The sequence below is a fragment of the Podarcis muralis genome, chromosome 6 (genome assembly GCF_964188315.1).
Source record: "Podarcis muralis chromosome 6, rPodMur119.hap1.1, whole genome shotgun sequence".
NCBI classification, from domain to species: domain Eukaryota; kingdom Metazoa; phylum Chordata; class Lepidosauria; order Squamata; family Lacertidae; genus Podarcis; species Podarcis muralis.
Genome location: NC_135660.1, coordinates 87,645,358 through 87,717,279, shown reverse-complemented (window position 1 = coordinate 87,717,279; position 71,922 = coordinate 87,645,358). Strand labels below are relative to the sequence as shown.

The following is a 71,922-nucleotide window of genomic DNA, read 5'->3' as shown; positions in this document are numbered from 1 at the left end:
AAACTGCTAGGTTGGCAGGAGCAGGGACCGAGCAACGGGAGCTCACCCCGTCACAGGGATTCGAACTGCCGACCTTCTGATCAGCAAGTCTTAGGCTCTGTGGTTTAACCCACAGTGCCACCCGTGTACCTTTGCCCAATAACATAAACTTAATATCTGTGTCCTGGTGTGAGTTATTTCCCAACGAGGGGGTGGTTGAGGGGTCTCGACACGCAAAGGATCAGACCTGCACATCTGGTTAAAATCAGTAATACTTCATTAGGTTGCATATGGACAGTTGTATTAGGGTGCTTCTAGACTGTTGCTATTTTGTGGGTGAGATTCAGTCACATTCTGGCAGTGAATGCGGATTTGGTGCTCTTACACAACAAACCACTTCGGACTTTTTGCGGGAAGGAAAGTGGTGAGGAAATGCGGGGTGACAAGTGCTTCACCAATAGCTTAAGAATGCTTAATAATATCAAACATTAAAAAGGAACTTCCCTATAGAGGGCTGCCTTCAGATGTCTTGGTTGTAGAGTTACTTATCTCCTTGACTCAGAGGTCACATAACTCCATACCCTCCAACATTTCTCTGATGAAAATTGGGACGTCCTAAGGAAGAGTGGTTCGTTCCAGGATCAAATCAGAAACCAGGACGGCTTCTGCAAATCCAGGACTGTCCCTGGAAAATAGGGACACTTGGAGTGTCTATGAGGGCTCGAAGCTACTGCAAACATTGCTAACTTGTCCCATTGATTTCAACAAGATTTCAGCGTGACTAATTGTCTTTAAATGAGGGGTTTCCCCCTCATGATTTATACAGAAAATGAGCAATGGTATAAGATGCAATAATCATGAGTGCTCCCTTTCAGGGCTGGCGTCCTGGTAAATTTTCACTAAAAAGCTTTCTTTGAAGAGGAATCAACCTGATGGCTCTTATTTATCTGGGAATTGAATTTCATAACAAAGACTTGCCTCCTTTTTCTGTGTTTAAATATGTTATCTTTTTCACTGAGCCTCTCCCAGAAAGATGGGAGTTGGCACAACATGCGAGATTATATAGTGGCAGCTGCCATAATCTTCGGGAGCAAAGTTCGGCCTGCTCTGCACTCGCCCTGAATCCATGCGCAGGTCACCATAACCTGGTCTTTCATAACTATATTTGATTTCTCATTTTTACATAACATGCTGCCAGAGGCTTTGGAGGCCAAAGTTCCTGTGGGAGCTGCTCATAATCTGAACTCTTCCTGCTCGAAAAGGAATGCCTCATATTGAGTCAACACCAGACCTGTTCATTTTCTCCCTTGTCTTAATTTTGAAAGATCTGGAGTAGGGGAAAATATTGAGGGTTCAAACCTTCCAGTGGCTCGCTCAAGAGCACACATGTTTTTTGTGTGTAGGGAGGCTAAGCAGAGTGAAATATACTTGGAGTCGAGTGTGGATTTCATGCTCTCTATTCAGTTCATAGTAGTGAGGAATGGAAGTTCCCCCGAAATGTCTGCTTTATATACATTATTTACACAATGGGACACACGTGATTGGCTAATTTTGGGATTCTCCTGTCGGCCAATCAGGTTGCGGATTCACTTCCACCTGGAGTTGGATTGGGTGGCTCCTGCGGACCAATCAGGCTGCTGCAATCTGGATCCTATTGTTCTAGGACCAATCAGACTGCTGCATTTTGGATCCTATTCAACTCAGTACATAACACAGAGCCTCCAAGTGTCCCTGTTTTCTAAGGACAGTCCAGGGAATTACAGAAGCCGTCCTGGTTTGCGTGTTCAGACCCAGAAACCTCCCCCCTAAATAAATTCACACAACTGAATTTTTTGGTTTGGTGTTTGGCAGAATTTAGGCCACAACTTTATTGATTACAGAAAGTGAGTGGTTGCATAGGCTCTGGTTCGACTAGCTCCCTGCCTTGCAGGTAGCGCTGACCCAGGGTTCCAGCACAGGTCAGCCAAGGGTGAACACCCGGATAACCGGAAAGCCAGGAACAGGCTATCTCCGCCACCCAAATGTCCCCCTGGACTCAGGCACGGGCACAACCCCCTCACAGGGGTTGACCAAACCATCAAGTCCCTGGATTCCTTTAACGGAATACCTTTCACATAGGGATGGCAAGAGCGCTGTCCCATCCCTGTCACCTGAACCAGAGCCTAGCCGCAACCTTACAAGTTGTGACGATTTGCTATGCGGCAGGCGAAACCCAAATGGCAACAGCCAATCAGCCAAGTGGGGGAAATTCCTGCCGTGCCCCTGTCCCAATGACAGACGACACACGAGGGCATAGCAAGGTCAAGCGCAAATCCCTAAAATTAGGGAGAGGTGGGCGAGTGTTCCGAATGCACACACCGAAAGAGGAAGCTCTGGGTCATGTGCATGGGCATAAATAGGTCCCTCAAACCGTTTGGACTGCGTCCCATTGGCCAGATTGCACCCAGCTACGAGGGACCTACCAATCGGGTGTTGTGGCTGACCAAATGTATCCACCCACAACACAGGGTGTTAAGTTGTGGGTGAACATATCAGACGACACAGCGATTCTTCAGACAGCTCTTGTTTATTCACAGGCCAGAACAGAACTGAACTGAAGGGTTCTGCCAACCTGCTTATACAGAGCTCAACTACAAAGCAACAGTAACAACTTTCTGTAACTATCCAATCACTGAACATCACTTTCATTTGCATATGTGGACCTGAGTGAAAACTATCTACAGCAACCCCCTGCTGGCCCAGGGTGAGAACTTCAGTACATAACACCAGGTGTTGGTTGTCCAGGTCTCACCGCAATACATGCCCTCTTTAAGGGAGGACCCAATTTCTGATTTGATCTCAGAATGTCCTGGTTTTCTTTTCTCATCCCCTCCACATCTCAGAGAACAATTAAAAGTGGTTTGTGTGTGTAGGTGCAAAAACTGAGTCCTGTTTATGCTGAAAATAAAATTCCTGCACCAAATGAAGGAAATGGTGAAGCTGGCCTATGAAGCTCTTGCTAAGATTTTGAAGGAAAATGTCACCCATCCACTTTAACATTTAAATTATTTAATTGCAGGCAGCCATTTTTAAAAAAGGAAATGCATTTACTGCTTATTCCTTTATTGTAAATGGAAGCTTACTCTGTCTACTGAGAAGTTAAGTCCCACTGAATTCAATGGAGCTTACTCATAGGTACTGTAACTGGATAAAGACAGGGCAGCCTTTCACTGCAATCTTAAGCATTTTTACTCAGAACTAAATCTCACTGAGTTCAATAGGATTTACTCTCTGGTATGTTTCTGATCAGGGACGCGGGTGGCGCTGTGGGTTAAACCACAGAGCCTAGGACTTGCCGATCAGAAGGTCGGCGGTTCGAATCCCCGTGACGGGGTGAGCTCCCGTTGCTCAGTCCCTGCTCCTGCCAACCTAGCAGTTCGAAAGCACGTCAAAGTGCAAGTAGATAAATAGGTACCGCTCCGGCGGGAAGGTAAACGGTGTTTCCGTGCGCTGCTCTGGTTCACCAGAAGCGGCTTAGTCATGCTGGCCACATGACCCAGAAGCTGTACGCCAGCTCCCTTGGACAGTAAAGCAAGATGAGCGCACAACCCCAGAGTCGGCCACAACTGGACCTAATGGTCAGGGGTCCCTTTATCTTTATGTTCCTGATCATGCTCACAGTTTCCGTTACTATTATTATTATTATTATTATTATTATTATTATTACCCGCATTTTCCGTGACAGAGACTTAAGGCAGCTCACATTTTATTTCTTTCCATTTATCTGTTGAAGGTGTTGTACCTGATCTCTTCCTCCGCACATTTTTCTCCTTTACAACAATCCTGCGAAGTAGGCTAGGCTGAGAGGTTGCACTTGGTTCAAGGTGGCAGTTGTGCATATGATGTCTCTGTGTGTGGCGAGACCAAATGCGGGAGAAGCTTCCTGATGCAGAAAAGGCTGTCCCAATTTTCATCAGAAAAATGTTGGGGTGGGGTGGGGTACGTAACCCCACACGCCACGCTAGACTTCATCGCGCACATGTGCAGAGGTGTACGACAATGTACAATGCGTTGCAACACCCAATTGAAGTATCTATGAGAAATATCCCAGTGAGCAACCTTCTGGGCATGAAGTTCGTATTGAGGAAAGAAGTTTTTGAGGGCAGTTCCTTTGCTTCAATAATGTCTCGACACATGGTTTCACTGGCATGGAAATGCTTCATGTCGTATATGTCAACAATCTAAAGCAAATTATGTGGTCCAGCCCTATGAACTTTATTTAGAAATAAGTCCCACTGAGTCCAATAGGCTTGCTCTAAAGCATGTTTGCATAAGGCTGACACCAACATTTCCGAACCCTGCCCTTGTCTGCTCCACAAAACATGTAGAGCTACAGGTGACCTGAGAAGATCAGGTTGGATTGAACAGCTCAGCTCTTAAGAAACACTTGCTCCTGTTCCTTCTCTTGTTTTTCTTCATAGCCAATAGCATTGTTTAGAAAACTTTGAAAGGAGAAACGCTTTAGAAAGTGTGATAGGAATTTTGAGGTCTTAAAAAGGTAAAGGTACCCCTGCCCGTACGGGCCAGTCTTGACAGACTCTAGGGTTGTGCACCCATCTCACTCAAGAGGCCGGGGGCCAGCGCTGTCCGGAGACACGCCGTTTACCTTCCTGCTAGTAAGCGGTCCCTATTTATCTACTTGCACCCGGGAGTGCTTTCGAACTGCTAGGTTGGCAGGCGCTGGGACCGAACAACGGGAGCGCACCCCGCCGTGGGGATTCGAACCGCCGACCTTTCGATCGGCAAGCCCTAGGCGCTGAGGCTTTTACCCACAGCGCCACCCGCGTCCCTTTGAGGTCTTAGATATATGTTAAATGTTCATAAGTGTACCAACCAAGCACATACATAGATCAGCACAGGAAGACCGACCTGGAACCATTTTGATTCCCAAACTGACCAAATGTTTTCTCTGCAAGGTCAAAAGAAAATGGAAAAGTCTCCCCATTGTCTTTTCCTTCACAAATCCTGTCTTAAGGGTATGTCTGTGTTTGAATAGGGTGTGACCTGGCCCAGGAACTAAGTATTTATCACTACAGAAGACTGGCAATCCAATCAAGTAACCTGCCAGCCAGGAGATAAACAAGGACAGGAGAAAAACAACATTCAAATTTCTGTTTTAAGACCGCCTTTTCTGAGATGTAGGTATGATGTATCTGAGGGGTGGTCTTAGGTTACACCCCTTCTGTGATGTATGCACGATGTTTCTGGGAGTGGTCTTGATCTACAGGGTGGCAATTTCAAAAGTCTTTATAAGGCCTTGCACACCATTTTTTTTTTATTCCTCCTCCTCGCCTGCGAGTGAGGGGAGCACCCTGTTGCAACAGATCAATAAAGATCAAGCTTACTAACAGCTTTGCTTCTCAATATTCTCTGGTTGACCAAACTGCGGGAGGCAGTGGAACAGGAGTGCCTGGCGTGCTCTGGTCCATGGGGTCACGAAGAGTCGGACACGACTAAACAACAACAACAACATATAAGGGCAGGCACACCTTTGTCCGGGGTTCCTCCTCCCTCCTGCATGTGGTGAGTGAGGACCCTGTTGCAACCGATCAATAAAGATCAAGCTTACTAGAAGCTTTGCTTCTCAATATTCTATGGTTGGCCTCTGTTATTTTCTCCTACCAATAGGGAACCTATGTAAGGACTCCATATGGGCTCTTGGATACCCCATAAGGGGAAAAAAGGGCAATTTTTGTTTACAACAAAAGCAAAAACCATTCTGGAAAGAAAGCAAATGAGAAGGTGGTGGTGGGGGCCCGGCCTAGCATTGGCCCCCAAATCCAAAATGTATGAAAGCTGTCCCAGTGTTGTGAAAACTTTAGATCTCATCTGCCCCATTACTTGTAGGTCACTTACTCCTTTCTTTCTTTTTTATTTCTCCCCCTTTTTTGGGGGGGGGAGAGAACAGTTCCTGCTGAAAGGGTGACATACTGATTTTTCTTAAGTGAAATTCCGCCTTTCCACTAACGGGGAGAAGAAACATAAGAAGCTAATCAAAATCTATTACTTGGCGCTTTTGTGGGTCAACATGCAGCCATGTATTCCATTTTTTTTTGGGGGGGGGGGTTATGTCTTAATTCCTCCTCTGTGCCACTCACCACGCAGCCAAAATAGTAAAGGGTCAATGACCCACAGCATGCCCTTTTGACTACATCCCTTTTACTGTTTTCCATCAATGGAGTGCTGGGATAAGGTTCAGGGAAGGACTGAATGGAAAACAGAGGCTGCAGTGCCTTGTCCTTCCTTCCTTCCACTAATACACACATCCAAGGCCGGATTTAGGTTTGATGAGGCCCTAAGCTACTGAAGGTAATGGGGCCCTTTATAAGTCCAGCTGTCCTTTGTCAACAACAAATTGGCACTGTTTTTTGTGTTGAATATATGCTGTATGGTAATTTATGGACCGAATAGGTATCTAAAGCTATTTGCACGTGCAGAATGTAGGCACCCTATATATGTTGTTGTTGTTTAGTCGTTTAGGCATGTCCGACTCTTCGTGACCCCATGGACCAGAGCGCGCCAGGCACTCCTGTCTTCCACTGCCTCCTGCAGTTTGGTCAAACTCATGCTGGTAGCTTCGAGAACACTGTCCAACCATCTCGTCCTCTGTCGTCCCCTTCTCCTTGTGCCCTCCATCTTTCCCAACATCAGGGTCTTTTCCAGGGAGTCTTCTCTTCTCATGAGGTGGCCAAAGTATTGGAGCCTCAGCTTCAGGATCTGTCCTTCCAGTGAGCACTCAGGGCTGATTTCCTTCAGAATGGATAGGTTTGATCTTCTTGTTGTCCATGGGACTCTCAAGAGTTTCCTCCAGCACCATAATCCAAAAGCATCAATTATTCGGCGATCGGCCTTCTTTATGGTCCCACCTCCATCCACCACTACTGGGAAAACCATAGCTTTTACTATGGTTTTCCCAGTAGTGATCGAAATGAGCAAACCAGTGACATTTTAGGGAGCAGGCTAGCAGGCGGGGCCCATGACTTACATCATAGGAACCTGCACAACACAAAATACTGTTGCTGTATGTAGGTTTTATTTGTTTTTTATCTTATAATTTGTAAATGTACATCCAGTTGTTTTTTTACTTTAAATTTGTTGGGGGGCCCCAAGAGAGTGGGGCCCTAAGCTATAGCTTGTTTAGCTTATACTTAAATCCGGCACTGAATACAAGTGTGTCAGAAAGTGTGCAAGGGCGGGTAGTTTCAGGGGTGGTCCACAGGCAGCCCACAGGGACGCTGGTGGCGCCGTGGGTTAAACCACAGAGCCTAGGGCTTGCTGATCAGAAGGTCGGTGGTTCGAATCCCCGCGACGGGGTGAGCTCCCGTTGCTCGGTCCCTGCTCCTGCCAACCTAGCAGTTCGAAAACACATCAAAGTGCAAGTAGATAAATAGGTACTGCTCTGGCAGGAAGGTAAATGGCATTTCCGTGTGCTGCTCTGGTTTGCCAGAAGCAGGTTAGTCATGCTGGCCACATGATCCGGACGCTGTACACCGGCTCCCTCGGCCAATAAAGCGAGATGAGCGCCGCAACCCCCGAGTCGGTCACGACTGGACCTAATGGTCAGGGGTCCCTTTACCTTTACCTTTACAGGCAGCCCACATATGGGCTAAGCAAAATGTGCTATATGAAACAAAATGCGTCATATAAATAAGGTGTGGTCCTTGCATCTATCCACGCAGAGCCGTGTGGGTTTTCAGGTGCAGTGCAGATGGGCCCACATATTGTAACTGTCTTGTACACTTGGCTTACGAAGGGTGCTGTTTCACTGATTTGGTGAAGTGTGAGATATAAAGAAATAAGCAATGCAGTTGCCTGCTAAATTGTGCGCTAGAGACATCTAGTGTTCTGCTGGAGAAGTGCCTGATAAACTTAACAGAAGGGTGCAAAAGGAGTGGAACAATTTTTGTGTTTTGGCGGAAGCTGAGGAAAACACTTCCCCAGAGTGGGGCTCTGTGTAGGATAGATCTGTTTTTAAATCTCTTCATTTGGAGATGAACAGCAGCATTTCCACATCTGTGGCAATCCCTAGGGTTGGCATGGAGGTGCCAAATATGCCCAACTCATGGAGCACAAAGATTGCACCTTCCATGTGCAATGCCGCTACAGGAAAGTATGTTTGGCTGCCTCCACATTGAGACTATAACATTAAAACCCAGGGCTTTTTTTCAGCTGGAAATCGCTCCCATTGCTCTGTCCCAGCTCCTGCCAACCTAGCAGTTCAAAAGCACACCAGTGCAAGTAGATAAATAGGTACCACTGTGGTGGGAAGGTAAATGGCGTTTCTGTGCGCTCTGGCTTCCGTCACAGTGTCCTGTTGCACCAGAAGTGGTTTAGTCATGTTGGCCACATGAACCGAGAAGCTGTCTGTGGACGAACACGGCTCCCTCCATGGGGTCACGAAGAGTCGGACACAACTAAATGACTAAACAACAACAACAACATCGGGTATTTATTCAGCCAGGACTATGGTAAGAAACTTGTTCCTTTCAAACATGGGTGGGTGTGTGGAGGAGGGGAGGAAAAGAAAGCCACCCACATTGTGTACATATTGTTCACTGAAAAATCCTTTACTCCTTTTGAGTTACATTAGAACTTTTAACCAGAAGCGCCATATTATTATTTTTTTACAAGAATACAAGAAGTCACAAATGACAATACGGCAGGTGACGGCACTGCATAGAATCGTAGATTTGCAGAGATGGGAAGGTACCACAAAGGACATCTAGTCCAACCCTAGCCCGGAGTGACAATCATTGCGTATCACACAAGAGGATGGGAAGACATGACAGGTTATCGTGCCTAATCTAGTCATCAAGCATCAGTAGCAGTGCTGAGATGTGTGTGTCGGTTCACAGGCATGATGGAAGGTGGGTCTAACACAAGGCTGAGCACTTGCAGGGTCTGAGCAGAGAACAAATCTACACAATGCAAGGAAGTATTTTAAGGCTGATGCTGGCCTTCACAAGCGAAACACTGCCAACAGGAGATCCAGGCAGGTGGACTCTGGATTAGGGGCCACACAGAGGCGGAGGAGGAGTTGGGCGGACTTGGCAAGTGATAGCAATAAGTCCAGCCCTGGGTGCAATGGTCCAGGCTCTGCATATGGCTTTGGGCTCTACCAAGAGAGAGGTACAAAATGATACGTGGAATTTTAGGTTATAATATCTGCAACCTCTATTTAAAGCAGGGGTCAGCAAACTTTTTCAGCAGGGGGCCGGTCCACTGTCCCTCAGATCTTGTGGGGGGCCCGAACTATATATACCGTATTTTTCGCTGTATAAGACGCACCAGACCACAAGACGCACCTGGTTTTTGGAGGAGGAAAACAAGAAAAAAATATTCTGAATCTCAGAAGCCAGAACATCAAGAGGGATCGCTGCGCAGTGAAAGCAGCAATCCCTCTTGCTGTTCTGGCTTCTGGGATAGCTGCGCAGCCTGCATTCGCTCCATAAGATGCACACACATTTTCCCTTACTTTTTAGGAGGGAAAAAGTGAGTCTTATAGAGCAAAAAATACAGTATATATATATTTGGGGGGGGGGGGCGGGAATGAACGAATTCCTATGCCCCACAATTAACCCAGAGATGCATTTTAAATAAAAGGACACATTCTACTCATGTAAAAACACGCTGATTCCTGGACTGTCCGCAGGCCGGATTTAGAAGGCGATTGGGCCAGATCCAGCCCCCGGGCCTTAGTTTGCCTACCCATGATTTAAACGAACAGTCAGGGAGAACATGTGTACAATAGACAAAGAAGCCATTTGAAGCTTCCATCTGAGGCAGTGGATTTGCACCAGACCAGCTACGGGCCCTTCCAGATTGCTGCCATTTCTGGATAGCAATCAGTCACACGCTGGCAAATTTAGGGGGCACAGTTAAATGCACTGGGAAGTGTGGGATAGTAATGGCCTGACGCACGGTTTTGTAACTTCCTCGCAAACAAATCAGAATAAACGCTCCATAAATGGCTAACCTTGCCTAAGCTCCCCACAAACTTTGTGCAAACGGAATAGGAGGAAGGCTCAACACGCTGGCAGTCTGGAACCAGTCCATATGCAATAAATACACAGGTATCTATTTAGCCATGTATGCAGGTGCATAGCTGTCAACTTTCCCCCTTTTTAAAGGTAAATTACCTTATTCCGAATAGGATTCCTCACAAGAAAAGGGAAAAGTTGACAGCTATGTGCAGGTGGTGGGAATTTGCTTCCTCAGATGGAAACGTTATGTTCGTCCTTGTCTATCATAATTGTCCTATTAGTTTTATTTTAAGCACATGTTGCACATATTATTATTAGTTTTTACAGCACTCGGAATACATACCATTCAATTATATTTATTATAATATATAGTGTGGGCATGATTTTCCTGCACTGATTTGAAATCCATGTCGAAAAATATTTTTGTGCAAAGCGACAACAACTTTCAGACTTCCTCAGGGCTTTCAATCTATCTGAGCAGGACTAGGGTCCATTTGAAACATACAGAAGCCAGTGGCAAAATTTGAATCCAGATCTGAAATCTGCCCCCCCACTCCAATGCCCAGAGGAAATAGTGATCCTTCTCCAGTTCATCGCATGTAGCCAAACATGGTTGTGTTGTGAAGACTGTGTTCTTTCTCTTCCAGGGGCAAAATGAGAAGAGACTTTAATTGCCATAGCTGTCAACTTACAGATTTGAAAATAAGGGACCAGCAGCCTCAAAAATAAGGGATCAGCAGCCAAAATAAGGGATTTTCAGAGCACAGCTATGTTCAGCTTCTGAGCCCCTCCCAGCCAAAGGCAGAAAGCCCAGCCAGCAGCCAAACGAAGCCTCAAGCGGCGGTTCCCACAGTGCAGCAACCCGGCAAAGGGGATGCAGCAAGGAAAACCACCGTCACCTCTCCGCTGGGAAGTGCTGAGCAAAGGCGAGTCCCCAGGCAATGCGGCCTATTTGATCGGCACAAGGCATGCAAGTTCCACCCCCCAGTCATTCTTAGACTCCTTATTGGGTGAGCAACGCAGCCAAGCAACACAGTTGGAGCCTCCCTCCTCCCTGGCCAGCAGGGAGGGAGGGAGGGAGAGGAGCTGCTTCCTTTGAAACCCGGGAAATTTAAGGCACATCATCAATAAGGGACAGCAGCGGGACACAGCGCTGGGATAAGGGACTTTCCCACTAAATAAGGGACAGTTGACAGCTATGTTAATTGCACTTTTGAATCCCATGCCACAAAAAAGTAGCTACGGATTTCCCCAACAAAGGAAGGGTTATTCTGTGCCCCTGTGCCATCTATCCACTCTAAATCACCCTCCTTGCCAGCTCCGATTTGCTGCAATTTTTAACGACTGAACATTGTATAATTTTTTAAGAAATCCAGCGGGGCAGGGGCAGTTTTCAGCAGGAAAAGGAGACGAGGTTAAACTGTCTCTCACCCCACTGCTCTGATCTGGACTGAGGCCCTTGAGGTTCCATTTTGGAAAGAGCGAGACATGGAGAGTCTTATGTATTACAGTATTTTAGGGGGGTTTTTTGGAAGCCGCCCAAAGTGGCTGGGGAAGCCCAGCCAGATGGGTGGGGTATAAATAATAAATTATTATTATAAATTATTATATTATAACCACGGGATTAAAAGCACAATTAAAATCACGCATAGGTGTTTGTTTTTTAGCCCTGACTAGTCTAAAAGTAGTAAAGTAGCGGAAATTGTGGTGGTGTTTTATTAGCGAAGTGGAGTTGTTCAGAAACGAGTTAGAAGCTTTTATTGGATTGTCGTGGGGTGCTCTTGGGTGTCTGAGAGCCGGGGAGCTCTGTCTTGGGGTAGAAAGCGCTGCTGCCACTCAGGGGGGTTAAGCGGACATCGTTCTCCTGCCTCTCCGATCCACCTTCTTCCTTGATGACCCACTCGGCGTTCTGAGGAACCAGACTTCCTTGGCTGAACTGTTCTTCCTGCAAGCAAGAAAAAGGGTGAAATAGACTCAGAGTCGAGAGTGGACTTCATGCTCTTTATTCAGCTCATAGTGGTGAGGAGGAATGAAAGTTTCTCCAAAGTATCTGCTTTATATACATTATTCACACAATGGGCTGCACGTGATTGGCTAATTCCGGAATTCTCCTGTAGGCCAATCAGGTTGTGGATTCACTTCCATCTGGAGCTGGATTGGGTGGCTCCTGAAGGCCAATCATACTGCTGCATTGTTCTAGGACCAATCAGACTGCTGCATTTTGGATCCTATTGTTCTGGGACCAATCAGACTGCTGCATTCTGAATCCTATTGTTCTAGGACCAATCAGGCTGCTGCATTCTGAATCCTATTGTTCTAGGACCAATCAGACTGCTGCATTTTGGATCCTATTCAACTCAGTACATAACAAAGGGAAAGGCAGCTGCTCATTCAGAGGCTTACGGACGGAAGCGGGGAAGGACTTGCTGCAACACTAGGATTACAAGTAGCACTCTCCGCCCTCCATGGGTTCCTGAAGCTGGTATTCAGAAGCATCACTGCCTCTTGTGGCAGGGAGTTCCAAAGTTTGACTATGCAGATTATCAAGTGTTACTGAGGTGGAGAGGAGACGCCAATAGGAATCTTTTCACTTTAAACCACCAGTCCACAGGGAAATGTAAAGGTGGGTTCAGATGACGCAAGAAACCACAAACCAGCAGGGGAGGGGTGCTCTGAAAAAACACACACACACCGCACACACACACACTCCCTTTCAGTTTTACAATTTAAAATACTAATTTAAACATCCTTGAGATATCAGTGACTTCCCTTCTTCTCTTTCCATGGTTCATTCTGCATATCACAAATCCCTGCATATTTTACAAAAACTAAACCTTTCAGTGTTCCATCCATCAAAACTTATTTACACTGTTGAATTCATCTTAATTAATTTTATAATGAATGATTTTAGAATGTTGTTTATGCTGTACCTTTGTACTGTTTTATTGTTGTTAGCCGCCCTAAGCCCAGCTTCGGCTGGGGAGGGCGGGATATAAATAAAATGTAGTATTATTATTATTATTATTATTATTATTATTATTATTATTATTATTAATGCTGCCAATGTTTTCAAATGTACACAATTCCCCCCAGGTACTCAAAAACCGTTTTCCACTCTTCTCTAAAGGTATGTTCTTCTTGTTCTCTGTTAAGTCTGCGAGCTGCGCATATCCTTTCAGCTTATGTTGCCATTCTTCTTTAGTTGGGCTCTTGCTCGTTTTCCATTTTGGGGCTAACAAAACACGGGCCGCAGTAGTGGCATAGATAAATAACCTTTTTTGGCACCTGGGAATTTCAGTCTTAATTATCCCCAACAAAAAGAACCCTGGGTTTTTTTGAAAGGTGCTTTTAAACATTCCAACCCCCCCAATTCATTATGGATGGATTATTTCCCAATACTCTTTTACCCTTTTACAAGTCCACCACATGTGAAAGAACATTCCCTTAATCTCACTGAATTTCCAGCACTCATCTGATTCAGTCTTATACATCTTAGCAAGCCTAGGTAAAGGTAAAGAGACCCCTGACCATTAGGTCCAGTTGTGGCCGACTCTGGGGTTGCGGAGCTCATCTCGCTTTATTGGCCGAGGGAGTCGGCATGCAGCTTCTGGGTCATGTGGCCAGCATGACTAAGCTGCTTCTGGCGAACCAGAGCAGCGCACGGAAACGCCATTTACCTTCCCGCCGGAGTGGTACCTATTTATCTACTTGCACTTTGATGTGTTTTCGAACTGCTAGGTTGGCAAGAGCAGGGACTGAGCAATGGGAGCTCACCCCATCATGGGGATTTGAACCGCCAACCTTCTGATCGGCAAGTCCTAGGCTCTGTGGTTTAACCCACAGTGCCACCCGCATTCCTTAGCAAGCCTACTCGGAGTTAAATGCCATCTGTAAATCAATTTCAAGACACTTCTGAGCAGTGTGGGCCAGCACAATTGTTGATTCGCATTGAACTACAGCAGGCTTCCTCAACCTCGACCCTCCAGATGTTTTGGGCCTACAAATCCCATGATCCCTAGCTAGCAGGACCAGTGGTCAGGGATGATGGGAATTGTAGTCTCAAAACATCTGGAGGGCCAAGGTTGAGGAAGCCTGACCTACATTTTGTTTTAAACTTGGGTTTCATGCGACTGGCGAACCAGGTCAAAGCCTTGGCCCCATTCTATTGCGTAGAGTGGATACCGTACTTTTCTGTGTATAACACGACCCCGTGTATAAGACACCCCCTTTTTGGGGGGACTAAAAATTCAGAAAAGGGGGGGATTGCCCAGAGTTGTTGAGATTTTTTTGGGGGGGGAGGATTGCCCAGTGTGGATTCTGCACCCTGAGAAGATAGGATGTTGCAATTGGAACCTACAGATACCTACTTTGCTAATGTTGTTGAGAAGTTTGCTTGCTGAGTCCTTGTTCTTGAATTTGCTTCTCTCCAGTCCCTCCAGCTTAACCACCAAGGCTTCCGTCTTGGATATGACACCACCGATGGAATGCTCCAGCTGCAGAACCCGTCTCAGGAGTCTGCGGAAGAAAGTGAGGTTTGTTCCTGTGCTGACCTTTTTGTGCATCAATCAGCAAAGGAGAGATTATTCCCATTCTCCACTTCTAGTTTTGAGCCCAACTCTTCCAAATTCATTTGATATCAGAAGGGGAATATTAGACCCTCTGAGTGTCCCTAATTTCCAGGGACAGTCCTGGATTTACAGAAGCCACCCCGGTTTCTGATTTCATCCCCAAATGCCATGCTTTTCTCCTATTTTCATTGGAGAAATGTTGGATGGTATGGAGTTAGGCGACCCCTGAGCCAAATAGTAAGTAGCCATACAACTAGTGTTTTTTTTTCTGGGGGGGACACAGGGGTATGCATACCCCTAAACATTTTGTGAATCTAACGGGAGAAGAAGCTAAAAATGTTAAATTTTAAAGGTTTTTTTCTAGCATGGTGAATTGTCAGTTCCGTTGCTACCCCCAACGGCGGTCTCATTTCCTGTCACAGTGTTTTTTCCTGAGTCTCAGACAGAAGCGAGTGTTTAACATGTTAAGTAAGGTAAAGTAAAGGGACCCCTGACCACTAGGTCCAGTCATGGCCGACTCAGGGGTTGCGGCGCTCATCTCGCTTTATTGGCTGAGGCAGCCGGCATTTGTCTGCAGACAGCTTCCGGGTCATGTGGCCAGCATGACTAAGCCGCTTCTGGCGAACCAGAGCAGTGCACGGAAACACCGTTTACCTTCCTGCCGGAGCAGTACCTATTTATCTACTTGCACTTTGACGTGCTTTCGAACTGATAGGTTGGCAGGAGCAGGGACTGAGTAACGGGAGCTCACCCCGTCATGGGGATTTGAACCGCGACCTTCTGATCGGCAAGTCCTAGGCTCTGTGGTTTAACCCACAGCGCCACCCGCGCCCCAACGTGTGAAGTAGGCGTTAATAATAATAATAATAATAATAATAATAATAATAATAATTTATTATTTATACCCCGCCCATTTGGCTGGGTTTCTCCAGCCACTCTGGGCGGCTTCCAACCGAATATTAAAACAATACAATACAATTGAAATCTAGCACCGTGATTGGTTAGTTTCATTGTTACCACCGCCAATGGCTGCCTCATTTCCTTTCCTGGTGTTTCCTGAATCTCAGACAGAAGCGAGCGTTTAATGTGTAAAGCAGTGTGGAATGTGGATGTGTGGTGCCAAAGCTGAGACTCCAATACTTTGGCCACCTCATGAGAAGAGAAGACTCCCTGGAAAAGACCCTGATGTTGGGAAAGATGGAGGGCACAAGGAGAAGGGGATGACAGAGGACGAGATGGTTGGACAGTGTTCTCGAAGCTACCAGCATGAGTTTGACTAAACTGCGGGAGGCAGTGGAAGACAGGAGTGCCTGGCGTGCTCTGGTCCAGGGGGTCACGAAGAGTCGGACACGACTAAATGACTAAACAACAACAACAACAACATTTTCATCAGAGAAATGTTGGAAGGTATGGAGTATAGGCGCCATACCTATGTTTTGCATAACATATAATTTAGTGATCTCTTTCTGGGTGTGTATATTCTGATGGGTGTATTTGACAGGTACTAATAAAATTAAATAATAATACAGACGTTTGGAACTCCTCCTCAGACACCAGGCTAGATTTGTTTCCTTGATTGTTCTTTGCATCCGCAATGGCAAATGGGCTGTCCAAATTGTTGTCCCTGAAGGATTTCCCCAAATTCTCAATTTCTGCATTCAAAGCAACCTAGGAAAGAAGAAGCAGCCAGTCATTTTTATCGTGTTCAGGTTTGACCATCATGCTTTTAAAACTCAGGACCACAAAGGCACTCCTGTGACACAGAGTGAGACTGCATCCTTACTCTCTTCTCCTCCAAGTCGTTTCGCATTCTCTTCTGCTCCTCCTCATCCAGAATCTGGTTCCCATCTTTATCGAACTTTGCAAAGGCTGCTGTGATCTCGTGCTCAGCATGGCCAAGCCTAAGGAAGGAAGGACAGCAGGAGAGAGATTGGAGCTGAAACACAGGGCCTGGACACATAACGTTCTTTTTTATAGACGAAAATTTGGCAAAACACTTTGGCTGCCCCTTCAGCATATGCTGTGAGTGTGGGAGGAGCAGTCAAGTACAACATTCCTTCTTTCCCTAGAGAAGCACCTGAAGCACCACTTTAGCTAATGGGGCCTCCCGCTGCCGCCACACCGTCAGAGCACGATTTCTGTTCTCATCCTGAAGCAAAGTTCTTAACCTGAGGTACTATTTCTGGGTTAGCAGCGTCTGTAACCTGAAGCGTCTGTAACCCGAGGTACCACTGTATATCCTCTCCTGCCTCCCTGAACATTCCCACAGTGAGACTAAGATATGTGAGGAAGTCTAGCATCAAACATTGTTTGTTGGCCGATGCCACTCTGCAATATGAGGGACTTCCGAGAAGGTTCTCTGCAAGCTCTGAAGCCACTTACTCTCTCAAGCTGTTCTTAAAGTCTTCAAATTCCAGCTCCTTGGTTCCTTTCTGCAAAGCTTTTTGCACGTCAGAGATCCGGTCTTTTTTCAGCTTCAGCTTCATTAGGGTCCTATTATAGCCCTGGAGTTAAAAGGTGCATAGAAAAATTCAGCCTTGCCGCCTCACCCTGCTGCAGGCAGAGAGAAGAGGTATGGCAGCAACATGAACAGTCTGGAATATGGTCACAATGAAATCAGAATAATCCTTCACAAGACATCAAAGTGAGTTCATATTTCACCCCCCCCCCACACCTTCCAGTTCTCTCTGCAGTGTGTCTGAAGAGCTTAATGATAATAATAATAATAATAATAATAATAATAATAATAATAATAATAATAATAATAATAGTGGAGAGCGGCTTGCACACTAATAATAATAATAATAATAATAATAATAATAAAATAATAATAATAATAATAATAATAATAATAATAATAATAATAATTTTGATTATTTATACCCCACCCATCTGGGCATCTAACAGCATACAGTGGTACCTCGGGTTAAGAACTTAATTCATTCTGGAGGTCTGTTCTTAACCTGAAACTGCTCTTAACCTGAAGCACCACTTTAGCTAATGGGGCCTCCTGCTGCCGCCACGACACCGGAGCACGATTTCTGTTCTCATCCTGAAGCAAAGTTCTTAACCCAAGATAATATTTCTGGGTTAGTGGAGTCTGTAACCTGAAGCGTATGTAACCTGAAGCGTATGTAACCCTAGGTACCACTGTATTTAAAAACATAATAAAACCATCAAGCATTAAAAACCTCCTGATACAAGGCGGCCTTTAGATGTCTTCTAAAAGTTATGTAATTCTTTATCTCCTTGACATCTGATGGGAGGGCGTTCCACAGGGCAGGCGCCACTACTGACCAGGTCCTCTGCCTGGTTCCCTGTAACTTTGCTTCTTGCAGTGAGGAAACCACCAGAAGGCCCTTGGAGTTGGACCTGAGGCTGATTGATGGGGGTGGAGACACTCCTTCAGGTATACTGGGCCGAGGCAGTTTAGGGCTTTAAAGGTCAGCACCAACACTGTGAATTGTGCTCGGAAATGTACTGGGAGCCAGTGAAGATCCTTTAGGATCAGTGTTATATGGTCCTGCTGGCCACTCCCAGTCACCAGTCCAGCTGCCGCATTCTGGATTAGTTGTATTTTCCGAGTCCCCTTCAAAGGTAGTGTTAAGTTGTGGGTGAACATATCAGACGACACAGCGATTCTCCAAACAGCTCTTGTTTATTCACAGGCCAGAACAGAACTGAACTGAAGGGTTCAGCCAGCCTGCTTATATAGAGCTCCACTACAACGCAACAGGAACCACTTTCTGTAACTATCCAATCACTGAACGTCACTTTCGATCCCTTATTTGCATATGTGGACCTGAGTGAAAACTATCTACAGTATCCCCCTGCTGGCCCAGGGTGAGAACTTCAGTACGTAACAGGTAGCCCCATGTAGAGCGTATTGCAGTAGTCCAAGGGGGAGATAAGCTGTTCCTCCCTCTTCCCTCTTCCCGGCACCCAGCGTGATGCATAACAGTGGGGCAGAAGGACCCATAGTTTTGTGGACCTTGAGGAAATTATGCATCCCAAGGGTTGCTGGGGTTCTGCATGCCAGGGTGCTGCTATGTAGCATCTGAAGTTGCAGAAATCGGGAGGAGGAAGAGACCGCCCTTCTTTTCCCTCCTTACGGCTTCTGAAGTAGAGCCTTTGTTGTCTCAGGATGTAGGGGTTCAAAAGAAAAGGGGTGTGTGTGTTTCTGTAGCAGGTCACCTGATTTTGAAGCTGGTGTGGGGGATCTTTCCTAGAGCTGACCTTAATCCTCTATCAGGTTTATTTCCCCACGACCACCATTCATTGACAGGATTCCAACAAACACCCCAAATTCCCCTCTTCCCATCATCTATCGTTTCCCAGAAAAGCATTATAATGGCGAGCGTTTTCTCAATGTGCAAACCCTCCGAAACATAATCCACATTTCACAGGTGAGGAAATGTGTATTTCAGTTAATGAAGGAACCTGTTTCAGGATGTCCGTGAGCTGCAGTTCATTCTTCTGGTTTGAAAGCTCCTCTTTGACTTCAGAATACGTGTCGTTGATAATAGCCAGGAACATGTTCTGTGGGAAGAGAAACAGAAGGGTCGGTTCCTCCATGTGGACTAGACACATAAAGCCCCCTCTTTGATCCATGGAGCAAATGAAAGTAAATTATACCTCCCAACTTTAACACTTCAAGAATATATATTTGCTCAACTGCTGTCATAAATAATGTAGTCTTTCCCACTCCACCTATTTAGTGGCAGTGCCAAAAAGAAGGAAATGTCCCACAAGCCACCTAGTTGAGTGCTGGGGGGGGACAGTCATTGTATTATAGCCCCCATAATCTCTGACCACTGCATACCCTCCAACATTTATCGCATGAAAATAGGGACGCCCCCTTCCATAATGATAATTTTACTATTTATACCCCACACATCTAGGGACGTGGGTGCTGTGGTCTAAACCACTGAGAATAGGGCTTGCCGATTGGAAGGTCGGCAGTTCGAATCCCAGCGACAGGGTGAGCTCCCGTTGCTTGGTCCCTGCTCCTGCCAACCTAGCAGTTCGAAAGCACACCAGTGCAAGTAGATAAATAGGTACCGCTGTGGTCGGAAGGTAAACGGCGTTTCCGTGCGCTGCTCTGGTTCGCCCGAAGCGGCTTAGTCATGCTGGTCACATGACCCGGAAGCTGTATGCCAGCTCCCTCGGCCAATAAAGCGAGATGAGCGCCACAACCCCAGAGTCATCCGCAACTGGACCTAATGGTCAGGGGCCACTTTACCTTTACCTTTACACATCCTACTGAGTTGCCCCAGCCACTCTGGGCTGTTTCTAGCACATATAAAAACATAATAAAACATTGAAAAAACTTCCCTATATAGGATTGCCACCAGATGGCTTGGGGGGGGGGTCAAATAACTCCATACCCTCCCCAACATTTCTCCAGTGAAAATAGGGACATCCTACCAAACCCTCCAACATTTCTCCAATGAAAATAGGGACGTCCTAAGGAAAAGCAGGACATTCCGGGATCAAATGAGAAACTGGGACGGCTTCTCTAAATCAGGGACGTCCCTGGAAAATAGTGACACTTGGAGGGTTTGCCATTGGCCATGCTGGTTCGGGCTGATTAGAGCTGGAGCCCAAAAACCTTTGGAGGGCTACAGGTTGCCCCACCCCTGACCTAGACAAACTGAGAAGAAAAGAAGATGGAGGCGCAAAACTCTTCTTCACGACACCACTTATAAGCACTCTTGCTTGAGACTTGCTCGATGCAAAGAACTGCTGCTTGCTCCAGGTAGTACTGCTTTGAGCAATCCCGAATAAAATATACAAGCACTTTTGTTTCGTTAAGTTTGCCGCCGCTGCTTCACACTTCCTGTATCATAGGGGCCAATGCCCTGGGAGCACCCACAAAATTCCCCATGAAGGGGCTGGGCACCCACAAATTTCGGTGCCAAAGAAGAAGAAGAGTTTGGATTTGATATCCCGCTTTCTCACTACTCTAAGGAGTCTCAAAGCGGATAACATTCTCCTTTCCCTTCCTCCCCCACAACAAACACTCTGTGAGGTGAGTGGGGCTGAGAGACTTCAGAGAAGTGTGACTAGCCCAAGGTCACCCAGCAGCTGCATGTGGAGGAGCGGGGAAGCGAACCCGGTTCACCAGATTACGAGACTACTGCTCTTAACCACTACACCACACTGGCATGGCACCCACAGGCCCGGGCTTCCCATGGTCACGAGGCCAAGCTGGGAGTCCTGCCATCTTGTTTGCAATATTTTGTTGGTGTAAAGCAGAGAGACTTCCCAAATCTAGAACAAAGCCCTACATTGAACTGTTGTGACAATAATCTGTTTGTTTGTTTGTTTGTTTGTTTGTTTGTTTGTTTGTTTGCCTGATGGTGTATAACTTGAGAACAGCATCTAATATATTCCAAAACGCAGGAGGTCTTGGAGTGGTTTCCACCCGGCTTTTTCGCAGCTTCATCTCTTTGCAAAATACCAATGCATTTGCTCCTATCTGCTTGGCTCAGAGCTCACATCACTTCATACCCTCCAACATTTTTCCAAAGGAAAAAGGGACGTCTTAAGGGAAAGTGGGGCATTCCGGAATCAAATCAGAAACAGGGACAGCTTCTGTAAATCCAGGACTGTCCCTGGAAAATAGGGACACTTGAGAAACAGCAGTAATCTCTGTAAAAGGTAAAGGTAAAGGGACCCCTGACCATTAGGTCCAGTCGTGGCCAACTCTGGGGTTGCGACACTCATCTCACTTTATTGGCCGAGGGAGCCAGCGTACAGCTTCCGGGTCATGTGGCCAGCATGACTAAGCCACTTCTGGCGAACCAGAGCAGCGCACAGAAATGCCCTTTACCTTCCCGTCAGAGTGGTACCTATTTATCTACTTGCCCTTTGACGTGCTTTTGAACTGCTAGGTTGGCAGGAGCAATAGAAAGCAATAACGCACAACTTACCAACAGCACAAAGAAGACAAAGAAGACGTAGGTGACAAAATATATCGGCCCCAAGACCCGGTTAGCGTTGTCAATGGCGTTGTAGTCAAAGTCGCCGAGGATTATTCGGAACTGGGTGAAGCTGGAAGGTAGGAAGAGGGTGAGGGTCAGCAATGTATGGCAGAATGCTTCGCTGGGTGCAGAAAATAAGTTCAAGTGGTAAATATGTCACTGTGTATCCCTAGACCTTGAGTGGAGGAGCTCAGGGCTTTGGCAGTCTAGAAGCAGAGCTTTGTAGTGTTGTGCTGGGCTTGTAGGACCCTTACTTCCCATGACAGAACCTTCTGTGCACAAAACATATAACTGAAGTTGTAAGGTTAGTGCCTCAGTGGGGAACCTCTTCATCCCACCAGGCCTCCCCATTTGGTCCATGAAGTAGTTTGGACCAAACAAGAACCACCTGTCCATTTCCTGAAATCACTGGGCATCAGGTACAGGGCAGGTCAACCTGTCGGGCCAAATTCAAGCAGAAAGTGGGGGTCTGCTTGCATCCGTAATAGCTTATGATATCCTTAATGAGAGAGATTAGGGTCAGAAGGTGTCAGGGACTGGGCAGAGGGGGAATGGTGGAGACCGCCTCCCCATCCTGACCCTTCCAGGGAGGAGGAAGAGGAAGACAGTATAGATTTACAGCAGGGAGTTGAGGAAGGTAGCAGCTCAGTGCTTACCAACCTATGTGGTGGCATGCGACCAAAAACCTTAAAGGAGGGGGAGGAGGAGGAGAAGGAAAGTGAGGCCCACTCACATGCATTTGACAAAGGTGCTGAAGTTTTCCACTTGGGTCCCGAAGAGAAGGTATCCCAGCTGGGCGTAGGCAAAGAAGACGATGAAGAACATGATGGCAAAGCCTAGGATGTCCTTGGCGCAGCGGGCTAAGGTGGAGGAGAGCTGTGTCATCGTTTTGTTAAAGCTAATGTATTTAAAGATCTGGATGGGGAAGGAAAAGAGAAGGACAGGTTAAGGGCAGGTTAAGGTGAGATGGGATGAGGAGAAAGCCTGGGGCAATTTATGGACTTCCTCTCAAGTGACAAAGATTGACAGGGCGCTAATGGTATACAGTGGTACCTCGGGTTACATATGCTTCAGGTTACATACGCTTCAGGTTACAGACTCCGCTAACCCAGAAATAGTGCTTCAGGTTAAGAACTTTGCTTCAGGATGAGAACAGAAATCGTGCTCCGGCAGCGCGGAGGCAGTAGGAGGCCCCATTAGCTAAAGTGGTGCCTCAGGTTAAGAACAGTTTCAGGTTAAGTACGGAGCTCCAGAACGAAATAAGTACTTAACCTGAGGTACCACTGTACCTCAGATGCAGGTGTTCTGTGGCTGATGGTTTGAGGGAGCAAGGTGTGTCTCTTCCATACTCTCCTACACAACTCTGTTGAAAATAGAAAATGTCCCCTCCAAAATGGGGTTGTCTGTATGTGTATCAGGTTGTAAGGGGTTGTGCGACAGTTTTCCAAACAGGCCTGTTTTATTCATGACAAAAGGGGCAGACATTGCACACAACATCCGGTAGGTGGCTCCCTCTGCAAGTTTTGTCGCCCTGGAAATTTCTCATTTCAACATTTAAAACGCATTCACCTCATATTGTCTGGCCAGCAGCTGCTGCCTTAGCCTTCAATGGAGCAGCAAAACCTGAATGACTTTTGAACTACTCAGGACTTCACCCAGCCAATGAAAGCATGCCGTCCTCAGCCAGCTTGAGTACAGCACATAAATAGTTTTTGCCAAAAACCAGAGAGGGAAAATGATATGCCTTGTAAAAAACCACAGTTAAAAGTGTCGAGGGGTCCATTTCCAGCACGTTTCCAGCATAGCTGTCAACTTACAGATTTGAAAATAAGGGACCAGCAGCCAAAATAAGGGATTTTAGTCAACGAGTTAAAAGGGACCAGATAATTTGGGAGAGCAGCTCCGGTTTTTAGCCCTTCATTTCCAGAGGTTGCTGCTCAAGACACCAGCCGATGAAACACTGCAATTAAATAACTACATGCAGCAACCACTTTTCGCGCAAAACGAAGTCCAAGCTACGAAGATGCTGCTGCAGTTCTGTATCTTTTCTCTCGTGCTCCAACTGCAGCTCTCAGTTCCATCAGGCGGGGTGGGAGGAAGAGAGGGGGGAATAGCGCCCGAAGTAAACCCGCAGATCAGACCATCTATGCTAGTCTACCACTACAAATCTATGGGAGAAGCGCTTGCGGTCCTTCCCTTGTAGCCCTTGGAATACCTGCCTGCACCTCCGCCTCCTCCTCTTCCTCCTCTCTCTGAACTGCTTTCTCTATGGTTGCCCTCGCTCTCCTCTCCTCTGGTGAGAGGAGGCCAGAGGGGGGCGGGCCGGGCAGCCAAGCAACACAATTGGAGCCTCCCTCCTCCCTGGCCGGCAGGGAGGGAGGGAGAGGAGCTGCTTGCTTTGAAACCCGGGAAATTTAAGGGACATCCATCAATAAGGGACAGCAGCGGGACATGGCGCTGGGATAAGGGACTGTCCCTCCAAATAAGGGACGCTTGACAGCTATGGTTCCCAGTTGCCACCTATCCTGTATAATACATTTCAATGTAAAATACTACATCCTGTATTCATTCAATACAGCAAGTGGTTTGCCCTGTATTTCCGCTCTGCTGTGTGTCTCGGACGTGACTTCTGGTGTTTCACGAGGCACCAGAAGTTGCGTTGGGGGCCATGCGGTGTGGGTGCTGGGCACCCAACAAAAAGTTTTGGTGGGTGTTCAAGCACCCAGGGGCCCCTAGAAATGGCACCCTTGGAGGGCAGGGGAGAAGATGAGGGTGAAGGAGACTGAGCGGAGATATGATAGACACCTTCAAGTATCTGAAGGGCTGTCACATGGAGGAGGGAACAAGCTGGTTTTCTTCTGCCCCGGAGAGTGGGACCAGAACCCATGGCTTCAAGCTACAAGAAAGGAGATCCCAACTAAACATCAGGAAGAACTTCCTGACAATAAGAGTTGTTCAATAGTGGAACAACCCTTGAGAGGTTGTGAACTCTCCTTCCTTGGAGGTTCAGAAGCAGAGGCTGGATAGGCATCTATCACAGATGCATTAGTTGAGATTTCTGCAGGGCTTGGCTTAGATGGCACTTGGGGTCCCTTCCAACTCCACGGATCTATGATTCTATGCATAATGTAGATGCTCCATCCTAGGAGCGCTGGAATCTTTGGCTGACAACAGACAGATTCATAGTCAGGAAGCCAAGTTTTTATCTTGTAAATCGCCCTGTGATCCTCAGATGAAGGGCAGTATAGAAATCAGATAGATAAATATATAGATGATAGATAGATAGATAGATAGATAGATAGATAGATAGATGATAGATGATTGATAGATATATGATAGATAGATAGATGATAGATAGATGATAGATGATAGATAGATAGATGATAGATAGCTAGATGATAGATAGATCATAGATAGATAGCTAGATGATAGATGATAGATAGATCATAGATAGATAGATAGCTAGATGATAGATGATAGATAGATCATAGATAGATAGCTAGATGATAGATATAGATATAGATGATGATATAGATATAGATATAGATATAGATATAGATGATGATATAGATATAGATATAGATATAGATATAGATATAGATATAGATATAGATAGATAGATGATAGATAGATAGATAGATAGATATAGATAGATATAGATAGATAGATGTTAGATAGATAATAGATGATAGATAGATGATAGATAGATGATAGATAGATAGATAGATAGATAGATAGATAGATAGATAGACAGATACCTTGATCCAGGCAAAGAACAAGTTCACAGCGTTCATGTTGTTGTACTGAGTCTGCCAAAAAGCCAGGAATTCAAAGTCCGCATAGATGCTGGGGTTTCTCAGAAGCTGTCCCATCAACCTGTTGACCTCAATGGTGCGAAAGATGTGGAATCCGATGGCTACAATAGAAAGCTGGGGAGAAAATCCTGGGATTTAAAGGAAATTCTACGGAGAGTGGAGCCTCATCATCCTTTCGGACTTTCTGTAGCCATATTGCTCGACTACACCAGGGGTGGGGAACGTCACATATGACGTCAGGTGTGAGAAAGGTTGGTTTGGCCCAAAGGGACTTTGACAGCACTGCTGGTTGTCAGGTGCTTTAGAACTGCTGAACAACTTGTTATGCCAGCCTTGTGCTTGGTGCCTAGGAAAGATACCATGCCCTATCACACCCTCCTAATGAAGGTGTCCCAATGAAGGTTCATTAGGTGAAAGTTCATTTTCGAATGAAGACTATTGGGGCAGGGCAGTTTCTTCTGTCGTCTGCTAATTAGTCGAGAAACACATATGATTTCTGCAAAGGTGAGATTGCAATCATACTTAACATAGACAGCTGCTTCGCATATTGCATACCACCAGTGCTGGATTTACCTATAAGCTAAACAAGCTATAGCTTAGGGCCCCACTCTCTTGGGGGCCCCCAAAAAAATTAAAGGAAAAAAACCTGGATGTACATTTCAAAAATATAAGATAAAAAAACAAATAAAACCTACATGCAGCAGGTATTGGTGTTGTGTAGGCTCCTATGATGTAAGTCATGGGCCCCGCCTGCTAGCCTGCTCCCTAAAATATCACCGGTTTGCTGATTTCTATATATAGAGTGCCTACATTCTGCAGGGAATGGTTGCATGGCAACATGTAGCATGCAGCTGCAGACTGCAATGCAGCACAGTTGAATTTTAGGTCAAGCTGTTGTACCTGTTATCTAATATTAAAATACATATTTTGTCATGTGCAAATGGCTTTAGATACCTATGAGGTCCATAAATTACCATATAGCAGATATTCAACACAAAAAACAGTGACAATCTGTTGTTGACAAAGGACAGCTGCACATATAATGGGCCCCATTACCTTCAGTAGCCTAGGGCCTCATCAAACCTAAATCCGGCCCTGCATACCATCCAAGTGTCCCTGTTTTCCAGGGACTGTCCCAGATTTACAGAAGCTGTCCCAGTTTCTGATTTGACCCCAGAATGTCCCCCTTTTGCTTAGGACGTCCCTATTTTCATCAGATGAATGTCGGAGGGTATGTTGTTTCCCTGTCTTTCTCTGATCTGCGCTGCTCTCCTTGTCAGCTCCCGGACAACCTTAGTCTTTGGTGGAGGGGCGGTTGCAGCCTCCGCCTGCCCCTCTAAAAGTGCAGAGGTATCCTATTAAAGGGATCCAGGAGGAGCTGCTTTTGTCTGGAAACCCAGTGTCAGGAGTCCAGGTTCTCAGCTTGATAACACAGTAAGCGTAGCTAATTAAAAAGGAGGATTTATTGCAAAAAACCACACACAACCAGATAGCTCCAGGCGGCTTGAACAAAGCCTCCAGCACCGTTATTCAAGACGACCCTTCTGAAGACTGCATGACCAGAAGCAACTGAGCTTTCGCTTCTGACGTCTTTTGTTTTGCTTCCTATCTTGTAGCACTCTCACTGAGTGGGTCAGCTCCCGCCTCTTCCCCGTACTCTGAGAGGCTGTCTCTTCACTCTTTCCTGCCTGTTTGTACTTCCGGCGAGCTTCGACTGCATTCTAGCCTGCTCTCTGTTCCTGTCTTATCAGCTTGCACATCAAGGTCAGGAGGAGCCAGAGTATGCAGCTGCTGGTTTTCCTCTGTCTGACTAACATCAAAGCAGCCTCTCTGTTCCTGGCTGTTTTCTGCATTTAGCTGCAACCTTTCGCTGGGAGCTGACTCATTCCTGACACCCAGGCAGGGGTGAGGGCCATAGCACTCCTCAAGGTGTCAATCCCATGGGGGGACCTCCTTGATGTGTGTCATTAGGTCCTCTTCTCCTTGGGTTGACCCCAAACGGTATATACCTCAGCAGGCAGGCTGATGGTCAAATTAGTTCCCCAATACCTTGCCAAACCCTTCATCTGTCATCAATAAAAGTTGTGGCCTTCTTGGACCCAAGCTATGTGTCTTTCCTGTGTAATCATTCAATGGTTTGTTCAATATGAATGGAAAGAAATCTCACCAATATGACAACGATGTCCAAGATGTTCCAGATGCTGGTGAAGTACTTGAGCCTGTGAATGCGCAGCTCCAAGATCTCTTCCACCACGTAGTAGAAGATGAAGACGCAGAAGACAATCTCGCAAGCGACAATGAAGAAGTCCCAGGTGCTGACGTAGCGGAGGAGCTTTACTGTTCGGATCTGCCACGAAGGGATGGCTCCACCGGTGGCTGGGAATTCAATCACTAACCTAATATGGAGGGAAGAGGATGCGTATGGGCAAAAACCAATGCTGCATTTTCCATTGACGTGCCTCAAAGAAGAATGGCAGATCAATAGGCGTATAAACAAAACGTGATTGAAAGATGAACTCACCCGCTCTGCAAATTGGTTTTGTAACTATTCTGCAGTCTTTGGTAATAATTCTTATTAGTTTTCAATTGCATTCCAATAATTGCCTCATTATAACAATGCCAAATTATAATACAATTACTAATACCAATCATCCTGATACCAAATTAAATACAGTGGTACGCCGGGTTAAGAAGTTAATTAGTTCTGCAGGTCCATTTTTAACCTGAAACTGTTCTTAACCTGAAGCACCACTTTAGCTAACGGGGCCTCCCGCTGCTGCCGCACGATTTCTGTTCTCATCCTTTAGCAAAGTTCTTAACCCGAGGTACTATTTCTGGGTTAGCGGAGTCTGTAACCTGAAGTGTCTGTAACCTGAAGCGTCTGTAACCCGAGGTAAAAGGTAAAGGTAAAGGTACCCCTGCCCGTCAGGGCCAGTGGTGACCGACTCTAGGGTTGCGCGCTCATCTCGCTCAAGAGGCCGGGAGCCGGCACCGTCCGAAGACACTTCCGGGTCACGTGGCCAGCGTGATGAAGCTGCATCTGGCGAGCCAGCACCAGCGCCGCACATGGAAATGCCGTTTTACCTTCCCGTTAGAAAGCGGTCCCTATTTATCTACTTGCTTTCAAACTGCTAGGTGGGCAGGAGCTGGGACCGAATGACGGGAGCTCACCCCGCCGCAGGGATTCAAAGTGCAACCTTTCGATCAGCAAGTCCTAGGCTCTGTGGTTTAACCCACAGCGCCACCCGCGTCCCAACATAACCTGAGGTACCACTGTAATTTAGGTGACCCCTCAGCTGTCAATGTTTTCCTTTTTTTAAGGGAAATTCCTTTATTCTAAATAGGATTCCTTGCAAGAAAAGGGAAAAGTTGACAGCTATGACCCCCCCCCCCCCGCGTGCTAGAATTGATGGTTTGACTATTTTCTTTATTTCTACGTTCCAAAGTCTTATTAATTTCAATCGCATTCCAGTCAAGATAACAATTCCTTACACAACAACTGCAATATTAACAACTTCCCTTTGTATTGACACATTAAATGATATATGAAATGGGTAATAGATGGTTTCGCAGAAATGAACAGGAGAAGAGGGAAGAGCTGCTCACTCACCTCAGGACGCAGAAAAGGTTGATATTGGCATTGTACACAGAAAAGTCAATGAAAACCACGCGAGTTCCCCGATTCAGCCACAAGTTTTCTTTCAGGACTCGGAGAGCTCTAGCGCTTTCCCGACGCGTCATTTTGAGATCCATGTAATAACCTCCTCCGCTGTAACTTGTCAGTCGGCCCCAGTGAGAGGAACCGTCCAGCTCTTCCTCTGTGTGGTACTGCCACCTGCACACAGAAGGCACGACAAGAGAAAGAGGCGGCTGATGGACAAATCCAAAATGTTATCTATTCCAGACTTGGGATGCCATGTTCATATTGCACATGAATTCCCCCCCCCCCCCAAAAAGATTTTAATTAATGCCCCAGAGGTGCACACAACCAGTAACACAGTTCTTGGGACTCCGGCCAATATTCTTCACATCAAATATTTTCAGAACCCTTTATGCGACGTTGGCTCAGTCTGCGCCGAAACAAGACCTGGAGCGAATGCACAGGCTTCCAGAATGGAGATTATGGCTGGCCTCTTTGCTCTCCCACAGGTCCTCCTGTTTGGCTTCATGGTTAGGCTTAGCATGTTATCCGAACCCTGGGCTCATGGTTTATCTAAAGGTAAGAACTGTCACCTTGAAGGGACGCAGGTGGCACTGTGGGTTAAACCACAGAGCCTAGGACTTGCCGATCAGAAGGTCAGAGGTTCGAATCCCCGCAACGGGGTGAGCTCCCATTGCTCGGTCCCTGCTCCTGCCAACCTTTACAGAAGCCATCCTGGTTTTTTATTTGATCCTGGAATGTCCCACTTTTCCCTAAAGGTAAAGGGACCCCTGACCATTAGGTCCAGTCGTGACCGACTCTGGGGTTGCGGTGCTCATCTCGCTTTATTGGCCGAGGGAGCTGGCGTACAGCTTCCGGGTCATGTGGCTAGCATGACTAAGCCACTTCTGGCAAACCAGAGCAGTGCACAGAAACACCATTTACCTTCCCGCTGGAAGGTATCTACTTGCACTTTGACGTGCTTTCGAACTGCTAGGTTGGCAGGAGCAGGGACCGAGGAGTTCACCCCATCGTGGGGATTCAAACCGCTGACCTTCTGATCGGCAAGTCCTAGGCTCTGTGGTTTAACCCACAGCGTCACCCGCATCCCTAGGATGTCCCTATTTTCATCGGAGAAATGTCAGAAGGTATGGAGTTATGTGACCTCCGAGCCAAGGAGATAAGTAACTATACAACCTTTAGAAGACACCTGAAGGCAGCCCTGTCTAGGGAAGTTTAAAAAAAATGTTTAATGTTTTATTATGTTTTCATGTATTTTGGAACCTGCCCAGAGTAGCTGGGGCAACCCAGTCAGATAGGTGGGGTATAAACAGAATAAAATAATGAATAGAATAAAAATAAAATAGAACATGCCTATTTTCATCAGAAAAACGTTGGAGGATATGAAGGTGTAGACGTTACTTTAGTGTAGTGTAGTGGATATGAAGGTGTAGTGCCAGATTTACGTATAAGCTAAACAAGCTATAGCCACCCCAAAAAATAAAGGGGGAAAAACTGGATGTATATTTCCAAAATATAAGATAAAAAACAAATAAAATAAAACCTACATACAGCAACAGTGTTTTGTGTTGTGTAGGCTCCTGTGATGTAAGTCATGGGCCCCACCTGCTATCCTGCTCCCTAAAATATCACTGGTTTGCTCATTTCTATATATAGGGTGCCTACATTCTGCAGGGAATGGTTGAATGGCAACATGTGCAGATGGCTTTAGATACCTATTACATCCATAAATTTCCATATAGCATATATTCAACGTGAAAAACAGCGCCCATTTGTTGTTGACAAAGGGCAGCTGGACATATAAAGGGCCTCATTACCTTCAGTAGCTTAGGGCCTCATCAAACCTAAATCCAGCCCTGTTTCCCACAGTGGAGAGGATGACCAAATTCTTAGTTTGTGAAACTCAAGAAAGGCAGAAATTATGATCTACTTAGGGACACGGGTGGCGCTGTGGGTAAAACCTCAGTGCCTAGGGCTTGCCGATCGCATGGTCGGCGGTTCGAATCCCCGCGGCGGGGTGCGCTCCTGTCGTTCGGTCCCAGCGCCTGCCAACCTAGCAGTTCGAAAGCACCCCCGGGTGCAAGTAGATAAATAGGGACCGCTTACCAGCGGGAAGGTAAACGGCGTTCCGTGTGCTGTGCTGGCTCACCAGATGCAGCTTGTCACGCTGGCCACGTGACCCGGAAGTGTGCGGACAGCGCTGGCTCCCGGCCTATAGAGTGAGATGAGCGCACAACCCTAGAGTCTGGCAGGACTGGCCCGTATGGGCAGGGGTACCTTTACCTTTATGATCTACTCACGCTGTTCCATTGAGGAGCCCAAAGGGGGACCTGTCTTCCTTCTCCTCACTGTAGACATCATAACAGCCAAAAATGTCTTCCTTGAAGTCTTCGTGCACCACACACGAGTTGTTCTGCACCTTCAGTTGACGCATTCGTGGGACCCCCAGCAGCAAGTTCTCGTAATAGATGTACGACTGAGTGTTGTGGCCTAGAGATTCGTTGTTGTACCATTTGGTCCAATACAAGCTGTCCAATAAAGGGCCTTGAGTATACTGCGGAGATATGCAGAAAGGGGCAAGAAGAAGGATATGAGATCTGAGACAGCAACAACACACAGAATGGCCGGAGACTGGAAACTAGGGTTGCCATATTCCCAAAATCCACACAAAGTTGTTGGAACTTTTTTGGGGGAACATCCCCTCCTCCCATCAAGTTTCCGGGCTTTTCTCAGATTTTTTAAAGCATTTTATAAAAAAGAAATCGCCCTACTTGCCCTACATCCGGATTTCCCCAGACATTTTGCCGATTCAGCAAACATCCGCCTGGGCGCTATTTTTGCAACCCGATTCGCTTATGTGTCCAGGAAAACCCGCATGTATAGCAGCCCTACTGGAAAACTGCCTTTCTCCTATGGCTAAATGTATTATTGGGTTCTGTTTGCAGAGAATCTCAGTTTAAAAGGGGATGGGGCAATTAGGACTCTCCTTGTATAACGGGGCCTCCCTAAAAGGTTGGGGAGCAGAGCCAAGTTGGGAGTGCACTGGGGGTGAGGCAAGCAGATAAGAGTTATGACTCTGAGCACCCAAGGGTGGGAGAGTCCCTTTGTGTGTGCTGGGGGAAGTATCTTTGCCAACGGGCTACTAGCTGACATGTGCACAAATTGCTAACGCATGATGGCATGGGCTGTGTGTACATTTTCTCACATAGCTCATTGTGCAGTCACCAACACAATTGACTCCCAAGTCCAGGCAGGCTTGATGTCTATACAAATTGAAAAGGAACCCTGATCAGCTGGGATGAATAAGTCGTTCTATTTCTGGCCTGGGTCTCTATCACATGGGTTCATTCGTAAGTCCATACCATTCATTTTCTCCCTACATTCGAATGTTTAAAAAAGAGTCTTCAAAGATTGTTTTCAAATACACATTTTATCACAAAAATACATATTTAAACATGTATTTTATAGCAATATTTTAAAGTGCACATTTAAACCTAAAATGCACACATTTCTTCTTTTTTAAACATTTTTGGAGCTAAGAACTGTTTTGCAAAGTTCGGAGAGGTGCAAAGTCCAAAGAATGGTTGCATTTTGATCCACGTGTCCTGGAGGCACAAATTTGCTTTCAAATGAATGAAAATTCTCCCCCGTTCCTGATAATCCATTTTGAGCTGTTGGATGAACAGCTTTCAGCTGAACCTGTGCCGATTTGCAACGGCCAGTTCAAGCCAGTTAGTTATGATAGGCCAATTTACGAGAGCCACTTTCAGTTTGCTAGGAAAAATCTGACACAGGAAACACAGAGCTTGTTGGGTACTCACTCGCCAAAAGTCAGCCATGCTTCCAATCTCCTGGAAGGAGATACCACTGTCCGTAGGAGTTTCCAAGAAGAGTTCGGACATCACTTTGGTGTAGTAATAGGCATTTGAACTTGTCATCCCATAAGTCACTAGAGATAAATCAGGTTGGGGAAAACAGCATGCAATTCAATAGGATTTAGACATTCATTCCACCTGACTGGCTTAAGTACGCAATATTAGAGTGGGAAGGTAAGTTTTATTATACTGATAAGTTGGAATAATGCAGATATGATCCCCATTGATCAATGGATTGACAGTATGACAACACTCGTAAAGTATGAACAGACTGCTTAAAGATTTAGATTTTGTTTGGATAAATATTACAACATTTGGAAAGAGTTCGTACAGGGCAAAGTATGAAATTAATATCTACATACATATTAGGATAATAACACTATATAAGAATGCATGAGAGTATATTATATTGCGGGTGGGGCTGTGATCTAAACCACTGAGCCTCTTGGGCTTGCCGATCGAAAGGTCATAGAATCATAGAGTTGGAAGAGACCACAAGGGCCATCGAGTCCAACCCCCTGCCAAGCAGGAAACACCATCAGAGCACTCCTGACATATGGTTGTCAAGCCTCTGCTTAAAGACCTCCAAAGAAGGAGACTCCACCACACTCCTTGGCAGCAAATTCCACTGTCGAACAGCTCTTACTGTCAGGAAGTTCTTCCTAATGTTTAGGTGGAATCTTCTTTCTTGTAGTTTGGAACCATTGCTCCGTGTCCGCTTCTCTGGAGCAGCAGAAAACAACCTTTCTCCCTCCTCTATGTGACATCCTTTTATATATTTGAACATGGCTATCATATCACCCCTTAACCTCCTCTTCTCCAGGCTAAACATGCCCAGCTCCCTTAGCCGTTCCTCATAAGGCATCGTTTCCAGGCCTTTGACCATTTTGGTTGCCCTCCTCTGGACACGTTCCAGGATGTCAGTGTCCTTCTTGAACTGTGGTGCCCAGAACTGGGCACAGTACTCCAGGTGAGGTCCGACCAGAGCAGAATACAGTGGCACTATTACTTCCCTTGATCTAGATGCTATACTCCTATTGATGCAGCCCAGAATTGCATGTGGTTCGAATCCCCGCAATGGAGTAAACTCCTGTTGCTCTGTTCCAGCTCCTGCCAACCTAGCAGTTCAAAAGCACACCAGTGCAAGTAGATAAATAGGTACAGCGGTGGCGGGAAGGTAAACGGCATTGCCATGCGCTGCTCTGGTTTTGCCAGAAGTGGTTTAGTCATGCTGGCCACATGACCCAGAAAGCTGTCTGCGGACAAACGCCGGCTCCCTCGGCGTGAAAGCAAGATAAGCACTGCTACCCCATAGTCGCCTTTGACTGGACTTAACCGTCCAGGGGTCCTTTATCTTTACCTTTTTACCTGATATACACACACTTTTTCCTCACGCCCCACTTTTTTTCTCTGTATCATTTTATTTCTTAAAAAATGAAATTCTTTCAATAAAATATTAATATTTTTTAAAAATTGCTTTTTTATTAGAGTATCTTGAGGCAGGAATGGGAAGGGGTTTGAGTGACAGGAAAATCTTTCTTAGGCAGCATCGATGATACAGAATTTACAACAAAGGCAAAATCTTGATGGCGCCTATATCAATAAAAATATGAAAGATTTCAACTTTTATATCAAGAGGAAGTAAACAGCATTAGCAAGCTCTGTGGCTCAGGCTAAAATCTCAGGCTATCGAAAGCACCTGATCTACAGATTAGCCAGCATTACAGCAGTCAAGGGTTGCCACCCTTCCTTTCTGCAAAAAAAAATTATCCTTAACACATTTTACAGAGTTTCCAACATACTATAGATCCTAAAGGGACCGTTTAAAGGGCAATGATGCATTTAGGACAGATCCTTTGGCATATCAGCATATGGTGACTGGGAGTGGCCACCGAGACCATATAACACCAGTCCTGAAAGACCTACATTGGCTCCCAGTATGTTTCCGAGCACAATTCAAAGTGTTGGTGCTGACCTTACAGCCCTAAACAGCCTCGGCCTAGTATCCCTGAAGGAGCGTCACCACCCCCATCGTTCAGCCCAGACACTGAGGTCCAGCTCCGAGGGCCTTCTGGCGGTTCCCTCACTGCGAGAAGCGAGGTTATAGGGAACCAGGCAGAGGGCCTTCTTGGTAGTGGCACCCACCCTGTGGAACACCCTCCCACCAGATGTCAAGGAAATAAACAACTATCTAACTTTTAGAAGACATCTGAAGGGAAGTTTTTAATGTTTGATGTTTTATTGTGTTTTTAATATTCTGTTGGGAGCTGCCAGATGGGCGGGGTATGTATAAATAAATGAATGAATAAATAAATTGCAGTGATTATATAAAACAAACATGCCGAGACCAAAACTTTTGTGGAATCCATAATGCTCCTCACATCTGAAGCCTAGCTTCAGGGGGGCTGTCTGTAAACCTCTCTGGTGAGAGAAACCGCCCCAGCTAATAACCAGAGTTTGGTTGCTGGAAATTAGCATCTGACACATAGGAGCCAACTCTTAGGGGCTGAGGGGTCTAAAAAAATTGAGCCCCTTCCAAGTTGATAGGCTTTGCTATTCAAATGGTGTGCATGTACTGTGTCATGTGACCAATTATGCAGGATGGGGCTTCTCTGGGCCCCCACAATATTTTATTCAAGTTGGCACCCTTGATCTGAAATACCTCTTCAGCTTAATTTCAGCCCCTATTCTGTCCCTGCCCGCCTCATTCGAAGCTACGACTGTGGGCTTAACAGCACCTCCATTTGCCTTGCCGATTTCTGCGGGGAAAGCCGACTTTGAGTGCTGAATTGGAACAAACGGCGATCGCTCGAAGCCGTGCCTTGAAATTGTGGGGCAAGTTGAAAACTACTTGGACCTGTCTAGGCACAGAACAAGGGGGCGTGTGATGTAAAAGTATTTTTGCATGCCACAACTGCTGCACGGATTTTACTAGCCAAAAAATGGAAAACACAAGAACTACCAGAATGGCAGATGAAGATAATGGAGTTTATGGAGCTGGCTGATCTCACCGGGAGAATCTGCGACCAGAAAGAAGAGGAACACCCAGAAGACTGGAAGAAATTCAAAGACTATTTGAATATATATTGGAATATTAAAGATATGTAATCACTTGAAAGCATCAATTAGGCCTAGGATTCAATTGGGATTACATATATATAAAAAAGAAAATGTACGATAAGAAAAGTTAGGAAATATGATTATGACTGTGATATGGTTTTATAAAATAATGATATTGGAAACTGCTATGTATAAATACTAAGAAACTCAGATGGAAGAGATTTGAGGAAGTCACATAATATGTTTATGAAGATGGATTCTAATTAAGGGTTAGTTTATGTGGTGATTTGTTGTATTTTATGTTTTATATTCTTTTTTCTTTTTTCCGTTTCATTCCCCCGCCCCCTTTCCTTTATTATTGTTAACTTTTTCTTCTGTTATGTTTATGTATGGGAAATAATAAATATTATTGGGGGGGGGAGAACAAGGGGGCGTGTGCATGAGCTCTGAGCCCTGTGACCAGTAGGAGTCCATGTCTTTTCCCCCTGAGTGGAGACTAACCCATAGAATTAGTAGATCCTATCTGAGGCTGGTGTCGGAGGCCTCAAACACAGGCATTTCCCAATGTCCTCCTGACTCATCTGATTCACAGGCTTTAGAGTAGGGCAGCCATAGTTATTTGCTTCTCGTATCGGCCTGTTCAAAGCAGGCTCCCAAGCCAGCATCTTGAAAAACAGAGACATCACCTTGCCAACAAAGGTCCGTATAGTTAAAGCTATGGTTTTCCCAGTAGTGATGTATGGAAGTGAGAGCTGGACCATAAAGAAGGCTGATCGCCGAAGAATGGATGCTTTTGAATTCTGGTGCTGGAGGAGACTCTTGAGAGTCCCATGGACTGCAAGAAGATCAAACCTATCCATTCTGAAGGAAATCAGCCCTGAGTGCTCACTGGAAGGACAGATCATGAAGCTGAGGCTCCAATACTCATGAGAAGAGAAGACTCCCTGGAAAAGACCCTGATGTTGGGAAAGATGGAGGGCACAAGGAGAAGGGGACGACAGAGGACGAGATGGTTGGACAGTGTTCTCGAAGCTACCAGCATGAGTTTGACCAAACTGCGGGAGGCAGTGGAAGACAGGAGTGCCTGGTGTGCTCTGGTCCATGGGGTCACGAAGAGTCTGACTCGACTAAACGAATAAACACAACAAGCCAGTTCAGTTGTACAGAGAGTAGCAACGAGACGCAGAGGCATAGCATGGTGGGGGGAGCCAGTGGGGCCATGGCCCCAGGCGCACATTTTTGAGGGGACTCAATCAGGCACCCGCACGACAGCTGAGTCATGACAGTGGGTGGATTTGTCTAGTGGGCAGGTGGATAGAGGCAACGGGCAAGGACGAATCTGTTGGAGGTGGGCTCCGTTCACCCTCCATGCGCCCCCCATCCCAGCTGCCCAGTCTATCACAGGGGTGCAACACTTGCTGTTAAGTTGTGGGTGAACATATCGGACGACACAGCGATTCTTCAAACAGCTCTTGTTTATTCACAGGCCAGAACAGAACTGAACTGAAGGGTTCAGCCAGCCTGCTTATATAGAGCTCTACTAGAACGCAACAGTAACCATTTTCTGTAACTATCCAATCACTGAATGTCACTTTCAATCCCTTATTTGCATATGTGGACCTGAGTGAAAACTATCTACAGTATCCCCCTGCTGGCCCAGGGTGAGAACTTCAGTACATAACACTTGCCCCACCCCGGCCACCAGCAACCCACACTACACCACTGGAGGACGATGGCTGCTCCTCTCAAAGCACAGCCTTGGAGGTAATTTTCAAGGTCACAGATCTCCGCATAGCATGGGTTTGGGCTACATTTGGGGAAACGGTTGCATCTCTGAAGAAACCGATATGGACGTCCGCTACACCAGATCTTTCCAAACTGTTCATGTTGGTGACAGACTCTTTACACATGCATCATTTTGCGACACAGCAATTCAGTTTTACTGGCAAACCGGAGGTTAAATTAACCCCTCCGCAGCCCTGGGAGGAGCTTAGGGAGGATTGTGTGACACACCTTACACCAGGGGTCAGCAAACTTTGTCAGCAGGGAGCCAGTCCACTGTCCCTCAGACCTTGTGGGGGGCCAAACTATTTTTTTTGGGGGGGGGGGAGAAATGATCAAATTCCTATGCCTCACAAATAACTCAAACATGCATTTTAAATAAAAAGACACATTCTACTCATGTAAAAACACGCTGATTCCTGGACTGTCCGCGGGCTGGATTTAGAAGGCGATTGGGCCAGATCCGGCCGCCGGGCCTTAGTTTGCCTACCTAGCTGACCACTAACGTGCCAAAATGCACAATTTGGAAAGCTCTGATCTACACCAAAATGGAAGTTAAGAAGCTTCGCCCTCAAACAGTAAAGGGTAAAGGGGACCCCTGACCATTAGGTCCAGTCGTGACCGACTCTGGGGTTGCGGCGCACATCTGGCTTTATTGTCCGAGGGAGCCTCCGTACAGCTTCTGGGTCATGTGGCCAGCATGACTAAGCCGCTTCTGGCGAACCAGAGCAGAGCACGGAAACACCGTTTACCTTCCCACCAGAGTGGTACCTATTTATCTACTTGCACTTTGACATGCTTTCGAACTGCTAGGTTGGCAGGAGAAAGACCAAGCAATGGGAGCTCACCCCGTCGTGGGGATTCGAACCACCGACCTTCTGATCGGCAAGCCCTAGGCTCTGTGGTTTAACCCACAGCGCCACCCACGTCTCCTCAAACATATAGCAGCAGTGAAAGTTTTTCTTCCACATGTGAAGTGATATAAGGGCTTGTGTGACAAGAAATCATCAGGAATTATGGCCATAAACATGGTTTGGGATTGTCGTTGCCATTTTAACCAGTCCTAGCGCCTAGGACAAATGCCTCATCCATTCAGCAAAGGGGTCAGGCTGTGCTTGCTCCGCTAAGAGCGGGATCAAACTTATCACATGCATGCATACACTCAGAGAGACGTAAGCGCTGCCTAAGCTGTAACGTCAATGGCAGGATCCTCAGTGGGGAGAAAACTCGATAGGCATCCTACACAAACAACAAATTTTCAAAGCTCCTCTTTTGCCCAGGTCAGAACATCATTACTGTATGGGAAGAGTGATTTGAGCTTTGTCCCCCTGTTTGCAAGTGATAACTATTATTGCCATACCTGTTCTGCCGTGGAGTGCATGAAATATAATCTGTTGCCCTATGAGACATCACAGGTGCACCTTTGAGATAACAATAAATCTTCCCAAAACAAACAGCCATTGTTGTGCCCACACAAAGTGGCTTAGTATTTGGCACACAGCTGCATTAAATCTACCCAGAGAACACAATAGGAACGGCCATCTATGTTATCGTTCAGACCATCCTTCCTGCATAGTTCTTTGCGATGGAAAGGGGGGAAACATCAGGGTGTTGTGGAAGTTCTAACCACGCATGTCAAATTCCGAGTAGCTGCAATAAAATGTGGATGTTCCTACGAAATGAGAATGGGTCGTTCCTTCCACTACAACAGTGTCCCCCAGACTTGGGTCTGCAGCTGGTTTTGGACTACAATTCCCATCATCCCTGACCACTTGTCTGCTAGCTAGGGATGATGGGAGTTGTAGTCCAAAAACAGCTGCAGACCCAAGTTTGGGGAACACCACCCTAGAATAAGGTTACCAGATTTTTTTCAATGACTCTGGGGCCCCTTTTCAACTTCAGTAGGAATGATAGGATTTTGTACGGGGACTGATTTGTAAATCTAGGGACTGTCCCCAGGAAATGGGGACATCTGGTAACCTTACCCTAGAAGAACCAATGAATTTGTGGGCAGGAGAGGAAGGAGGGGAAACCAAGAAGACACCATTACTTTCTCCTACCGCAATCCAGTCCAGGAAGCCAAGTTCAAAGCTTGTGGGTTTGGCATCATTTGAGACAGTCCCATGGTTACCATGGAGGCCATGAAGTTCTGAGCTACTCTCAACAAGGGTGTCCCAGTAGGAAGTCTCACTGCTTTGGGGCAATGAAGGGGACAGTATGCCAATCGGATTCCTGTTCTGTCCCAAACACCCAGCCTCAGGAACAAGCACCAGAAACTGGCCACAAACACCTGATAAGGGAGAGCTGGACCATAAAGAAGGTTGATCGCTGAAGAATTGATGCTTTTGAATTATGGTCTGGAGGAGACTCTTGAGAGTCCCATGGACTGCAAGAAGATCAAACCTATCCATTCTTAAGGAAATCAGCCCTGAGTGCTCACTGGAAGGACAGATCGTGAAGCTGAGGCTCCAATACATTGGCCACCTCATGAGAAGAGAAGACTCCCTGGAAAAGACCCTGATGGAGGACGAGATGGTTGGACAGTGTTCTCAAACTACGAACATGAGTTTGACCATGAATCGGACACGACTAAACGACTAAACAACAACAACAAGGGAACTAGGTCCCAGTAGACTACAGTATCTCTGGCTCCCTATCCTCGGGGCCCAGTTTGCTGCTGCATGGAGAACTTGTCTTTTCAAAAGCCACCTTGTCAAAAGGCAGGATGCAAGTGTAATGAACCAACACAAGCCATCTATAAGAATATTTGTCCCTCGTTGGGTTGGAACCAACCACATGAATAATAAAAAGGAAAAGCAGCCCGGGCAAACTTACATAAACAGATATCCACCAAGAATACAATGTAGACCAACAGTTCGCGCAGTGTGGTCTTTACGTAAAGCTCTCGGTTCTCAGCGGTGTTTTCCGTTAGTGTGGTGCCCCAAAGTCCTGCAAAGAGAGAGAAAAGGGAAAGAAGTGAATAAACGTGCTTCTGTATTCACCTATTTTAGGTGCTAATCCACAGCACAATTGCCCCAGAGTGCTTCATCTGATGTGAGCAGTACAATCCCAGAAAAACTGAGTGAAGGGGGGAAGTTTTCAGGGCTGCTAGCAGGAAAAACTGGGGGTGTATATATGACAGGCCCCAGCCCAGCAAGGGCCCCAGATTCTTAGCTTTCTTTCTTTCTTTCTTTCTTTCTTTCTTTCTTTCTTTCTTTCTTTCTTTCTTTCTTTCTTTCTTCCTTCCTTCCTTCCTTCCTTCCTCCCTCCCTCCCTCCTTCCTTCCTTCCTTCCTTCCTTCCTTTCTTCCTTTCTTCCTTGTAAGTTAATTAGTCACTTTTAAAGAAAGTTAGCCCCTTCGTGGATCACTGCCTTGTTGTGGCAAAGGGGCTTGAATAACTCAGAGAAGCTATGAGCTATGATGCCGTGCAGGGCCACCCAAGACGGACAGGTCATAGCCGAGAGTTTAGACTAAATGTGATCCACCTGGAGAAGGAACTGGCAAACCACTCCAGTATTTTGCCAAGAAAACTCCATGGACATAAAAAAGGAGAAGCTTTGAGAAGAAAGTGAGTGTTTCCAAGGCATGCTCTGGTTCATGGGGTCACGGAGAGTCGAACCCGACTAAGACGACTAAACGGCAACAACAGAAAGTTATAAAACAAAATGCAGAGGCAACTCTAAGGCTTCAGCACTTAGCAGGCAGCACCTTTGCTAAGGACACATAATCACTTCAACACTGTTGCCAAACAATCCAAAGAAGGAATGCTGACCACCCCCATCTCCCCAAGAGAAACTTCTTGTTACTGCTATTCTAATGCTGAATAGAGGAGGATACTGGAGTGGTTTGTTTAAGCACCTTCCTTGTATCTCATTCACTCTTCAAGGGTGCTGTCTTTACAGAATAAAGCACAATTACTTGGCTTTGGTATGTTGTAGTCAGAAGCAGGGCTTTTTTCAGCCAGAGCATGCCGGAGCACAGTTCTGGCCCCTCTAAGGAGAACGCCATTGCGGGGCGGTGCTCCTCTGCCTGCTTCTTGCCTTTACGTACTTCTGAGAAGCCCAAAATGAACATTTCAAGTCAAAATGGAAGCTGACCAGTGTGCGTGAGTCTATAGGAACCAGCTCTTATAAATTAAATAGCGGTTCTTATAATGACCAGCCGGAGTGGAAACCAGTAGCAGTCAGTATGGCAGAGCATCCCCACTCCTCCTGACAGTGAGGTCAGTGCAATGTGAGGACACTAGTGGGAGCGATTGGCTCTGCTGCTGCATTAGCACCGTGCTAGTCTCACCCAGTCTAAGTGATGCAACTAACCAGGGCCCAGGTGAGTGTCCTTTCGGCCGAGCTGATGGGACGCATTCTGCTCCCCACCCCTTCCACTGAGGCAGCCTGACGGAGCTCATGCGCTCGACTGCCATTCCAGATTCAAATCAAATGCTCTTTGGTGCTCCCAGTGGTGCCAAACCTGAGCCTAAGAACATGGGCTGGGCTCCGTTTGAACATTGTTTTCTTTCATCAAGTCACTGTTTCATCAGCTAATAAGCTGATGAGATAGGTCAGACCATTAATGGCTTCTTCGTTGCCTTCTTCTTCTTCTTCTTCCTACTTAAACTTTGATCTGGTGTGCATGTGACTCCCCCACTTAAAAGCCGAGTAGGTGTACTGACATCAATAGCCTAAGGGCTTCCATTCCTTTAATACAGTCTCAAGTGCTTCAGCTCTAAGGACACCTGCTATCAGCCATCTGTGATGGATATTGCTCCACACCCCTAATCAAAAGCACTAAGTACAGAACAGAACAAACTGTTCTGTAGTAGGGAATGCTAATATATCGTGCAAGGGAAGCTTTTTCCTCCTTCATACTCGTGCTGCAAAGGCTTCCTTATCACGACACAAGTCTGTCTCTGTGTTGAGATAGCCTCTGGAGGCCTCTCCTCACCGCCACCATCAGAATTAAGGCAGGGTTTCTGATTTTAGTCCATTGTCTAGAAGAACAGGGACTAAGGTAAAGGTAAAGGGACCCCTGACCATTAGGTCCAGTCGTGACTGACTCTGGGGTTGCGGTGCTCATCTCGCTTTATTGGACGAGGGAGCCGATGTACAGGTTCCGGGTCATGTGGCCAGCATGACTAAGCCGCTTCTGGCAAACCAGAACAGCGCACAGAAACGCCGTTTACCTTCCCGCCGGAGCGGTACCTATTTATCTACTTGCACTTTGACGTGCTTTCGAACTGCTAGGTTGGCAGGAGCAGGGACCGAGCAACGGGAGCTCACCCCGTCACGGGGATTCGAACCGCCGACCTTCTGATCGGCAAGTCCTAGGCTCTGTGGTTTAACCCACAGCACCACCCGCATCCCTGTTTAGAAGGACAGGGTAGTGAGTCTTTAATTCATTAATTCAATCTATTGGTATCTGTGAGAGATGAAAGACATTGGGTTCACTCGCAAGTAATAACCCTCAATCAGCTATGTGGATCCACATGAACAAATAAACATGTTTCTGAATGCACATTCCCATCTGGATTCATCCTGGTATGATAAAAAAATGTATTGTGCATCGTGCAGTGTTAAAAACTCTACTAGTATTCGCAAGGCTACTAGTTGGGCTCAAGGGTTTCTGGCTTAGGGATATTGTATTTAAAAGTGGTGGTGGGATTTTCCCCTACCCCTGACTTTTCGGTCTTTTTTTAATACATAATGATTTCTCATGATCATCTTTGTTAGTGTATCAGTTGCCTATTATTTGCAGAATTTATGGGGGGATTATGTTCTTGTTTTCCTTTCTGTCTTAAACTGCACCTGAACAATTGTGCCACATGATTTCTGTTCTCATCCTGAAGCAAAGTCCTTAACCCGAGGTACTATTTCTGGGTTAGCGGAGTCTGTAACCTAAAGCGTCTGTAACCCGAGGTACCACTGTATTTAAGTTACAATTAGAAAAATCTTAATAATTATTCATAAAGGAAACAGTTTATAAGAAGTAAGTAAGGAGGCCAGATACAGGATAAAGGAAGTCTTTTATTTCGTTGTTTGTATTGTGTTTGTTATGCCCACTGTATGTTATGTTCACGTTTAATGAGGGTGGATTGTGTATTGGGGGTGGGGGTTTATGTTGTAAATAAAATTCCAAGAAAAATTATTTTTTAAAAAGAGAGACTGTTAATATCAGGGTCATGGGTTCAATTCCCGCTTGGGCAAAAGATTCCTGCATTGCAGGGGATTGGACTGGATGACCCTTGTAGTCCCTTCCAACTCTACAATTCGACACTTCTGTATTATTTATTCATTTACCTATAATACTAATTTCCCTTGACAGAGACTCAGGGCGGCTTAGAAATAAAAGCAAGATGCATGGAATGGTCTGCAAAGTTTAATAATACGTTACAGTTTCGTTTTCTACACACCTGTGCCCAAGGATATATTTCTAGGAAACATTCCAGATTACGGCACCTATCTGAGGCAAAGTGAGCTCCGGTTTCCGAAAGCTGAAGCCACCACATTTGTTACTAAACCTGTTCGGCTTTACAAAATGAAGGAGGAGATATTAGTATAGCATGCAAGCCAACCTTATGCATGTTCAGTCAGAAGTTAAGTTTCACTGTGCAGAGTAGCATTCACTTCCAATAAAGTGTGTACAGTGGTGCCTCGCAAGACGAAATTAATCCGTTCCGCGAGTCTCTTCGTCTTGCGGTTTTTTCGTCTTGCGAAGCACAGCTATTAGCGGCTTAGTGGCTATTAGCGGCTTAGCGGCTATTAACGACTTAGTGGCTTAGTGGCTTTAAGAAAAAGGAAACAAACTCGCAAGAACTCGCAAGACGTTTCGTCTTGCGAAGCAAGCCCATAGGGAAATTCGTCTTATGGAACGACTCAAAAAACGGAAAACCCTTTCGTCTAGCGAGTTTTTCGTCTTGCGAGGCATTCGTCTTGCAGGGCACCACTGTATGTATATATGGGATTTGCAGCCGAACAGTCCCTGACCTTAAAGGGATGTGGGTGGTGCTGTGGAGCCTAGGACTTGCCGATCAGAAGGTCGGCGGTTCGAATCCCCGCTACGGGGTTTGCTCCTGTTGCTCGGTCCCTGCTCCTGCCAACCTAGCAGTTCGAAAGCACGTCAAAGTGCAAGTAGATAAATAGGTACTGCTCTGGCGGAATGGTAAACGGGATTTCTGTGTGCTGCTCTGGTTCGCCAGAAGCAGCTTAGTCATGCTGGCCACATGACCCGGAAGCTGTACGTCGGCTCCCTCGGCCAATAAAGCGAGATGAGCACCGCAACCCCAGAGTCGGCCACGACTGGACCTAATGGTCAGGGGTCCCTTTACCTTTACCTTAGTCCCTGACCTAATTTTGTTTCAAAGTTTTTGTCTTCCCTAAGAGCAGAGGTATGCTGAAAAAACTGTGGTAACTTTTAATCAGTGTGTGCGTGTGTGTGTGCTTACATCAACTGGGTGAGGGGTTCATCACAACCCAATGAAAATTGACCTCTTTAAGGGCATCTTTTATCATATGTGGTGGAACTGTAAAAAGATAAAGGGATTCTGGGAAATGATATACAATGAATTAAAAAAAAATGTTTAAAATAACCTTTGCCAAAAGACCAGAAGCCTTTCTCTTAGGAATTTTAGGTGCAAATATTCCGAAGGATTTGAGAAGACTGTTCATGTATGCGGCTACAGCTGCAAGGATGCTGCTTGCTCAGTGATGGAAAGAGGACAAGACGCTGACAATGGCAGACCGGCAGATGAAATTATTGGACTACGCAGAGATGGCCAGATTGACGAGAAGAATCAGAAATCAGGGGGATCAAAACATCAATCGAGAATGGGACAAATATAGATTGTGTTTAAAAGAATACTGTAAACACTTTGGCAGCCTTTGAATAACACTTGCAATGTTCCGAAGACTTTGGATATATTGGAGGACTATAATTCGGATGAAATTTGATGAGCATTCCCTCAGTTCCTTCCTCGAAGTGTTTTTTTTACAAAGACACTGAACAACAATGGGCCCAGGACAGAACCCTGCGGCACCCAAATTGCCACTTTTTCCCAGGTTGGATAGTAACCAGAGGACGAACGTTGGAGCAACTTGGTTCATGCCATCTCTCTGTGTTTCAGGGAATCCACAACCACTGTTTCAGTAAGGGCACAAGTATCAGCCAGAGTTCATTCCTCGAGCCAAGGGAGCTGGAGTCATGCCCTGAAATTGCTTTGTAATTTACAGGTGAAACCTACGTAGAAAGAAAAACATTTCCGGGCAGTGGAATGGCTCTGACACCTTCCTGGAAAACCAAGTTCAGTTCTGCTTTTGGGGATGATCAAGAGAAATCCGAAGACCGGTGGTTCTATTCAAGCTGAGAGCCTCCATCATTATATTGAATACGACCAGGGAGGGCAGATGTCTTTGAACCCAACTCGCTGGGGCACCCCTGAGAGGCTGGCGCCCTGGCGTGACGAACCACTAAGCCTTATGGGAAAGACGGCTCTGAGTCTAATATAATCTGTACTGATAATCAGTCACATCTAACCTGGAGCTGCAGTGTTCAACCCACAAGGACTAATGGGAGCCGCCCAGAGTAGTTGAGGCAACCCAGTCAGATGGGTACCATATAAACAATACAATTATTATATGTCTATCACATCCATCTCATACATAGCATACATAGTTTCTTCCTCCCCATTTTATCCACAAAAGATCTGTGTGAGGTAGGTTAGGCTCAGAGACTGTGACTAGCCCAAGGTTCACCCAGTGATTTTCATGGCTGAGCGGGGATTTGAACCCTGCTCTTCCCAGGTCCTAGGCAAGCACTCTAACCACTACACCACACTACACTAGGTACTTTCCAGGTCCCATCAGACTCCAGCTCCAACCAACGCTAGGCTAAGGTTTTCGCAACGGCTCATTTATCATCTTAACGAAGACTAGGACATAGCCTGTGTCAAGCCTTGGAAGTTTCTTAGCTCTCTGAAATGGAGGTATGAAGTTTAGCTGTGGCCCTCTGCCTTGTTTCTTAGTGCCTGGCTCAGTACTGAGCAATTTGTTCCAAGATGTCTCGAAGGTTGTTTATTGGGCCTGTCTTAATCCTGCCCTTCCTGGCCAAGACAGGGGACATTGCCAGCTTTCTTTGATGCTTACCCCGACCATGTAAAGTAGCTTGGTTTGCTTATTGCATTTTAGAGGCTAGCAAAATTGAGAAGAAAATCAAGGAAGTCACCCCCACGGAAAAGACTCTCCACTGGACCCAGAGCTCTGGGCTAGCTAGAAGAACTAGCAGTTTTTGCTTGATGTGAGCAGGAGGGGAAATCGTTTCAGCCTGTTAAACACGTCAAGCTGAAGGCAGCGGCGGCAGTGATCAGAGCACCATTTGAGCTGATAGTTTGAATCCAAGGCAACTATGGGAGAAACAGGACCCTCTTGGAGTGTAATGCCGGAAGCCCTTCCACCATAAGCCCAGGTTGTATATATGTAGAAATAAACCACATATCATAAAGACACCATCGTATCTGCTGTGCCTTATTTCCAAAGGAAGCACGAACCATGGACCCTGAAATCTTACACTGCTCCCATGGACTGCAAGAAGATCAAACCTATCCATTCTGAAGGAAATCAGCCCCGAGTGCTCACTGGAAGGACAGATGCTGAAGCTGAGGCTCCAAGACTTTGGCCACCTCATGAGGAAAGAAGACTCCCTGGAAAAGACCCTGATATTGGGAAAGATGGAGGGAACAAGGAGAAGGGGATGACAGAGGACAAGATGGTTGGACAGTGTTCTCGAAGCTACGGACATGAGTTTGACCAAACTGCAGGAGGAAGTGGAAGACAGGAGTGCCTGGCGTGCTCTGGTCCATGGGGTCACAATGATTCGGACTAAACTACTAAACAACAACAACCATGGGAAGGACTTTAACTGGTTTCTTTTCTTTCTTTTACTGTACAACAGCACTGTTAAGTCAACAAACACAAAGCACTCCAGTTTTACAGTACAGTTGATGCAACATTCAAAAACCAAGTTCAAAACTCAAAACTTTATACTCAGAATTTAAATTTGAAATGTTACAGAATGGTGTTGTTTTTTAAATAGCTGTTTGGGGTGGGCTGGGGGGGGATATTTTCTTCTGACTCTTCAGTTTATCCACAAATTAGTTAATCCCAGGCCTCTAATGGCTTCATTTGAAGTGTTATGGGGAACCAGGCAGAGGGCCTTCTAAGCAGTGGTGCCCGCCCTGTGGAACGCCCTCCCATCAGATGTCAAGGAAATAAACAACTACAGTGGTACCTCGGGTTAAGTACTTAATTCGTTCCGGAGGTCTGTACCTGAAACTGTACTTAACCTGAAGCACCACTTTAGCTAATGGGGTCTCCTGCTGCTGCCGCGCCGCCGGAGCACGATTTCTGTTCTCATCCTGAAGCAAAGTTCTTAACCTGAAGCACAATTTCTGGGTTAGCGGAGTCTGTAACCTGAAGCGTATGTAACCCGAGGTACCACTGTATCTGACTTTGAGAAGACATCTGAAGGCAGCCCTGTTTAGGGAAGATTTTAAATGTTTGGTGTTTTATTGTATTTTTAACAACAACAACAACAACAATTGACGATGATTTGGATCCCTGCATTCAAACTCAAGGGTCTACCATTGCCCTCTCTTATCTAAGCTATGTCTATTCAGAGCAGGGGGATTTGGATACACTGATACAACACATCACAACCCTACCAGCCAGCAGCTTAACAGCCGAAATCTCTGGGCAGGAGCAGGCATGTAAGAGCTGTTGTATCGGAAGCAAACACAAAATCTGCCCAAACAGTCCTTAGCGGCACATTTGCCATTTAACCAGAATTTGACACAGCGGTGGCACTGAATTGGTCATGGGCTCTGGGTCTAGAAGGGAGCCTGCATTATATCACAAGGTGCGTTTGACAAGACTGTGTGCCCATTTGCTGATCTCATTGGGTGCTGCGCAGGTGAGCCAAGGGGCGCAGGGCAGACCCTGAACTTCTGCTTCTCATCTCAGCCACTCTGCAATCTCTTTATCCACCTTGAGCACACCTTTGACTCCCTCATCTCCAAAGGACCAGTTGCCTCCTAGCCAGTTTCAGGAAAAAGAGGTGCCGGAACTCACCATGAACATCTCCCTTGTTCTCTTATAATGGCAATGGCGCCCACCTGAGAGGTGCCGGAACTGGGGGGGGGGGGGGAGAGCCCGGCTAGTCTCCTGCTATGAGTATATTAAATGTTTGTTGATGATGCTGATATTTGTGTTTTGAGCAACTTGGTGCTCAGTTCATTTTTAGCATCCTCTTGGCCTTGGGGGTAGCGTCCTTCATCTTTGGCATACATTCAAGCCAAGCTTTTGATATTGTGGTTTTAAAAAAATCTCCCGAGCACTTTAGGGAGACTTGACCCTCTTCCCTTTGCATTTCTGCTTCCTTTTTTTTAAACACCCCCCCCCACCAGTGGCGAAGCTGCATGCTCCGCTACCGGGGGTGGAGAGCAGGCGTGGGTGTGGCTGGTGCTCCCGGGGGCATGGCGCTTATCCCGGGGGCGTGGTACGCCGCCCGCGAGGGCATGGCATGCGTTCTGGGGGCGTGAAGCGCTGCTTGTGGGGGCATGGCACCCAGCAAGCCCGGGGGATACGCAGTGTGTGTCCGGGGGGGGGGGCATGCCGTGATGGCACCCTACTGGAATAGGGGCACCAGAGGCGGTCCGCTCCATAGGTGTCAACTTTCAGATTTGAAAATAAGGGATCAGCAGCCTTGAAAATAAGGGATCGGCAGCCTCACCTGCCCTGGGGACAGTCTATGGGATATCTAATTATCCGGGATAGCAGCGGGAAGCAGCGGGAATAAGGGAATTTCCCGCAAAAAAAGGGAAGGTTGACAGCTATGGTCTGCTCCCTCCACACTCCGGTTCCTCCGCCAGTGCTCCCCCCGCCCCCACTTTTGGGATGTTTCCTCTTTGAAGACAAATGTGACTGTCGGGTCCGTGGTACCTCGGGTTACATACGCTTCAGGTTACAGACTCTGCTAACCCAGAAATAGTGCTTCAGGTTAAGAACTTTGCTTCAGGATAAGAACAGAAATCGTGCTCCGGCGGCGCAGCAGCAGCAGCAGCGGGAGGCCCCATTAGCTAAAGTGGTGCTTCGGGTTAAGAACAGTTTCAGGTTAAGAACAGACCTCCGGAACGAATTAAGTACTTAAACCGAGGTACCACTGTACCTTTCTGTGAGATAGCAAAGGCTGAGAAACAGCACTATTTAACCTGGGTGGGGGGGGGGGGAGAGGCAGGGGCATGTATGGAAATCTAAGAAACTCCACGTCACCACACAATGCTCATTGAACAGATGAAAAACTGGTGGTGTTCAGAACCGCCCCTCGAAGAAAGGGGAAACAGAGCTCTCCCCAAACCCAAGCAACCCAAGATGAATCGAAAAATAATAAAAGAAATGGGGGGGGGATCAGGGGATCTTGTTGGGCATACCACAAATGCCCACGACTGCCACTGTGGGGACCCCAGGATTAGCTTACCCAATGAGCTTCATAGCTGCATGGGATATGAACCAGGGATTCCGCAATGCTAGTTCAAGACTTGGCAGAGCAGCAATAATAATAATAATAATAATAATAATAATAATAATAATAATGTTAATATTTATACCCCACCCATCTGGCTGGATTACCCCAGCCCCACCAAAGGCTGTGTACACAGCTTTAAATCCCTTTCAAAACACATTCTTGCGCTTCAAGAATTTAGGGCACTGCTATTTACCTCTCACCAAGTTCAAATCCACAGCAACTCTTAACCACTCACAGTGCCCAGAATTCTTTGAGGGGAAATAATGTGCTTCGAATACGCTTTAAAGGTACAGTGCGTACACAGGGCCTCCCCACACAAAAAAAAAGTGCCAAGAGAGTATAAGCTCAGGCAAGTGAGTCAAGCTACTACAAGATAAAGCAAATACAACAACATTGTGACCACCTCACATGTAGCAGATCGTGGGATTAGAGTGATGGAAGTGTTTATGGAGGAGGGGGAGATACAGGTATCCCTCTTAGTTTCAAAGAAACACTTCCATTGAACTTTCGAAAAGTTCCCCCCTACCTTCAAGTTTTTAACCAGCCTCTCCTGTTATTGTAACAATCCTCTATCAACATTCAGGACAGAACACACCCACCCCATTAAAAAGAAGCAGCAGCAGCAATAAATAAATATTTCATTTATATAACTGCCCTGTGATCCTCGGATGAAGGGCGTTATAAAAATTTAATTACCGGTAATTAAATTAAATTAAATTAATAATAGTAATAATAATATGTTTGGAGCTCAGGGAAATTACTCTGGCATTGCATCCCTCTACGAGTTCAGCAGTTGCGAACTCTGAGGTTCAAGCTCTCCAGCTGGAAAAGGCTTTCAGATAACCCCTCTTCTCCTTTCCTGTCTCTCTATCCCTGCTTTTCATCCTGTTAATCAAACAACATGGCTGATGCAGTACGGAGAAGTGCTAGGCGCAGCTGTTTTGCTGCAAGCCACTTCCACAGCAATCGCTGTACAAAAGTTACCGTTCTTGCTTCCCTCCTGCACGGAGGTGGAGTTGCCGTGAATTGCTGGCCCTCTCCTGAGTCTAGAAACCAAGCCTCGCCATCGCTTCCACCAACCACCCAGTTACCTCGGATGCCTTTGCAGATATAGAAGCAGCACGCAGAGAACGGCTTCTTCCTGCCAACTCTCATCTCATCTTTCTCTCTCTCCTTCTGGTAGGGCAGGGAGTCGGTCAGCTTCTCAATATTCTCATAGGGGTTTTCCAAGATGGATTTGGGATTGTAGATGGCCCTGATCTTCAGGGAAGAGGAAGGCGAACCATTATATACGGGGTTGTCCCATGCCTTATTCCCCAGAGTTTCCAGCTCGTGCTCTTCTCTGGCTTGGAAATGGCTCTCAGCTCGGTTGTTCAGGTGGGAAGAGCTCATGGCGAGGCAAAGTGAGCCGAAGTTCCTGTTTAGTTCAGTTGCTGGTTTGTTTGGAGGAACACAGAGGAGAAAAACTCTGTGTTTTTCAGGTCAGCAATAGGGAGAGCATAGGTTCTGTTCTGCTCTCAGCTGCTGAACGGCCTCCTTCTTTTATACCAATTCATTGGGTGACAGGTACAGAATGGAGGCAGAGACCATTGTTGGAACAAGCGCAAGGTCTATTCTTCGGTGAGCAAAGCTACACCCAGGGGAGGATCTCTTCTTCGCTGTGAACAACAGCCATGAAAACCAGCATGATGTGGGGAGACAGAAGACGGCGAAGATATTGGCTGATTTGGCCTGGCTTCCAGGGAAGGAGGGAGGCAAGAAAAGGCCGGGTGTTCATTGGACACCTTGGGTTGCCGATAATGGTGAGTGACACCTGGCAGATCCCCAAATGTGCTGCTTTTTAAATAGAGCTGCGCCGGCAGAGCGTTTGAGGTCTGTAAATCAAAACGTCGACTTGTTTTCTGAGGCCGCTCTTTGAACTGGGGCCTTTCAGAACTCCTGCATTCAAAATGGCAACCTGGGAACAGGATCTAATCAGCAACAGCGACGGCCATATAAAATCCACACGCAGGCCAATTGTAAGATCAAGGGTGGCAGTTCCTGGGGGACAAGCCCTTTAGGGGGCCCCCAATATTTTGGGAGTGCAGGCTGGCCCCACCAATGTCCAAAAACTACAGAGGCAAAGTGCAGAGCTTCTTGGGAGAAAAGCAATGACAAACCTAGACAGCATCTTAAAAAGCAGAGACATCACCTTGCCAACAAAGGCCCCTTTAGTCAAAGCTCTGGTTTTCCCAGTAGTGATGTATGGAAGTGAGAGCTGGACCATAAAGAAGGCTGATCGCCGAAGAATGGATGCTTTTGAATTCTGGTGCTGGAGGAGACTCTTGAGAGTCCCATGGACTGCAAGAAGATCAAACCTCTCCATTCTTAAGGAAATCAGCCCTGAGTGCTCACTGGAAGGACAGATCCTGAAGCTGAGGCTCCAATACTTTGGCCACCTCATGAGAAGAGAAGACTCCCTGGAAAAGACCCTGATGTTGGGAAAGATGGAGGGCACAAGGAGAAGGGGACGGCAGAGGACGAGATGGTTGGACAGTGTTCTCGAAGCTACCAGCATGAGTTGGACCAAACTGCGGGAGGCAGTGGAAGACAGGAGTGCCTGGCGTGCTCTGGTCCATGGGGTCACGAAGAGTCGGACACGACTAAACGACTAAACAACAACAACAAAGCGCGGAGCTGAGCTCAGCATGGCTCCAGGAGCCAACTCCTTCCTCTCCTCCTCTTGCCTAGGAGGGGAAGGAGGGTCAAAGCAGATTCCCGCTAGTGGCAGCACTAGGAGAGTGTCAGGGACTGGTTGGATGAGGAAGAGTGGTGGGAGTCCCCTGCCCAAGAGCCCCCCAGGGAGGGCCCTGAAGAAGATGACTTAGATCCCAGATCCTGAAGGTGGGACACCAAAGAGCACTCTGTGGATCAATCTGCACACAATGTGTATCGGAATATGTTTGAAGTAACTGAGCCAGTTATTAAATCATTTTAAGTTAATGTCTGGATCAGAGGTGAACAGGATGAGGGAGAAGAAATACTGCTAAATGCTGAGGTTCAGTTCTGTGTTAGGGTAATGTCTCAGCTATGCCAGTTTCAAAATTAAATTATACTGTACACTTCAAGGAAAGAGCGGTAGGAGAGCCAGTGTGGTGTAGTGGTTAAGAGCGGTAGACTCGTAATCTGGGGAACCGGGTTCGCTTCCCCAGATTAGGGGTTCTGGATTTTGGCATCGAACAGGGCACCACTGAAATCTGAGGTGTCAAGGTCCGCCATCGGCCCACAAAAAGGTCTGCAAAAAGTCTGGTTTTCGTGGGTTTGTTGTGGAATCTGACTTTGCTGGTATGCCGTTGAATCCCACCCAAAATCAGTGACGGCGTGGAAATGGCTGCTGTCTTCGCCATTCTCTTAAGGTTTACGACGTAGAGAGCAAATGGTTTTGCTGATGACTGAAGGCTGTCCAATACACATAACCGCCAGCTACATAGAGTCCTCTCTGCCTCCTTGCCTGTTATATTTGTGCCAAACAGGTTGGCACAATAACATTCCTCATGGTACCTCGGTTATCGTGCCTATACTGGTAATTTCACCAATAGCTTAGATTCCAGATCCTGATAGTGGGGTACCCAAGAGCAGTCTGTTGAAGGGACGAGCTGGGAGGTGCTAGAAGCAGGGGGCTTGAGTGATTGGAGTGGGTGGGTGGGTCAGGAGAAGGAGAGTCTTCCAGGACAGGGTTAAAGGCTGAGAGTCATAGTATGAGAGCAAACTTAGACAGCATTGCTGTATTAAGAGGACCACCACGATACATGGCGTGGGAGCTATTTTTCTAGAAAAGGAGGTGCCGGAATTCACCATGAATGCCTCCGTTGTTCTCTTATAGTGGCAATGGTACCCACCTGAGAGGTGCCGGAACTGAATTGCAGTGAGTTCTTGGGGGGGGGGGAGCCGGCTAACAATGATAATAATTATTTTATTATTTGTACCTCGCCCATCTGACTGGGTTGCCCCAGCCACTCTGGGTGCCTTCCAGCATATGTTGTTGTTGTTTAGTCGTTTAGTCATGTCCGATTCTTTGTGACCCCATGGACCAGAGCACGCCAGGCACTTCTGTCTTCCACTGCCTCACGCAGTTTGGTCCGACTCATGCTCGTAGCTTCAAGAACACTGTCCAACCATCTCGTCCTCTGTCGTCCCCTTCTCCTTGTGCCCTCCATCTTTCCCAACATCAGGGTCTTTTCCAGGGAGTCTTTTCTTCTCATGAGGTGGCCAAAGTACTGGAGTCTCAGCTTCAAGATCTGTCCTTCCAGTGAGCACTCAGGGCTGATTTCCTTCAGAATGGAGAGGTTTGATCTTCTTGCAGTCCATGGGACTCTCAAGAGTCTCCTCCAGCACCAGAATTCAAAAGCATCCATTCTTCGGCGATCAGCCTTCTTTATGGTCCAGCTCTCACTTCCATACATCATCCAGCATATACAAAAAAATAACTAAACATTAAAAACTTCCCTATACATGGCTGCCTTCAGATTTCATTTGAAGGTTGTATAGTTGCTCATCTCCTTGACATCTGATGTCAAGGAGTAGCCCAAGACATTTTGGCACTTGAGGCAAATCAGAAAATGACGCTTCCTTCCCTGTCAGGGAAGAAGGGGTGTTCCATCAGGAAGAAGGGGGGGGGGTAAAGATATACACTGAGATCTGCTGCCCTTGTGGATCCTGCCACCTAAGGCCATCACCTCACCTTGCCTCATGGGTGGGCTGGCCCTGTTTGGAGGGAACAAGGCCGCAAAAGTTGAACTCGAGTTATGACAGCAGTTTTCCTGCTCTGAAGGAACTTGTTTGAACAACCATGAGATTGCTTTGATCACCGTGGCAGAGTTTAGGAAGGAGCCCCTCACCCCTGCCCCCCCCAGCACCCACATTATTGTCTATACTTTGAGACAGGCAGACCTTGTTATTCTTTGTAAGCTGTGGAATTAAACAGCGCACTTGTTAAAAAAAGGTGGGGAAAGGATAGCATCTCAGTCGGTGGCCACAAAGGAGAATCTCAAAACACTGGCATTGATTTATTGGGCAAACAGTGAAAGCGCCGATGGGCCATTAGCTCAGGGCATAAAAGAAGATCTGCCTTACGTAAGGTATCACAAGACAGTTTTGTGCATTGCCTCCAAGAAATCCTTAGGGCTTAGTTAGGAAACCAACGAAAGGCTGGAATCCTGGCTACTTGTTTTCCAAACACCAAGAGGGACTGAGATGTGGCAATGGACATGAGAGGTAAAGGACCCCTGGATGGTTAAGTCCAGTCAAATTCAACTATGGGGTGCAGCACTCATCTCCGCTTTCAGGCCAAGGAAGCCAGTGTTGGTCCACAGACAGCTTTTCTGGGTCATGTGCCCAACATGACTGAACCGCTTCTGGTGCAATGGGACACCGTGACGGAAGCCAGAGCGCATGGAAATTCCATTTACCTTCCTGCTACAGTGGTACCTATTTATCTACTCGTGCTGGTATGCTTTTGAACTGCTAGGTTGGCAGGAACTGGGAGAAAGCAATGGGAACTCATCCCCATCGAGTGGATTCGAACTGCTGACCTTCCGATTGGCAAGCCCAAGAGGCTCAGTGGTTTAGACCACAGTGCCACCCACGTACCAGACTGCACAAGAGAGGGGACGCCCAGCACATCCTAGCCACAGGAAGCAGCTTGTTCCTGGGGTGCTTGGAGATCTGGTTTACTTGCTGCAACAACAAGCAGCAAGAATACTTATTGCACAGTATTGGAAGACACAAGATCTACCCACCCTGGAAGAGTGGCAGATGAAGGTGATGGACTATATGGAATTGGCGGAAATGACTGGCAGAATCCGAGACCAGGGAGAAGAGTCGGTGGAAGAAGATTGGAAGAAATTTAAAGATTATTTGCAGAAATATTGTAAAATTAATGAATGTTAAAATGATGTTGGATTGAAAATAAGTGGTATTGGTAACAAGGTTAATAAGAATATGCAAATATGGATTGATAATGGATGAAAATACATAGTTATAATAGGTTAAGATATAGAGTTAAGATAAATGAAAGAGGGTAAGGATTTGCTGAATTGATTATGTAAATGGGAATACAAAAAGGGGAGGTGTGAGGAGGTCAAGGAAACAAGCAAATGAGCTTAAAGATATTGAAAAATGGATTTTTTTTTTTTAAATTTCTTAGCTATTTGTTTTTTGTACTTTGTATTTTCTTTTTCTTCTTCTTCTATGTATTTTCTGGTAATTCCTGTATTTTTCTTGTTATTTTTTTTCCTTCTCTCTTCTATGTTTTCTTTTTAGTTCGTCAATTTTTGTTTTAATTTCTTTTATTCCGTAAACCTATGTTTTTTGTAAAACACTAATAAATATCTTATTTTAAAAAAATGGAGATCTGGTTTATTTGCATCCCCTTCAGCATGTCAAGGAGGCCCCAGACTCTCTCACTGGTCATAAGAATTCTCCACATTTGTATAGCACTTTTGACTGTCCACAGTGCTTCCTGTGCAGAACTTTGTTAAAACTCATAGGAACAGAGGAAGCTGCCATCTAGGCCCGAGTTGCCTGCACTGACAGAGAACATCTCTCCAGGGTTTCGGATATGTTTCTCCCAGACTTACCTGGAGATACGAAGTACTGAAGCTGTGGCCTTCTGCATGCCTGGCAGGCACTCTAACGCTAAGCCATGTGCAACGTTAGAAACCTGTAAGCTAGGCATCAAACGGCTCCTTAAACCAAAGTTGTAGTAGCCAAAATAGAATGTCTAGTTGCCATTTGTGGGCAAGTAAAAGGTAAAGGGAGGGACGCGGGTGGCGCTGTGGGTAAAAGCCTCAGCGCCTAGGGCTTGCCGATCGAAAGGTCGGCGGTTCGAATCCCCGCGGTGGGGTGCGCTCCCGTTGTTCGGTCCCAGCGCCTGCCAACCTAGCAGTTCGAAAGCACTCCTGGGTGCAAGTAGATAAATAGGGACAGCTTACTAGCGGGAAGGTAAACGGCGTTTCCGTGTGCGGCTCTGGCTCGCCAGAGCAGCGATGTCACGCTGGCCACGTGACCCGGAAGTGTCTCCGGACAGCGCTGGCCCCTGGCCTCTTGAGTGAGATGGGCGCACAACCCTAGATCCTGTCAAGACTGGCCCATACGGGCAGGGGTACCTTTACCTTTACCTTTAAAAGGTAAAGGGACCCCTGACCACTAGGTCCAATTGTGGCCGACTCTGCGGTTGCGGCGCTCATCTCGCTTTATTGACCGAGGGAGCCGGCGTACAGCTTCCGGGTCATGTGGCCAGCATGATGAAGCCTCTTCTGGCAAACCAGAGCAGCGCATGGAAATGCCGTTTACCTTCCCGCCGTAGTGGTACCTATTTATCTACTTGCACTGGTTCGCTTTCGAACTGCTAGGTTGGCAGGAGCAGGGACCGAGCAATGGGAGCTCACCCCGTTGCGGGGATTCAAACCCTGACCTTCTGATCGGCAAGCCCTAGGCTCTGTGGTTTAACCCACAGCGCCACCCGCGTCGCTAAAATCTTATTTTTCAAATAATGGACCGGCAATCTGTTAAACATCTGGCTAGTTCTAGTGAGAACCTTAAGCTAGGTTAAGAACTTTGAGAACTTAAAGAAGAAATGTCATTTGATCCAGGGACAGTCCACATATCCGTTGGCCTATTCCGACCTCCTTCTCTTAATGGCAACACGGACCGCTCATAACGTAAGAATATTCTTTGCAACTCTGAGCAGAGAGGTGGGGTAAGAGCAGTGAAGAGAAGCGACAACAGTTAACTATAACATTGTTCACTGCTCAGGCCACTCAGAAAAAGCGTCTCCTGAAGTCCATTCTGATTCTGCGGATAAAATAGGATAGATGGAATTCTACAGGATGTGGTGTTAGTGTGTGAAAACAGCCAAGATCCAGTGATCACCAGGCATTTGCCTAAGCAATTATGTGGGCTTCTCCAATTTCCCCTTCCAACTGCAAGTTCCCAGGCTTCAACAAACCCTGTTCAGGGAGGAGTCTTTTTAGGATCATGGCAGAAGAAACATGGTCCTTTGGATCCGTCCGCATGTTTTACGAATTAAAAAAGTTCTCTAGTTAAATATTCATCATTACAGTCATTCCCATAGGACTGAAATCCACAAGAATAATGGCTAATGACACCAATGTGTATCTGAATATGTTCAAAGTAACTGAGCCAGTTATTAAATCATGTTAAGTTAATGTCTGGATCAGAACTGAACAGGAAGAGAGAGAAGAAATATTGCTAAACGTTGAGGTTCAGTTCTGTGTTCTGTCTCAGCTATGCCAGTTTCAAAGTTAAATTATACAGTGGTACCTCGGGTTAAGAACTTAATTTGTTCTGGACGTCTGTTCTTAACCTGAAACTGTTCTTAACCTGAGGTGCCACTTTAGCTAATGGGGCCTCGTGGTGCCGCTGCGCCACCACCACACGATTTATGTTCTCACCCTGAAGCAAAATTCTTAACCCGAGGTACTATTTCTGGGTTAGCAGAGTCTGTAACCTAAAGCGTCTGTAACCCGAGATACCACTGTACTGCACACTTCAAGGAAAGAGTCTTCTGCTGCTGTGCTACTTTGAGAGTCAGCTGGCTCGTGGCAGCAGAAGACTTTTGGGGTTCTGGATTTTGGCCTCGAACAGGCCACTGAAATTTGAGGTGTCAAGGTCTGACACCGGTCCACAAAAGGGTCTGCAAAAAGTCTGGTTTTCTTGGGAGGTGGGTTTGTTGTGGAATCTGACTTTGCTGTTATGTGGTTGAATCCCACCCAAAATCAGTGATGGCGTGGAAATGGCTGCTGTCTTCACCATTCTCTTAAGGTTTACGACGTAGAGAGAAAATGGTTTTGCTGATGACTGAAGGCTGTCCAATACACATAACCACCAGGTACATAGAGTCCTCTCTGCCTCCTTCGCCTGTTATGTTTGTGCCAAACAGGTTGGCACAATAACATTCCTCATGGTACTTCAGTTATCATGCCTATATTAGTAATTTTGCATGCCAGGTTCTGCTTGCAACAAGTGTGTGTGTTGGCAAAGGCAGTAGCTCTCTTCTGTAAACTTTGATCACCTCCAGATAACCTGCTTATTTAGCGCTCCTTGTGATTCGTTTACAGGGGGATTCGACGGTGGCTGTTATTTTTGAGTGGAAAACTTTCCTGTTTAGGGGTACTGTAGTTGGAAGGGACCCCGAGGGTCATCTAGTCCAAACTCCTGTGATGCAGGAATCTCAACGGAAGCATCTGTGCCTCTGCTTCCAAGCTCCAAGGAAGGAAAGTCCACAACCTCCTGTGAGAGACCGTTCCACCACCGAACAGCACTCACTGTCAGAATGTTCTTCCTCATATTTAGTTGGAATCTCCTTTCTTGTAGCTTTCGATTCCTACCCTCCAGAGCAGAAGAAAACAAGCTTGTTCCATCCTCCACATTACAGCCCTTGAGATATCTGAAGATGGCTATCATATCTCCACTCAGTCTCTTTTCCAGGCTGAACATACCCAGCTCTTTCAACCATTCTTCATAAGGCTTTGTTTGCAGACCCTCAGTCATCTTGGTTCCCCTTGTTCCAGCTTGGTAACATCCTTCTTAAATTGTGGTGCCCAGAATTGGACACAGCATTGCAGGTGTGGCTTGACCAAGGCAAAATAGAGTGGCACTACCTTGATGGCACCCAGGGAAATGTCAGTGCACAGGTAAAACATAACCCCACACGCCATGTGCTTCAGTGCATACATGTTCAGATACCATATATTGGATTGTCTTCCCTTATTGGATTATCTGCGGACCAGGAAAATCTTAATTAATTGGGGGTGAGGCGGCTCTCCGTTTGAGACACAAGCAACTTCAAATCCACGTTAAACTCCCATGTAGAGGAAAACCCAAATGTCCACACTATATCAAGTAAACAGAATTATCCCCAGTAGGTGGCAGCAAAGTATTTCGCTTTGCTAACTTCACCTGCAAACAGTCCTATTTATCCTCCTTATCCTTGTGCAACAGAGAGCATCAGTTGTTTCTTCTGATGTGACTTTTGGGAGACACAGAGGGACTCTTAATCTTGATCCTACCTGTTTCTGCAGATTCGTGGATTTATTTACTTCAAGACACCCAAGCATTCCAAACACAGCCCCCGAATTTTGTGTTCTTCTAGCCCACGTTGTAGCAAGATGAGGCGGGGGATAGCGGAGGCTCACATGATTTCATGCTCCTACAGATTAAAATAATTATTATTTGAAATTCCTTGCACACAGAAGACTAGATGTCAGGGGGAAGGGTATAGCTTTCTTCCTGATGTGTTAGTTTTCTATGAGAAGGGCTTAATTACCACATTTTTCGCTCTATAAGACGCACCAGACCACAAGACGCACCTAGTTTTTGGAGGAGGAAAACAAGAAAAAAAATATTCTGAATCTCAGAAGTCAGAACAGCAAGAGGGATCGCTGCGCAGTGAAAGCAGCAATCCCTCTTGCTGTTCTGGCTTCTGGGATAGCTGCGCAGCCTGCATTCACTCCATAAGATGCACACACATTTTCCCCTTACTTTTTAGGAGGGGAAAAGTGAGTCTTATAGAGCAAAAAATACAGTAATGTGTGGCCCATTGAGTTGGAAGTACAACCTGTTAATAGTTTTACCATCTCAAATGATGTTTGTGAAAACTTGGCCTCAGAGCGTGAGAGAAGTGCACAGGTGAAATTTGTGTGGGTGCTTGCGGCTTTGAACTTAGCTAGGCCCTTAAATCGGGCCAGAGATCAGGTCCTGTGTGGGTGTCATTGTGTGTGTGCCAACTGAACTAAAAATACCTAGCTGGGAACTGGTGAGAGCATGAAGTACCTACAGATCCTTTCTTAAAGGCCCTTTCCGTGACTAGCCAGAAAATATTTCCCAGGATAGAACTTTCCCCGCTGCTATGTTTTGAAGTGCCGTTGTAGGTAGACAATCTTAACTCTGCATAATTTTGACAATGAATCTTCCAGTCTACCTGGGGTGGGGCAGAGGAATCAGAACGACATTCTCCCCTGAAAGAAGCTGATTGTGAAAGAGCTCAGTTTTTGAATATTGTTTTGATTTTATTTTTCATCTCCCCAAGCAGCCATTTCCCCATTCAGCCTCCCCCGCTCCCTGCCTCAATGTTCCAGACGTGCATTTATGCTTGTAAACATTCTGAAGGGACGCAGTCCTTGGAGGGCTTTCTCTTTTTAAGCATCTGAGTAAAGCCTTATGCATTCTTTCTCCACTGCGGACTGATAGGTACCATCCAAAATGGAAAATGCTTATTGGCAAGGGAGAACAACAACAGCAACAGCAGCAGCAATAACAACAACAACAAAATTTATTATTTATACTCCGCCCATCTGGCTCCCAACAGAACACTAAAAACAGAATAAAACTTCAAACATTAAAAACTTCCCGAAACAGGGCTGCCTTCAGATGTCTTCTAAAAGTCAGATACTTGTTTATTTCCTTGACATCTAACAGGAGGGCATTCCACAGGGCGGGCGCCACTACCGAGAAGGCCCTCTGCCTGGTTCCCTGTAACCTCACTTCTCGCTGGGAGGGAACTGCCAGAAGGCCCTCGGAGCTGGACCTCAGTGTCCGGGCTGAACGATGGGGATGGAGATGCTCCTTCAGGCATACTGGGCTGCAGGGCCGCCTTTACCTGGGGGTGCAGGCGCTGAATTCTATGGGGTGCCAAATGTATACCTACTGCATACTGGTCCCTCTCAATCGGTGGCAGTGAAAAGCAATGGAGCGAAAGTCTCCACCCCTCCCCCTTAAAAATTATTATTTATACCCCGCCCATCTGGCTGGGCTTCCCCAGCCACTCTTATTCCATAGTGTTAAATATTCCTGATGAGTTGTTACAGTTGAGCGATTCCCCCCTCCCCCCCAAAAGCTGAATAAAAGTTAATTTGGGGGCGGCTAAACTAAATTTGGGGGTGCTGGGCGGATTTTTGCATCCCAGTGGCCCTGGGCTGGCCCTGCTGGGCCGAGGCCGTTTAGGGCTTTAAAGGTCAGCACCAACACTTTGAATTGTGCTCGGAAACGTACTGGGAGCCAATGTAGGTCTTTCAGAACCGGTGTTATATGGTCTCGGCGGCTGCTCCCAGTCACCAGTCTAGCTGCCGCATTCTGGATTAGTTGTAGTTTCCGGGTCACCTTCAAAGGCAGCCCCACGTAGAGCACATTGCAGTAGTCCAAGCGGGAGATCACTAGAGCGTGCACCACTCTGGCGAGACAGTCCGCAGGCAGGTAGGGTCTCAGCCTGCGGACCAGATGGAGCTGGTAGACAGCTGCCCTGGACACAGAATTGACCTGTGCCTCCATGGACAGCTGTGAGTCCAAAATGACTTCCAGGCTGCGCACCTGGTCCTTCAGAGGTACAGTTATCCTGTTCAGGACTAGGAAGTCCTCCAAACCTGGCCGCCCCTTGTCCCCCCAAAACACAAGAGGCATTAAAACTGTGTCTTGCCTGGCCTGCCTTGGTGAAACAATCCACTGTGCCATCACTCAGTTCCTGTCCTGCTCCTTCCTTTTCCCTATCTCATACCCTCCAACATTTCTCTGATGAAGATAGGGACGAACAATTCAACAACAACAACAACAACTTTACTATTTATATCCCACCCATCTAAGTTGCCCCAGACATTCTGGGTGGTTTTCAACATATATAAAAACAAAATTAAACATTAAACATTTAAAGACTTCCCTATGCAGGGCTGCCTTCTAAAGGTTTTATAGTGACTTATTTCCTTGGTTCTTCACACCATGCATAATTCTATACACCTCTATCAGGCCTTGCACTGAGAGCCAGTGTGGTGTAGTGGTTAAGAGCGGTAGTCTCGTAATCTGGGGAACGGGGTTCGCGTCCCCGCTCCTCCACATGCAGCTGCTGGGTGACCTTGGGCTAGTCACACTTCTCTGAAGTCTCTCAGCCCCTCTCACCTCACAGAGTGTTTGTTGTGGGGGAGGAAGGGAAAGGAGAATGTTAGCCACTTCGGGTACTCCACTTCGAGACTCCTTCGGGTAGTGATAAAGCAGGATATCAAATCCAAACTCTTCTTCTTGTTGTCTTTTTTTCTAAATTAACCCCCCTCCCCATGAATACGGCAGACTCTTGATCATTTCAGTTGCCCTGTTCTGTACCTTTCCCAGCTCTGCAATGTCTCTTTTGAGCACTGCAGCATCGAGTCAATAGGAAAAGCCCCAAAGTGCTAATCCCATAATAAGAAGTCTCCGTGCTGCCCAGTTGAAAAGTTAAAAGAAGTCCGGTACAGAAAGTGTGGGTGGATTTTTTGACATCTGATACATCTGAGTTTCACAATATAAGATAAGCGGTAAGTTTCAACACCCAAGCGATATTATCTAAATTATTTTGATTTAAGCAAATGGATTCCAGATTAGACCAGGGAGAATTTGGCTAGTAACAGAACTGGCTCTGTAAGGAAGCTGCTTCAAGTTCCTTCGGCAAGCAGTTCACCTTGGCTTGCCTTCCCACCCATTCTTATGGCAGGTTCCGTATACAGCAGCTGTCCGTCAAATAAATACCAGCCATCCAACATCTGGCCCAGGAAAGAATGGGGTCAGGGCTGGTGCACCCAGGAGGCAATGGGTGTTTCTTGGAAAACAGGCAAAAATGCAGTGCTTTTTTTCTTTAAAAAATGTTTTTTAAAGTGGTACCTTGGGTTAAGTACTTAATTTGTTCCGGAGGTCCGTACTTAACCTGAAACTGGTCTTAACCTGAAGCACCACTTTAGCTAATGGGGCCTCCTGCTGCTGCCGCGCCGCCGGAGCACGATTTCTGTTCTCACCCTGAAGCAAAGTTCTTAACCTGAAGCACTATTTCTGGGTTAGCAGAGTCTGTAACCTGAAGCGTATGTAACCCGAGGTACCACTGTACTCTCATTCCGTCTGAGACTCAGGAAACACCATGGCAGGAAATGAGGCTGCCATTGGGGGTAGCAATGGAAGTGAAGATTCACTCTGCTAGAGAAGAAACTAATTTTTTTTAGTGTCTTCTGTTAAATTCACAAAATGTTTAGGGGTATGCGTACCCCTACGTCCCCCCCCCCGAAAAAAGCACTGTATAAATGTTGCCTGAATACACACACCCACACACCGCTAAAACCTAGAAATTAAAAAATGGTAGGATTTTGATGAATTGGGATATGAATGGAAGTACAAGCTGCAGGACTGTGCCAGACAAGGAATCCTTGGGCTGGCTTCTGCAAACCAGCCTGGTTGGCCTAGCTGGAAGAGCAACTCTGTATTGGAAGACACAAGAACTACCCACGCTGGAAGAATGGCAGACAAAAGTGATTGACTACATGGGATTGGCAGAGATGACCGGCAGAATCCGAGACCAAGGAAAAGAGACGGTGGATGAAGATTGGAAGAAATTCAAAGTTTATCTTAAGAATTGTTGTAAAATTGATGAGTGCTAAAATGTCAAGGTTAAGAAAATATAGAATTACAGCTGTAAATTGATTAAGTAAGAGAGGAAAAGGGGGAAAAAGAAAGAAAATGAGTAATCAGTCAATTGAAATGAGGGGTTGCTGAAGAAACTTTGAAACAGGGATGCAGAAGGGGGAGGTATGGGGAAGTCGGGGAAGTAAGGTTTATGAAAAAGAGGTTGTGAAATTATACGTGTTTATATGTTTGTGTGTTTATGTATTGTCTATTGTATTGTTTTTTATTTATGTTGGAAAATTAATAAAAAAATTATTTTAAAAAAAAAAAAGGAAGAGCAACTCTGTTACCATGACAAAAGAGGTTGATGGGCCATCCGAGAGGAATCCTTTGGCCTGGGGAGGCAGGTGTTGCCAAGGTGATGGAGTCTGTGTTTGAAGTGACAAGAAAAGAGAGTTTTTAGCAAGGTATTCTGAGAAGAAGGAGGAGGAAGAAAGAATGGGATCCATCTTGGGCAGGCTGGCTGAAGGCTGGCTGGGTGAGATGCCTTGGACACAGCAGGGCTGCACTGCTGTGGGGGAGAAGCCCCTCTTGAAATGGCCATGCTGTAAGATCTGGACTTCCTCCATGGAGACTGAAGGTGTAAATAGGTGAATAAACCACATTTCTTAAAACTATAACAGTCTCTGCAGTGTCTCAATTCTCCAAAGGAACACAGACTCTGGTGAGTGTCCGGACCCCCCAGGAATCTTGCAGAGAGTGGAGGTGGCTCACAGCTTTTGTTACAATATTCTCTCTCTCTCTCTCTCTCTCTCTCTCTCTCTCTTCTCCTTCTATCCCTTGAAAAGGAATTCATGAGTCAGGTTCTCTGCACATCTGGAGAAGTTAGAACAGAATGTTCTAGTCATGACACGGTGACAGGTAACCTTCCTATTATCCTTTCATTATGTTGGGAGTTAAATATTATTTTGACACCAGCAATGGAACGGCACCTTCCTAATGGCTGCCGGTAGCTTAGGAAAACAGGCAGGCAGTCTTCCGATCTGTTGCTGCGCCCACCCCGCCTCCCATCTTCTGCCACCTGAGGCAGTAGCTGCATGCTGCCACATGACAGGGCTGGCCCTAGCCTCAGCAGGCAAAGATGTTGGGCTGGCCCTGTCCAGTAACACTCATTTCGTCCCCATAATTAAAGCAGCGTTGAGGTGGAGCAAGGAGTCATCTTGCCTCTCCTCCCTTCCAGGGCTAACCTTTGGCCTGAACAGGTGAGTGGGCAGCTCCTCCTTCAATTTCCTGAATCTCAACAACTGTGTATTTAAAACAAGGCACCAAGTTATACTGATTAGATCTTCAGAACTGGAGGCAAACGTTAGCCCTTTTCGCAAGTGCCGTCCTGTTCGTTCGCTGGATGCATGGAGAAGATCTGTGGGACTGCCGCCCCCTCCTCCACCCAAACTTGCCTACTTTGCTTTGCCCTGTTCTGGGAGAAGTTGAACTTCTCTCCGAAGGAGCAGGTTTCTAGTTGGTGATTCCATAGGGCTGCCATATTCCAAAGAAGTGAAAATCCAGACACAATCCCCCCCCCCCCAATGTTTAATGTTTTATTATGTTAAAGCAGAGACATCACCTTGCCAACAAAGGTCCGCATAGTTAAAGCTATGGTTTTCCCAGTAGTGATGTATGGAAGTGAGAGCTGGACAATAAAGAAGGCTGATCGCCGAAGAATGGATGCTTTTGAATTATGGTGCTGGAGGAGACTCTTGAGAGTCCCATGGACTGCAAGAAGATCAAACCTATCCATTCTTAAGGAAATCAGCCCTGAGTGCTCACTGGAAGGACAGATCCTGAAGGTGAGGCTCCAATACTTTGGCCACCTCATGAGAAGAGAAGACTCCCTGGAAAAGACCCTGATGTTGGGAAAGATGGAAGGCACAAGGAGAAGGGGACGACAGAGGGCAAGATGGTTGGACAGTGTTCTCAAAGCGACCAGCATGAGTTTGACCAAACTGCGGGAGGCAGTGGAAGACAGGAGTGCCTGGCATGCTCTGGTCAATGGGGTCACGAAGAGTTGGACACAACTAAACGATTAAACAACAACAATATGTTGGGAGCTCCCCAGAGTGGCTGGAGCAACCCAGTAAGATGTGTGGGGTGTGAATAGTAAAATTATCATTATGGAACAGGACATCCTTATTTTAACTGGAGAAATGTTGGAGGCTATGCAATCGCTGTGCCTGCTCCTTCGGGGGGGAAGACTTGGCATGTAGACTCTGTTTTGAGAGGACCGAGAAAGGAAGCACAATTGGCTGCAAGGAGATTCCTGCGGATTGTTCTGGAACAGGGGTCGGCAAGGCTTACCTCACCTGGGCCGGGGTTTTTTTATTATTATTATTTAATCCTTTTTCAATACAAACAACAACCACACAAAAACACATACAACAAAAACCGCAATAACACTAATAACATAATTTAACATTTCAGGTTTGAGTACTGATATACCTATGACTACACTGGTTCACTCCAGCAGAGATCCTTCTGTGGACCAGATGCGTGCGCTGCCGCAATTTCCAGTGTCTGCGCAGATGCGATTTCCGGCATCTGAGCATGTGCAGACGCAATTTTTGGCACTGTGGAAGCGAGTCCCTGCGCCGCACCGGTTTAGACAGCACACGAGGACTTGCCGAGCGGGCGGCTTGGTTCGGGGGCGGCTCGTGGGCCAGTTAAATGACCCCCATGGGCTGCTTGTGGCCCATGGGCCTTAGGTTGCCTACCCCTGTTCTGGAGGGTTGAGAAAAGCTTCACCTGCAGAAATGTCCTCTTTTAATTTAATTCAAAGCATAGGAGCCCCGGGGTCTGCTTTTAATTCTTATTTTATGGGGGGTGGAACAGGGAGAAAGGAACGAAGCACAGCAATTGTTATAGCAGCATCTGGCGTCCCGGCTGAAGAGCTGACTAAATTTCTGCTTTTGCTATCCTTCTGGCTTCTGTCCAAAGGGGGAGCCAAAAGTGGACCTTCTTCTCCCTGTCAGTACTTGGTGGAAACGCTGGTTTAGGGTCTAATCCCTAAGACAGAGCTATTCTGCTTGGCCTTTAATTTGAATTAGCCCGATCCTCTATTCCCCTTTTCCCTTTCCTTTTCTATGAAGAAACCATTCTGGGACCCCACATTTAAACTCATCCCTGGTCCCCTCGTTGGCCCTAGTAGGAACAATTTGGCCAGTTAGCCCTGGGGATCATTTGATGTCTACTGACTGGGGTTCCCACCCCCCAAATGACCCCTGAATTTTGAATTTTATTGATATTGATGCTGCATTTATGTTGTATTCTATGCTGTTTTTAAGTCCCATTTTAATCAATGTTTTATATTTGCTGTATATTTGGGGTGTGCTCCCGTATATTTGGGGTGCGCTCCCGTCGTTCGGTCCCAGCGTCTGCCAACCTAGCAGTTCGAAAGCACCCCCGGGTGCAAGTAGATAAATAGGGACCGCTTACTGGCGGGAAGGTAAACGGCGTTTCCGTGTGCTGTGCTGGCTCGCCAGAGCAGCGATGTCACGCTGGCCACGTGACCCGGAAGTGTCTCCAGACAGCGCTGGCCCCCGGCCTCTTGAGTGAGATGGGCGCACAACCCTAGAGTCTGGCAAGACTGGCCCGTACGGGCAGGGGTACCTTTACCTTTTACCTTTATATTTGCTGTTAGCCGCCCTGAGCCCGGTTTTTAAACTGGAAAGGGTGGGGTATAAATAAAAAATTGCTATATTTTTTGCTCTATAAGACACACCAGACCACAAGTTTTTGGAGGAGGAAAACAAGAAAAAAATAATTCTGAATCTCAGAAGCCAGAACAGCAAGAGTGATCGCTGCGCAGTGAAAGCAGCAATCCCTCTTGCTGTTCTGGCTTCTGGGATAGCTGCGCAGCCTGCATTTGTTCCATAAGACGCACACACATTTCCCCTTACTTTTTAGGAGGGGAAAAGTCAGTCTTATAGAGCAAAAAATACGGTATTATTATTATTATTAATCCATGGGGAACTTCTCCTGGGCAAGAGCACTCTTGTTCTTTTCTCATACAGCTCCCTTTTGTCTCTGTTGTTCTTTCAGTCCGCAGGAGAGCTACACAGCGGTTTGTGCCATTGCTGTGCGATGCCGATAGAGAGTTGCCGGCTCAACGTGGCGGTGAAGTGAGCGAGGACCACACAATGAAGACAGTGTTCCTTTCGGAGCTCTCTGCCCAAGTCAAAAAAAAAGACATCATTACAGAGCTACGGAAGCAAGCCAAAGGGGGCAGGGTTGTGAGATCATCCTGGACCGGGGCAAATTGCCAGAGTCAACAATGCTGACCATTGTGAAGCTCCGTTTACACAACACCGTATTTTCCTTCTTTCTGATGCTCCCAGGGCATGTTGCGTGTTGCAAAGCGAGGCTCAGGTGATGGCCGGGAGACTGGGGCTTCTAGTCATGTCACTTTGAAGTGGATGCAAAGTTTGAAATCAGCTGATCAGGACAAAGTAGGGTGACAAATACCCCACTCTCTCCTGAGCTGCTATCTTGGTGCTTTCGTAGGCTTCTGATAAGATAAGGGATCCCACGGCAAGGACTTTATCCAGAAGCACACCACCAGGGTTATACATAGCTCTGTTCAAATATGTGGTCACAGCCATCGTCTTTCCCGCTATATCCTATTGCTAAAAATAAACTGGGCTTGGGTGGATTTCAAAAACTACCTGGAGCAAGCTTGCAGGGGACGCAACAGACAAAGGAGGAAAGTCATCACAATGAAGAGTTGTGGCCTAGTTTCATTTGCAAATTGTTATTATTATTTTTTACAGCTGCTTAGAGTATAGCTATAATTAGCCTTCGTGACGAGACAGGGGCCTAGTAAAATTGTAAATCTGTCTGGGCCCTGCAACTTCAAACTGCCGGTGAGACTCTCAGGACTGAATGTTCTTCCTTATGAAGGGCCTTGTCTCAGTGGTCAGAGCATCTATTTTGTGAGCAAAAGATCCCAGCTAGATGGACCAGTGTTCTGGCTCAATATAAGGCCCTATGTTCCTAAAAAATACATTGTATCTAGGAAACTAGTTGCAGGTTAATCTCCTTAGTGAGACCCAGGACTCAGCTATACAGCTGCAAATAAAAGGTTTTGTGTTGTAAAATGCAATATACAAATGTGACACTAGATGGCGACAGTGAGCTATGGCAAATTTGATATATTTTTCAAAACTTTTTAAAAAGCATTTTCACAGCATCTTTTAAAAATACATGTGTAGATTCCACCTCAGTTTCATTATATCTAAAAGCAACAGCACACATCTTTATGACGAAGAAGAAAAGCCATGAGACGAAATGGAAACCTCTCAGAAGTGGAGAATCTCCCAGTCTTTGATGTATAGCTTAATCATGCTTCATGCTTTGTTTTAGGCCCCCTCACTGTTAACTCCCTTCAAACCAGCCCTAATGCTGTATTTCACATGAGCATTTAATCCAAACAGTGTATAAGAATTTCAACAACAACAACAACAATTTATATGCCACCCATCTGACTGGGTTGCCCCAGCAACTCTGGGTAGCTCTCAACAAAATATTAAAAGCACAATAAAACATCCACCATTAATGCTCCAGAGGAAGGTAGAAGTTAGTCTGAGGCAGACATGCTGGAGAAGAAGACTGATCAGTTACTAGTCTCTCAGGACCCTGAATCACTGTCCAGGGAGAAGAATACAGTAGTTGCTGCCCCTGAGCTCTTATATTCCACCTAGCTCTGACTACCCTTCTCCCAAGCACATCCTTCCTCAGAAATGAAGAGTCTTACATGAGCGGCCCTCAAAGCCAAGACTCCCTTGTCTTACTATCAGTTCCCACCTGGTTCAAGACCTATCTTCTTCTTCTTTGGCGATCACCCATAGCCGAGTAAAATTGTCTTCCATAAACACGGTCTTAACAGTGAGTCCGTAAGTGACTGTGGAGGCCAATTCTGGATCCACATGTCCTTCCACAGTGGGGACATAGGTTTCCGGCTGGGAGTTGATCACGGTGAGGGTTTGCCAAGCGTGCCTTCCTCTTAACACGTTTCTCCCCTTCGTCCTGAGTTCGAGCGTCTTCAAAGCCCATGGCACCTTTGGTAAGGCTGTTCTCCAACTGGAGTGCTGGCAGGCCAGTGTTTCCCAGTTGTCGGTTTGTATATTACATTTTTAAAGATTTGCCTTCAGAGAGCCGCTAAACTTCTTTTGTTGACCACCAGCACCACGCTTTCCAATTGTAAGTTTGGAATAGAGTACAGTGGTACCTCGGGTTACATACGCTTCAGGTTACATACGCTTCAGGTTACAGACTCCGGTAACCCAGAAATATTGCTTCAGGTTAAGAACTTTGCTTCAGGATGAGAACAGAAATTGTGCTCCGACGGCGCGGCAGCAGCAGGAGGCCCCATTAGCTAAAGTGGTGCTTCAGGTTAAGAACAGTTTCAGGTTAAGTACGGACCTCCGGAATGAATTAAGTACTTAACCTGAGGTACTACTGTAGTTGCTTTGGAAAATGTGTAACTGTGTGCTGGCATTGGGGGGCAGGACCCCTGGGAAGAACCCCCTGGCTAAGGGGGTGCTATCTCTGGGAATCTTGGTCCCAGAATCTTGGGCTCCCTTGAAAGGTTCAGGTTCAGACATTCTGCTCATTCTCCAACACTGAATAAATTGTTCAAAATGATCCCGGGGAATGTAATTTCCCGGATATATAAAAATGAAAGGCTGTCCTCATGCAGTCGACACTGGAGGATTTCTACTGCCGCATCACAACCCGGGATTTCTGTGAAGTCAGAGAGGGGAAGAGGAGAAACCAAAAATATCATAGAATTGTAGAGTTCGAAGGGACCAGTCAGGTCATGATGCCTGAAGATGAAGCCGTTGCACAACAGCAGAGGGAAATTGAACCTTCACCGTGAGAGGGAGGATAAAGTATGCACAGCCCTGAAATATCCCATAATCCCTTCCCACAATATGTTGCCTTCAACATGAAGTCACAGATTCCGTGTGGAAATTGGGAAGGTGAGCTGTTTTATTAACAAGCAAGCAAACACCCATGTAAACAAAGCAACCATCAACTGACTTTCACCTTCTCTAGCTGAACAAACTGAGAATTTGACCTTAAGGTTCTTAAAACACAGCAAGTATCGGGTGTGCACACAAGCAGAGCTGCAGAATCGGAAGG

The 71,922-nt window shown here is 46.4% G+C and overlaps 1 protein-coding gene across 1 annotated transcript; it reads right to left on the bottom strand.

Moving 5' to 3' along the window:
* Nucleotides 1-11,701: 11,701 nt before the first annotated feature.
* Nucleotides 11,702-51,845, bottom strand: PKD2L1 (polycystin 2 like 1, transient receptor potential cation channel). The gene is made up of 15 exons (XM_077930691.1): nucleotides 51,408-51,845; nucleotides 40,584-40,697; nucleotides 32,853-32,980; nucleotides 31,332-31,585; nucleotides 28,981-29,205; nucleotides 27,538-27,766; nucleotides 25,314-25,484; nucleotides 22,289-22,470; nucleotides 21,505-21,625; nucleotides 19,010-19,108; nucleotides 16,952-17,073; nucleotides 16,353-16,470; nucleotides 16,101-16,237; nucleotides 14,369-14,516; nucleotides 11,702-11,946 (listed from the first exon to the last, which is right to left on the bottom strand). The coding sequence occupies exons 1-15, from the start codon at nucleotides 51,706-51,708 to the stop codon at nucleotides 11,749-11,751; spliced, it is 2,547 nt and encodes an 848-aa protein (XP_077786817.1). The 5' UTR covers nucleotides 51,709-51,845; the 3' UTR covers nucleotides 11,702-11,748.
* Nucleotides 51,846-71,922: the final 20,077 nt, after the last annotated feature.

Excerpts from the sequence above, each read along its gene's own strand:
- PKD2L1 (XM_077930691.1), bottom strand. The coding sequence starts at position 51,708 with ATGAGCTCTTCCCACCTGAACAACCGAGCTGAGAGCCATTTCCAAGCC. Across the intron at positions 25,485-27,537 it reads TGGACATCGTTGTCATATTG|CTTTCTATTGTAGCCATCGG; the intron begins GTGAGATTTCTT and ends TTTTCTCCCCAG. Across the intron at positions 19,109-21,504 it reads TTGTCTTCTTTGTGCTGTTG|AACATGTTCCTGGCTATTAT; the intron begins GTAAGTTGTGCG and ends CTCTTCCCACAG.